This window comes from Sminthopsis crassicaudata, chromosome X (genome assembly GCF_048593235.1).
Source record: "Sminthopsis crassicaudata isolate SCR6 chromosome X, ASM4859323v1, whole genome shotgun sequence".
Classification (NCBI taxonomy): Eukaryota; Metazoa; Chordata; class Mammalia; order Dasyuromorphia; family Dasyuridae; genus Sminthopsis; species Sminthopsis crassicaudata.
Genome location: NC_133623.1, coordinates 81839813 through 81911656, shown reverse-complemented (window position 1 = coordinate 81911656; position 71844 = coordinate 81839813). Strand labels below are relative to the sequence as shown.

Here is a 71844-nt window from a genome sequence, read left to right as displayed (position 1 = left end):
ACTCTATTTTCCATCAGTTCAAAGTAGCCATCTCGAGTTTCTCTAAAATAATCGCTTTTGTGACATCTTCTGTACAATACAATGCCTTTATGTTACTTTGCTATGATTTGTTCAACCATTTGCCAATTGGTGGGGCTCTTCTTGATTTCCAGTACTTCACCACCACCAAAAGAGTTGCTAAAATATGTTTGTATGGATCTATCCTTTTCCTCTGTCTTTGATCTCTCTGGCTGTATAGATCTAGTAGTGGTATCTGAGTCAAAGGTATCTGTATAGCTTGATGTCTTTGCAGGTATAGGTTCAGCAGTGTGGCTCCTCCAAGCATGAACTGGGAATTGGAAAAGTGTATTCTTGTTGAAATTTGGAATTTTTAGTACACCTGTACAAACTCCATTGAAGAGATGGTATATGAACAAACAATTTTTTTTTATTTTTAAAAATTTTATAATTATACCTTTTTTTGACAGTACATATGCCTGGGTAATTTTTTACAACATTGTCCCTTGCACTCATTTCTGTTCCTATTTTTCCCTTCCTTCCCTCCATCCATTCCCCTAGATGGCAGGCAGTCTTATACATGTTAACTGTGTTATACTATATCCCAGATACAATATATGTGTGTAGAACAAATTTCTTGTTGCACAGGAAAATTGGATTCAGAAGGTAAAAATAACCTGGAAGAAAAACAAAAATGCAAACAGTTTACACTCATTTCCCAGTGTTCCTTCTCTGGGTGTAGATGATTCTGTCCATCATTGATCAATTGGAACTGAATTAGCTCTTCTCTATGTTGAAGATTTCCACTTCCATCAGAATACATCCTCATACAGTATCGTTGTTGAAATGTATAGTGATCTCCTGGTCCTGCTCATTTCACTCAGCATCAGTTCATGTAAGTCTCTCCAAGCCCCTCTGTATTCATCCTTCTGGTCATTTCTTACACAAAAATAATATTCCATAACATTCATATACCACAATTTACCCAACCATTCTCCAATGGATGGGCATCCACTCAGTTTCCAGTTTCTAGCCACTATGAAAAGGGCTGCCACAAACATTTTGGCACATACAGGTGCCTTTCCCTTCTTTAGTATTTCTTTGGGATATAAGCCCAGTAGTAGCACTGCTGGGTCAAAGGGTATACACAGTTTGATAACTTTTTGGGCATAGTTTCAGAAATTGCTCTCCAGAATGGTTAGATTCGTTCACAACTCCACCAACAATGCATCAGTAACCTAGTTTTCCCACATCCCCTCCAACATTCATCATTATCTTTTCCTGTCATCTTAGCCAATGTGACAGGTGTGTAGTGGTATCTCAGAGTTGTCTTAATTTGCATTTCTCTGATCAGTAGTGATTTGGAACACTCTTTCATATGAGTGGAAATAGTTTCAATTTCATCATTTGAAAATTGTGTGTTCATATCCTTTGACCATTTATCAATTGGAAAATGGTTTGATTTCTTATATATTAGAGTCAGTTCTATAAATATTTTGGAAATGAGGCCTTTATCAGAACCTTTAACTGTAAAAATGTTTTCCCAGTTTGTTATTTTCCTTCTAATCTTGTTTGCACTAGTATTGTTTGTACAAAAGCTTTTTAATTTGATGTACTCAAAATCTTCTATTTTGTGATCAATAATGATCTCTAGTTCTCTTTTGGTCACAAATTCCTTCCTCCTCCACAAATCTGAGAGGTAAACTATCCTATTTTCCTCTGATTTATTTATGATCTCATTCTTTATGCCTAAATCATGGACCCATTTTGATTTGATCTTGGTATGTGGTGTTAGGTGTGCATCCATGCCTAGTTTCTGCCATACTAATTTTCAATTTTCCCAGCAGTTTTTGTCAAATAGTGAATTCTTATCCCAAAAGTTGGGATCTTTGGGTTTGTCAAACACTAGATTGCTATAGTTATTGACTATTTTGTCTTGTGAACCAAACCTATTCCACTGATCAACTAATCTCTTTCTTAGCCAATACCAAATGGTTTTGGTGACTGCTGCTTTATAATATAGTTTTAGATCAGGTACAGCTAGGCCACTTTCATTTGATTTTTTTTTCATTATTTATTCATTATTATATTAATTATTTCATAATTCCCTTGAAATTCTTGACCTTTTGTTCTTCCATATACATTTTGTTGTTATTTTTTCTAGGTCATTAAAATAGTTTCTTGGGAGTCTGATTGGTATAGCACTAAATAAATAGATTAGTTTAGGGAGTATTGTCATCTTTATTATATTCTGTCGGCCTATCCAAGAGCACTGAATGTTTTTCCAGTTATTTAAATCTGACTTTATTTTTGTGGCAAGTGTTTTATAATTTTGTTCATATAATTCCTGACTTTCTTTTGGTAGATGGATTCCCAAATATTTTATACTATCGACAGTTATTTTGAATGGAATTTCTCTTTGTATCTCTTACTGTTAGATTTTGTTGGTGATGTATAAAAATGCTGAGGATTTATGTGGATTTATTTTGTATCCAGAAACTTTGCTAAAGTTGTGAATTATTTCTAATAGCTTTTTAGTAGATTCTCTAGGGTTCTCTAAGTACACCATCATATCATCTGCAAAGAGGGATAGTTTGGTTTCCTCATTACCTACTCTAATTCCTTTCATCTCTTTTTCAACTCATTGCTGAGGCTAGCATTTCTAATACAATTTTCAATAGCAATGGTGATAGTGGGCAACCTTGTTTTACTCCTGATCTTACTGGGAAAGGTTAGGGTAGGGTTTCCAGTTTATCCCCATTACATATGATGCTTATTGATGGTTTTAAATATATGCTCCTGACTATTTTAAGGAATGGTCCATTTATTCCTATACTCTCAAGTGTTTTTAGTAGGAATGGATGTTGGATTTTGTCAAATGCTTTTTCTGCATCTATTGAGATGATCATATGGTTTTTGTTAATTTGGTTATTGATATAGTTGATTATGCTAATAGTTTTCCTAATATTGAACCAGCCCTGCATTTTTGGTATAAATCCTACTTGGTCATGGTGTATTATCCTGGGGATGATTTTCTGTAATCTTTTTGCTAATATTTTATTTAAGATTTTAGCATCAATATTCATTAGGGAGATTGGTCTATAATTTTCTTTCTCTGTTTTCAACCTACCTGGTTTAGGTATCAGTACCATGTCTGTATCATAAAAAGAATTTGGTAGGACTCCTTCAATCCCTATTTTTTCAAATAGTTTATATAGCATTGGAGTTAGTTGTTCTTTAAATCTTTGGTAGAATTCACATGTAAATCCATCTGTTCCTGGGGATTTTTTCTTAGGGAGTTGGTTAATAGCTTGTTCTATTTCTTTTTCTGAAATGGGACTGTTTAACCAATTTACTTCTTCCTCTGTTAATCTGGGCAAGCTATATTTTTAAGGTATTCTTTCATTTCATTTAAGTTATCGAATTTATTGGCATAAAGTTGGGCAAAGTAACTCCTAATTATTGCTCTAATTTCCTCTTCATTAGTGGTGAGTTCTCCTTTTTTCATTTTTAAAACTAACAATTTGATTTTCCTCTTTCCTTTTTTAAATCAGATTTACTAAGGGTTTGTCTATTTTGTTGGTTTTTTTTCATAGAAACAACTCTTAGTTTTATTAATTAATTCAATAGCTTTTTTACTTTCAATTTTATCAATCTCTCCTTTTATTTTTAGAATTTCAAATTTAGTGTTTGGGGGTTTTTAGTTTGTTCCTTTTCTAGCATTTTTAGTTGCAAGCCCAATTCATTGACCTTCTCTTTCTCTATTTTATATCTCTATTCTAGAGATATAAAATTTCTCCTTATTACTGCTTTGGCTGCATCCCACATATTTTGGTATGACATCTTATTATTGTCATTTTCTTGGGTGAAGTTACTAATTATGCCTATGATTTGCTGTTTCACGCAATCATTCTTAAGTATGAGATTATTTATTTTCCATTTTTTTTGGTCTATTTTCCCCTGGCTTTTTATTGAATGTAATTTTCATTGCATTGTGGTCTGAAAAGGATGCATTTACTATATCTCCTTTTCTGCATTTGAGTTTGAGGTTTTTATATCCTAATATATGGTCAATTTTTGTATAGGTTCCATGAACTGCTGAGAAGAAAGTGTACTCCTTTCTGTCTCCATTTAGTTTTATCCAAAGATCTATCATATCTAACTTTTCTAGTATTCTATTTACTTCTTTGACTTCTTTCTTATTTATTTTGTGTTTTGATTTATCTAATTCTGAGAGTGCAAGGTTGAGATCTCCCACTATTATAGTTTTGCTCTCTATTTCTTCTTGCAGCTCTCTTAATTTGTCTTTTAAGAATATAGATGCTACACCACTTGGTGCATATATGTTTAATATTGATATTGCTTCATTATCTATTACCTTTAGCAAGATATAGTTTCCTTCCTTATCTCTTTTAATTAGATCAATTTCTTCTTTTGCTTGATCTGAGATGAGGATGGCTACCCCTGCTTTTTTGGCTTCACCTGAAGCATAATAGATTCTGCTTAAAATAGATGTGTGTGTCCTCTCCACCATCTTGGCTGGAAGTCATGAACAAACAATTGAAAAAGAGACAGTTTTTTCTCTATCTCTTCTCTTTTTGTCTCTTTGCTCTCCTCTCCTCTCTTCTCTTCCCTTCTCCTCTCCTGTTTTCTCCTTCTCTCCTCTCCATCTCCATCTCTATCTCCCTGCCTCTTAGGCTCTGCCTTTTTCCCTCTCTTCTCTCTGTTTCTGCACATGTCCCTCTAGAGTTCAGGTCCCGAGTACCCTCCCACATTCTGGTGGAAACAGCAGCTGCTGCATTTGCACATGGCAGAACACTCCCAGAGGAATTTCTGATTGTATGGGCATGTGTGTGTGTGTGTGTGAGAGAGAGAGAGAGAGAGAGAAACAGAAGACAAAGAAGGAGAGAAAGGAGAAAGACAGACAAAGACAGAGAATTTGCAGTGCGTTCCTTTATCATTTGGATTTATCTTTCCATGTTTCTTTTAACTCTTGTGCTTGGACTTCTTAATTTCTACTCAATACTCAGGTCTTTTCATCAGGAATTCTTGAAAGTCTTTTATTTCATTAAAATGATATTTTTTATGGTTTTGCTGAGTAGATTATAACTAACCATGAACCCATATCCTTTGCATTTTATAATATCATATTCCAAACTCTTTGCTCCTTTATAATTGTGATTGCTAAATCTTTTGTGATTCTGACTATGGCTCTTTGGTACCTGAATAATTTCTTTCCAGTGTTTGGAGTATTTTTTTCTTTGACTATGAATTTTGATTATGATGTTCTTGGAAGTTTTCTTTTGAGAGTTTCAGTAGGTAGTTGTGGAATCTTTTTATTTCATCTTTGCCCTCTAGTTCTATGATATCTGGGAAGTTTTCTTTTAAGATTTCTTGACTTTCTTTTTTCTGGCCATGGCATTCAAATAGTTTTCTCTCCTTAATCTGTTTTCTCAGTCAGTTGCTATGAGATACTTTATATATTTTTATGGCTTCCCCCCCCCTTAGTCTTTTGACTTTGTTTTAATAATTCTTATTGTCTTCTGGAGTCATTCCCTTCTAGTTTATTTATTTTAATGAAATGGGTCTTTTCCTTTCAAGAATGCCTAATTTCCCTGAAGTGGAAGAACTCTGTATCCCCTACCTTGTGTTTGGGTGCCTCCTCTTTTGGCCCCATAAACAGAAAGACTGTATTTTTAAAACTGGAAAGATTGAGCCAGTTACCCTTTTTCTGGTTCCCAGTCTTTCCTACACGTTCTTTCTGCACCAAGGGCATGGGCATCATCAACTCAACTTGAGAAGGATCAAGGAATACCTCTCTCCTCCCCATCTCTTTTACTTTGGCTCCAGGAAATGGACTTGAGGTTTCTGTTCTGTGTTATTTTCCTTCTCAGTTTTAGATGCTATTAGTGCTCCCCACTGGACCTAGGAATTTGAGTTGTGGCAACATTGGAGCAAGGATTGTAGGGAGGACTGTGTAGCCAGCAAGGCTGGCAGGAAGTCTGGAGACCCCAGGATGATTGGGACTTGAGCTTGAAGAGGGAGATTTGACTTGGAAGTAGAACTGCCCTCTATAGGAACCAACCTAAACTATGACTCTAATCTCCTTTTCCTTTCCTGCCTCTGAAGTGGTATAAGTTGTATGTGTGTTGGGGTGGGTGGAGGATGAGAGTTGGGGAGGGGATTATGCTTCCTATGCATATCCTGGAGTACCCCTCCTAAATCAGAGTAAGTCTATATATTTGTGATGAAGCCCCTTGAAGTCAATATTTCTTTGCAAAAGCTTATCTTCCTGTTAGTGGTTAAATGACACTGGATTGTAGAGGAACAATCCCCTACAATTGTCAGAGCACTATCGGTGTGGGCTGGAGTCATTGGCAGAGAGCCTAGATGCTTCAAACCCCATGAGGGCACTGGAGAAGCCTGGAGAGCAGCAAATGGAGTGCAGCTGGTCTTCTAGGCAATGAAAGCCAGGGTAACGAGTATTATGTACTATTCACATACAAACATAGCTAATTTTCAGGGAATCCGGTTGTTTGAGTAAAGTTGTGTATCTCTTGTGCCAAGTAGTTTATTCCCTATTTATTTCTTCAATAATTCTAAGATATTTTCCAATTTTTTACTTCTAGCACTCTTTTATTTTCATTGAACAAAAATATATTAAAACTCATTTTAAAACTCTTGCTTCATCTCTTCCATGAATTCTAGTTGAATTTGTGCCCAAGCTGTGCTTTTCTCTAAGTCATTGCTTGTAGATATTTGGGAATCACTCTCTTTTTCCAGGTCTGTGACTTGACTGTCTGGTAACCGTAATGGCTTTTCACAGTGGATTTCTATTTTTGTTTGTTCATTCTTCCAGCCTACTTCTTGACTTCAGACTTAATGTTAACACCAAGTTCTACACACTTGTGCCCTCCTGGAGGGAAGATCTAGGCCAGTTCTGCCATTGCATTCTTTTGTCATTGCATTTAGTGCTATATTATTCCAGGCTTCCAAGGACAGCTCAGGCTGGGGAGCTGCAAATTTTCATCCCTTATCCTGGAGTATTCCTCCTAAATCAGATTCTCTCCTTAGGCTGCCCTGGATCTGTGACCCAGAACTGGGTAATAGGTAGCAAAGCTGCCTGTCGCTCCCTGTTCCCATACTCTGCATGAAATTGAGGTGACCGCATGACCATAACTGTCATTGAGCCCAGTCCTTGGTGCTAGAACGTTCTGTTCCTAGCTACACTCCATCCCCAGTGTTTATAGACCTCTTTGTCTCCTTATACCAAACATTTTGTCCAATTATTTGGTAACAAGACAGATAACTTAGAAGAAGAAATAGATGAATAGTTACAAAAATCAAAAGTACCCAGACCATGAATAGAATAACTCAAAAACAGGAAAAAAAGTTATAAGTGAACTTTTGAAGAACAACAGGTACACTTGAACCATGTGGCTTTACAAGTGAATTCTATCAAATAGTCAACGAACAATTACTTTTAATACTACACACACACTGTTCATAATAATGATAAATGAATAGCCGCTTCCAATCTCTTTCTATAACACATATATGATCTTGATACCTAAGTGAGAGAGACAAAGCAGAGAAAAATACGTATAAACCAAGACTAGTTAATATTGATGTAAATTTTAAAAATAAAATATTAGCAAATAGCCACAATGTAACACATTAGCAAGATTATGCCTTATGACCAGATTGGGTTTATATCAGAAATGTCAGATTAGCTCAAAATAAGGAAGACTATAAATATAACAAATTATGATAATAATATAAATGATGAAAACTATATGATTATAGCAATAGATGCTAAAAAGGCTTTTTGGCAAAAATCACCTATTTCAACAAAAAATGCTAGAAAGCATAAAAATAAATGTAGTTTTCCTAAGAAAAGTAAACAGCATTTCTCTAATCTAGAAATAAATGCTATATGTAGTCGAGAAAAGGCAGAGGGCTTCGCAGTAAAATTATGGATAAAACAAGGATGCCCATTAACACTATTACTCCTTAACATGGTTTTAGAAATTCTATATATTAGCAATAAAACAAAAAAAGATACTGAGGGGATAAGCATAGACAAAGAAGAAACACAATAATTGCTTTTTTTGCAGGTATACTTAAAGAATCCTAGAGTGGCAACTAAAAAATTAATTGAAATTATTGGTAACTTCAGTAAAGTTGCAGGATACAAGATTAGTTTACATTAATCACCTACACTATTGTATATAACTAACAAAATTCTATAAGAAGAACTAGAAAAAAACTACCAAAAAACTCTACATCTTAAGCTCAATATGTTAAGATAAGTTTGAGATTTCGGAAAGGTGGCTGGAGATGAAGATTGGAAGTCAGTAGAAGAGTTGGAGCAAGACCTAGGTCGATTTGAGAATCATCACCATAGAGATAGTAATTAAATCCATGGGATTTAATGGTGAAATAGGATGAAGGGAGAAAAGAAGAGGTAAGACAGCCAGAGTTAGCAGGTTCCACTGAGAATACATTCAAGTACCAGTTCTGCCAGTCAGATGAGTTTGAAGTGGAACCTCAAAGTTACTTTCATTTGCATTTATTAAATTATTAGGAGTTTAGAACATTTTGCTTTTGGTTGTTGATGGCTTAGATTTATCTCTTGATAACTACATGTTCCTCTCCTTGAACTACTTATCTTTCGGGGAATGGGTTTTGTTCTTATAAATTCAAATCAGCTCCTTATCATTCTTGGATAGGATAAGCCCTTATCACCTCAGAACTGGACTAGGGCAATGGCCTGCTGGAGGATCTGCCTGCCTCAAGTCTCTCCCCACTCCAGTCCAGCCTCCATTCAGTTGCCAAGTTGGTCTTCTTAAGGGCAGATCTGCAGAAGATTTCTCCTAAGGAAGACTGACTATTCAAGCTGGAACTGAGGCTTATGTCACCTTTATATTCTTAGTGTTAGGGATCATTGGTGATTAATTGTTCCCATCGCTTAGCAACTGAGGAGAAAATGTAGACTGGAAGGGTGGGCAGGACAATACAGTGATCACAAAGGATAGGCTGGCATCAGACAGGCATATCTCTTGCAAAAAATTAGGCGAAGAGGACCCAGGTATGGAAAAATAACAGGTTATTCTCTCAGAAATAGAGGAAGGCTTCCTATTGAAACACTAAGTTTTCTTGGGTACGAGAGATGAGGTAGACAGTAATAGAACCAAAATACACCAAGCAGGAACCTATCTGGAGATCTCTTGATTTGGATCACCAAGGTGCTGGACTGTTCCTTTCTCAGCCCTCCCAGTTTCTCCTCTCTAGGGAGTTCTGGATTGGTTAGCTCCCTTTTTCATGTAAGCTGGGGATGTTCTTGAAAATGAGTGTCGGAAGTGTCTTTGCCAGCATGACCTTTCTGCTCCCGAAACTGCTGGCAGAATTATCAGGCTCTTTACTCCTTCCAACAACTAAACCAGCCCAGGTTACAGCTAGACAGGTAGCCTGTGGTTCATTCACTCAGGAGTATGACCCGTACCATCAGTAGGTGATGGACGGCAGATTACATACCTGCATGTTTGTATACATATGTGTGTAGGTGTACATGGAGGTGTATGTGTCTCCGGACATGTATTCTCCAATCCAAAGTTACTGGAGGCCAGAAGGAAGTGATCAAAGATCAAATGATATGAACGGACAATTTTTAGATGAAGAAATAGAAACTATTTCTAGCCATATGAGAAGATGCTCCAAATCACTACTGATCAGAGAGATGCAAATTAAGACAACTCTGAGATACCATTACACACCTGTCAGATTGGCTAAGGTGACAGGAACAAATAATGATGAATGTTGGAGGGGATGCGGGAAAACTGGGACACTGATACATTGTTGGTGGAGTTGTGAAAGAATCCAGCCATTCTGGAGAGCAATCTGGAATTATGCCCAAAAAGTTATCAAACTGTGCATACCCTTTGACCCAGCAGTGCTACTACTGGGCTTATATCCCAAAGAAATACTAAAGAGGGGAAAGGGACCTGTGCGTGCAAAAATTGTTGTAGCTAGAAGCTGGAAGATGAATGGATGTCCATCAGTTGGAGAATGGTTGGGTAAATTGTGGTATATGAAGGTTATGGAATATTATTGCTCTGTAAGAAATGACCAGCAGGAGGAATACAGAGAGGCCTGGAGAGACTTACATCAACTGATGCTGAGTGAAACGAGCAGAACCAGAAGATCGCTGTACACTTCCACAACAATACTGTATGAGGATGGATTCTGATGGAAGTGGAAATCTTCAACAATGAGATGAACCAAATCAGTTCCATTTGTTCAATAATGAGGAGAACCAGCTACACCCAGCGAAAGAACTCTGGGAAATGAGTGTGCACCACTACATAGCATTTCTACTCCCTTTGTTTTTGTCCTCCTGCATTTTTGATTTCCTTCTCAGATTATTTTTACCTTATTTCTAAGTCCAATTTTTCTTGTGCAGCAAAATAACTGTTTGGACATATATACATGTATTTAACATATACTTTAACATTTTTAATATGTATGGGTCAACCTGCCATCTGGGGGAGGGGGGAGGGGGAAGGAGGGCAAGAGTTGGAACAAAAGGTTTGGCAATTGTCAATGCTGGAAAATTCCCCATGCATGGATCTGGTAAATCAAAAGCTATAAGAAAAAGGAAAAAACCAAAATAAATAAAGTTAAAAAAAAAAGAAAAGAAAAAACTCAGAGTTGGGAATTAAAATATCTTTTTAAAAAGACAGCAAGGAAGCAATGTCACTGGTTTACAGAATACTTGGGGGTGAACAAGATAGACAAAGTCTGGAAAGAAAGGAAGGGGTTGTGCCATAAAAAGCTTTGAATCACAAAAAAACAAAAAGAAGTGACCAAGAGAGTGTTTCTTGCAAAGCGGGTAGAACGTAGACAGGTAAAGCAGTTGGTACAACCGAAAAGGTCTCTAGCTCCAAAGGAAAGAATGTGTCCTGTCAGCCCAGGCAGTTACGGGAGACCCAGCCCTGACAGGATGTGCCGGGTGCTGTTCGCCCGGCTTCAGAGGAAGGGACACCTTCTTCTTTTCTAGTTGTAAAGCAAGAGAGGGAAGAGAAGTCTGGAGACATTGTGCTCAGCTTGTGCTGAGATATCGGATAGGAAAGACCAAGCCGGCCGACCCCCGTGAATACAGAAGAGAATGGAATTATGGCAACTCTTCCGACCTTCTGGAGCGCTTAAAAAACCCAAAGCGAAAAACAACGGTCTTTGACCAGGTCTTTGCCATTTGTGTTTTGTGATTTCTGGGCACGGGTCATGTTGTATCCCGAGCTCTGGATAGAAAGAGGGAGGAGCAGGGGATGAAAGGGGTATGGGGGGGGAGGTGGGGGGGCAAGTTACATGGCTTGGAATCTGGGCACCATCTGGTGAGTAGTGAGGAGTACCTCCCGAGGGGCCAAGTGTAACCTGCGCCACCTGCTGGCCAAAACAGGTCCTGCACCTCCTACTGGTGCAGTCTTCCAGAAGGAGTGAAAATCGCCTTAGTTTTCAGCTCTGGACTCTGAGGCTGTGGGGGTCTTACTCTTTCTGAATGAGCTTTTGAAAAGGCAAATGAAGCCATCTCTTGTCTCAATTTTCACCTGGCCTTTGGTCACTGAATGGACATTACCGCCGACAAACTGTTAAGGACCCTACCTTAAAAAGGCTTTGGCCTCCCCTTGTACCCAGGGCCATCTCCGGGGCCAGCCACTGGATTCAGATGGTTCAGGAGGGGAGAGTGAGGCAGGTGACCTGGCACCACCCCCCGTCACTTTACTCTAATTCACTTGAGCGTCATGAAACCTCTTGAACCTCTTGAAATCATTGGTTCCCTTTGAAAATGAAGGGTGGACATCGACAACAAAGCACGACCAAGGACAAATGACAGCAATTTGGAGGAGTGGGGGAAACCTCGAATTCAAATCCCATCCCTATGCGATGGTGGGCAAATGACTTGTTCTCCCTGGACCTCAGTTTCTTCATCTCTAAAATGAGAAGGTCCCTAAGTTAATGGTCCTTTTTGTGACTTTGGGCATGTTTGGGTTTCTTCGTCTTCATTTATATGAGGTGATTACCTTCATCGGACCAAATAGTACCTGAGATTCCCTTCCAGAAGCATTTCTCTGATCTGACATGTCAATCAACCTCACGCCCATTTAAAGGAAACCATGTAGGCTGCCAAAATGAGACTGATTTGCCATGCACGAGAACGGGACGTGCTCTCTCTCCCTCCCTTCAAAGGGCAGGCCCGAGAAGCCCAGGTGAGCATCTTGCTCAGACGTGATCAGAGCACTTTTCTATATGACTACCTGAAGGATGGGTGATCTGGGTGATCTGGGATCCGGCTCATCCTGTGTCCAAGGGAGATTGCCGTTTCAACCCTAATGGAGACTTAGAGGGAGGCCACGCTGGCCCTGCCAGCAGCCTAAAGGGAGGGGCAGGCAAGGTTCAGTGCCATACTGAAGAGATATCTCCCATGGGAGAGCGCTCCTCTGCTCTCCCCTCTAAAGGGGCTATTGGGCCAGAGTTCCATTTCTCTATTACGCACGGGATTTCGGTAGTCTAGGGTTAGAAAAGAAGCACTTTCCCTGATAAGTCTCAAAGGGAGGGTGACAGGATTAGCACTATTTTAGCTCCCTCCCACAGTACCGGCCACACAAGACCCATCCACTAAGCCTCTTTAGCAAGGCAGGCCGTAAAATGAAATCCAACTGGCCGGCGCAGGGGACCATGCAAGAGGAGATAAGCTCTTTGGAGGAGGATGAGGTAAGAACTAGAATGGGCTTTGAACAGGTGGGGAGGCCTAGGAATGGAAGGACCAGGTTGAGGTGGCTTTCTCCACACGTCTGCTCTCAAGCGAGCGTTCACATGTCTGTGCCCGCTTCTCTGGACCCTTTCTCCCGAAGGCTGTGCCAAGGGCCTGCTTTGGGTTGTGCCTGGTCCTGGCTCCGGAGGCTCCCGACTCAGCCAATCAGGAGTCCCGGCTCCCTCCACATCCATAAGAGGGCCAGGTGTTTCAGGATAGTCCTCCATCAGCGTGGGGCCAGTGCTCTGGCCACCACCGGACAGAGGATTTCAATTCCCAATGGATGACGTAGCGTACTGCTTGCCGGGTGGTGCTCAGAGGGCGCACAAGATAGCCACTGGGACAAATGAAAGCAAATTCACAGCATGGGAAGCTGGAGCGCGGGCTGCGGTCAGGGCCAGCCAGGAGATGCAGGTTGCGGAAAGCCGTCTCCCACTGCTGTTATCTGTTCCGGGATCGTGCAGGCTCTTTGCTTCTGTCTCCTGGCGTTGTGACAGGAAAGGGGACTGGCAAAGTCTGGATGCGCGTGGGCTTGGGGCTAACAGACAGCCGTGGGCTTGTACAAACGGCACGGCCTTCTCCGGGCAAGCCAGGGGTTCTCTAGGATGGAGGCTGCTGGGCCCTCCCCTTGCGGGCTGCCGCTGTCTTTTCCAGAGCCCTGACCTCAGTATGATCAGTGTTGGGGTCTCGGCCCCCACTCCCGAGTGGAGCGGGCCTTATGTGACCAGCACTGCCTGTCCGCTTGAACGATGGAGACTGAGTAATGAGGGGGCAAGCCAGGGTGGTGTGAGACTGTGTTTATTACAAAGACTGCAGGTCCTCTTATCTTTCTGGGTCTGCTTCTAGTTCCTACATCATATGGAAGCACATTGTAGCCTACAGTAGATACATGATTCTCTACAGGAAGCTACACGTAGATATGTTGTGTTCATTGCTTTCCTAATGGGGATATTCAAGGTCCTCCCCACTAAGGTCTGGCTCGCCTCTCCCGGGAACTGCCCTGTTGCTCCTTTGGGTGGGACCCCTTCCTCCCAGCGCCGTCTTGTTCACCCTTACAAGGCTACCCTCGGATTACCCGAGCCGTGCCCTGTGCGATGCCCAAGGCTGGCAGGGCAGCGGGCGGTTTGGCAGGCCCTCTTACAGATCACCTCAATGTCCTTCTACAATTTTCTATGTTCTTGCCCCTCTCTGTCCCATCCTTTTCTGCTTGTCCTTCTATCCCATCCGTCTCACCGCATGTACCCACTCTTCTCTGTGTATTCCCCATTTCTGCTTCTTTTCTCTCATTTATTCTATTCTAATTCTTATTCTCATTCTCTCTAACCCTAACCGTAAATGCCCCCCCCCATTCCATTTCTGCCTCTGTTTGATGTGTGCCCTCTGTTCCCATCTCCATATGTGCTTTTCCTCTGTCTCCATCCCTCTTCCTACTGTCTGTCCCTTTCTTGGCTAGATGTACATATAGATATATAGCCACATATTGTATATGTATAAATGTTTGTATGTGTGCGTGTATGTGTAATATATACTTTTGAGTTGATTTTTATTGCAAATAGGATCATTATTAACAAAATGATAAAACACACCTACTAAATAAAGATTAAAACATGACAGAAAGCCTCTGGCATTTCACAGTATAGAACCAAGTGAATTTACAACAAATATTTAAAAAGTATTTTTGTCCTGTGTCCTTTTTTAGGGGTATCTGAAGTTCTGCTACCTCTCAGTTATCTTTCCTTCCTTTTGGAACAATTAACTAACCAAAACAATCAAATCATTCTCCACTCTGGCCAAATGAAAGTTTACAATATCAAGTTCATTGTCACATAATTGGTAGATGATGCAATTTTTATTCACAGTAACCATGAAATAGACTCTTGAGATATGGCGGGATTGTGATCTGCATCTGTGGAGAGAATCTCTACGGGAGCGGCATCAAAACCAAACGGGCGGCAGAATATTGTCTCAGAAAGCCACGAATTAATTCCTCTGAGCGGAAAGAAGGTGATGAGCTGTGGAGACAGAAACAGTCATAATGACCGGCTTGATCCAGGGGCTGCACGAGTGACGAGTCCAGATTGCAAACTCAAGTCTTGGGCAGGATAGTTGTGTTCTCTCCACAAACAGTGTGAGTACCCTCTAAGTTGGATTTCTGTAGAAGGATAAACACTTAGAGAAAGGTCACATCAGCTGATTTGTACAAAACAAGGTATGGAGCTGCTGAACTGATAAACTGAGAAAAACCATCCCCAACCAGAAGAGGGTTAAAGGTAACTGCAAGCACTGAGTGTGCATGCTTAATGAGTTCATATTAACTTCTCCTCCCCAAAGGAGAACTTTCCCACTATTTTTGAACATGGGTTGTATGACGAGGGAGGGGAAACATGTCAAGGAGGAACATGCAATGAGCAGACCAAGAAGTCTGTGAACTTTGTCATCCCCAGACCATTGGGGTGACAAGGGAGGGACCTTGAGCTTCAGGATAGGAAATAAAAGGGACTGCATCTGGGTGGATTGTCCCTTTCTTGCAAGAACCCTAAATAACTGATTTGCTTCAAACAATCCTGAGTATTTTTTATTTTTACTATATATCTATATCTATCTACATCTATATCTATATCTATCTAGATCTAGATCTAGATATAGATATAGATATATAATATATACATATTTGCTGAGGCAGTTGGGCTTAAGTGACTCCCCCAGAGTCACACAGGTAGAAAGTGCTAAGTGTCCTGAGGCCAGATTTGAAGCCAGGTCCTCCTGACTTCAGAGCTGGTGCTCTATCCACCATGCACTTACCGGCCCCTTTACAATATATTTTTAACAAATAGGAAAACTGGAAGACTGTTAGTGGCAGCTGGTCAGCCTTTGTTGCCTCTCCACCACGATCTCTTCCCTGAGTGATGGCTGTGGGCACCCGGGCTGGAAGCAGATTTGCTGGTTGGAGGGGCACTGCCATTCCAAAGGCTCTTGAGCTGAGGGACAATGATAGCCAAGAGGATGATGGTGACTCAAAGGGTGCACCCTGCCTCAGATCTCTCTCTCAAAGTGATGTATTGCATCAGCCAGGCTGGCTTGCCTCCCCTGGGCATGTGTCGAGTTTGAGATACCTACGTTATATAGAACTGCAAATGTTCAAAAGGGAGTAGGTGATCATGGAGTCTTAGATTCAGAGGCATCATCTATGTCTCTCTCATTCAGCCACCTCATACTCAGGCATGCAGTGTCACCTCAGCAGTGTCACCAGCATTTAGGAGTCACCTGTCTGCAAATCAGCAGTGTGCACAAAAGTCCCAGTGCCTCACCCTTAGCTGCAAATCCTGGTTACCCGTGAAACTACAAAGCTCTGTTTCATATGACTTTTTACAAAAGTATACAAGAAATTCCACACACGACTTCCAAAACTGTCCTTGCTCATGTTTCCTTCCTGTAGAACATCACATCACCACATTACCCTAAGTACACGCCAACGAGATGGACCACATCGTTCCGTTACATCCAGTATGTGCTTCCGGAACCACTGTCCCACACCCAGTAGGTACTTAACTACAAGCACTCTGCTGTCTTAGATTTAAGTCCCCCTTTCAGAGTTCTGGCCCGCTACACTTCCAGAGCTGCTCGCCCTACCTCCGTTCCCTCCTCTACATCCTTTAAAAAAACAAGAGAAAGGAAAAAAAAAACCGCTCTTGTACCAAATAATCATTGTCAAGCAAAATGAGTTCCTATGCAACCTAGTTTCTTAACCCAAATGGGGCTTCATAACTCAATGTGGGGATTGAGAAATTGTTATTTTATATATCTTTATATTCACATTTCAACTATTCTCAAATGTGGTTGTTGCTCAAAGCCGAGCACGGCAGTTCAAATTGTCCTGATGGGGCAGATGATGGGGAGATCATCCCCTTCCTTATTGGAGACTTTGGGTGCCTCTGAAGGTCATTTAAAACCACTTTTGGATTTGAATCACACATAGTAAGTATATGGGCTTTGGAGGCAGGAAACAATGTAAAAACTCCAAACCTTCCCGAAGATAACCGTTCTCCCTCTTCTCTTACGTTTTGGGCCACTTCATTATATCCATGTACAGATGGACACAAATGCACACATGTACACGCATACATACTCATGGACATTTTGTGTGTGTGTGTGTATGTATGTATGCATTTGTTATATTTTTTCTTTCTTTGTTTTCTTTCTTTTCTTTCTTTTCTTTCTTTTCTTTCTTTTCTTTCTTTTCTTTCTTTCGCAATTGGGGTTAAGTGACTTGCCCAGGGTCCCACAGCTAGGAAGTGTTAAGTGTCTGAGGGTGGATTTGAACTCAGGTCCTCCTGAATTCAGGTCTGGTGATCTATCCACTGCGCCCCCTAGCTGCCCTTATGTTATATTTTTTCAACTCTTCAGTCACATATGGTTCTTTGTGACCCCATGGACAATAGCAAATCGAGCCCTTCTATCCTCCTGTCTTGTTTCCGTGATAGATACACACACCTCCTGTCTGAATTGTTAGACTAAGATTTTCTGAGTGATCATGGATCTCGTTGAGCTAGTTTGTGGTATTCTAAGCCTAATGCAAGAGAGACAGCTGGGTGGCGCAGTGGATAGAGTGCCAGACCTCCCGACTTTCAGACGTGACTGAAGAACAGCTGACCAGAATTGTAGGAGTGGAGAAGGAGAACCCCATATGCATCTCAGAGTATTTGAAGGATTGTCATGGGGAAGAGGGAATATACACGTCCTTGTCCTGCTTGGAGGGCAGAAGTCAGAGCAATGGGTAGATTCTGGAGGGGGAGCACAGTGGTTTTTTTGGTGGGCTGCAAGCTCAGCATCAGGCACGGGGTATGTGACGGCCCCGAGAGCAGAGGTCATTCAAGATAACAACAACACTTGAGGCCAGCTGGGGTAGATGAAGTCAATATGGAAGAAAACGCCATTGGAGGCGATGGAACTTCTCAAACCTGGAGGGGATTGTTTGACAAGATATCTCAGGGAGGAAAAGAGAAATTGAATGGCAATTCAGTAAGTATGAAAGAGCAAACTGCCATCCTGGAAAAAGTCAGGAAGATTTGGTTCAGGTGTGGCTTCTATGTGCAGTCTTTTGGCTGTGTGATCTTGGATGCTTCCCCTACCCTGTCCTTACCACTTGAAGTGGCAGAGTAGATGTTGACCTTCCCAAAGACTACCTGGGACACGGAAAGGTTAACTGAGTTGACCTTGGTCACATAGCCCAGATGTGTCGATTTAGAATTGGTGTTCTCCTCTCGTTCTCTTAATCCTTTACAATCTGGCTTCTGAGCTCATTAATCCGCTGAAACTTTTCTCGGAAACTTCCAGTGCTCTCTTCACTGCCAAATCCGGTGCCCTTACTCAAACTCTTCTTTGAGTCTCTTTTCTCTTGCAATTGATTATTAGAGAAGTTTTTCTTTCTGGGTTTCCTCCTCCCTCTCTGACTGCTCCATCTCTGCCTCCTTTGCTGGATCCTCCCCAGATCATGATCTCTAATCATAGGGATCCCCCAGGGCTTTATCCTGGGCCTTCATCTCTTTTCCCTCTCTGCTATCTCGTGGAGAGCTCATCATGGGTCCAGTGATCACATAGATGCAGATGATTCCCAGCCCAAACCCCATGGTACCAACTTGACCTTTTTGGACCTCTCAAATTGGATGGCCCATAGGTGTCTCAAATTCAACATGTCCAAAACAGACGCCATTTCCTTTTCCCCTGAGCCCTCTGGGAGGGCGCTGCCATGTGTCCAGTCCCGATCATCCTGGACTTCCCACTGTCTCACTCTCCAAAAAACAAGCTCTTGCCGAGACTTGTCCATTTTCCCTCTGCAACGTGTCTTGAACCCCCCTTCTCTGCCTCTGCCCCACCCACTCCTTTCCTCATATCTAGCTCTTGGGGAGTCCGCCTGCCTCCACCCTCTCTCCACTCCAATCCATCTTATCCATCTACCAAACTGATCTTCCAAAAGTTCAGGTCTATCACATCACCTGTCCTACTCAATAAACTGAAGTGGCTCCCTATTACTTACTACACACTAACTTTGGGAGCTTCTATACCACTCTGTGAACCCATGCTGGGATTAGAGTTCACTTAGAACTCCTGATTCTTTTCAGATAAACTGCCCATGCCCAGGTCTTTGTCCTAGCCTCCAAACGTCATCAAGACTTCATCTCCTGCTCGGATCACTCATCTACTCTGCTTAAAAACCCCAGTGGCTTCCTATCGCTTCTAGGATGAAGTTCTTGGCAGTCACATCCCTGTACGATCTAGTTTTTGCCCACCTCCTGGAACTTGGGCTGCATTGCCCCCCTTCCCATATCGAAGACCAAACAACCTGGTCTCACACACGACACCCCCTCTCCCTTCCGTACCTTCCCTCTCGCCCTTTGCCCCCCGGGACGCCTCAACTTCAGAGCTCAGATCAGACAGAGCTATGGCTCAAGGGGAGTCTTTCTTACTACTTAGACTTAGCTCTCCCCAGCCTCTCTGCTCTTACTTGGCTTCTGGATGGTTGGTACTTTTGGTAATTAACTCCATATGAGTTGGTCTCCCCGCCTTAGTTCTCGCCTCAGGGGCAGGGACTGATTTCTCTGTCTCTCTGCCCAGCCTGGCACTTAGCAGGCACAATGCACCGTCCCTAGCAGTGGTTTAACCTTCCCATATCTGAATTCCATATGCCAAAGCCCAATGCCCAAGACTGACCTCAGAAAGGTCTTGCCCCGTGCGTGCCCCTAGCAGGCATGGGATGGCCTCTTGCCCTGGACACATCTCCTCACCCCTTTTATATTCCAAGCTGAAGCCATCTTCTTTACACTAGGACCAAGTCAGGGCAGGGCCTGACTCAGGCTAGTAAGGTATTAGTCGAGGTTTGATGTTGGGATGAAATGAGATGCTCATGGATCACCCAACAGTGAACAAAAGGAGGTTTACAGACATATAATATAAAGAGATTACTCTCTAAGGATGCCTTGGTCTCTTGCCTTCAGGGTAAAGGGAAAAGGGTCGTTCGTGCCCCTGGCATCCTACCTTGGGGTAAAGAGCAAAATATTAAACCGCCATGCACCTGGTCTGTCTTGTGGGGAACAACAGGAGCCCTATTCCACTTTATTGAGGTCTCTTGTTTTTAGGGTAAGGGGATGTATGGCTGCATCTGTAAATGAGTATACTAACTACCTTGACTTGCTTGAACAGAGCCCAATTATCCAAGTAATCAAGGACTGGCTGTATTTACCAAGAAGTAGAATGGCTTGAATACCAATAATCCTTTGCTGTGACTGAGGAAAACCCAACTGAATGTGCAGAAAATCAGTAACTCTGAAACCCATTAAGATAACACCAGCTTTGGAGCAGACTCTGAGCCATTTGGTGGCTTATGGTCCTTCAAGAGACTGTGAAGATAAAGACTTTCCCCACTGTAGATTATGGGACTGTCAGCCACATCCCTTTGTGTGGCTTTTAGAAACAATCTTATCTCCAGAGATTCCCCCAACTTTAGCGGAGGTTCTCGGAACAGGCCGATCTGGGAGACAACTTCTTATCTTGTCTCTGTGCTCAGGAATTGTGGACTGCTTATCAGCAAGAATGTCTTCTGATTTGTGAATCAAGGGCGGCCGCTCTGAGAGCTAAAATTCTCCCTTGGGAATGGACTCCTTCGTAAGTCCACCTTCCCCCCAAGTTCCTAACCTTCTTTTGCTTAAAGGAACTCTTCTCACCCATTACCTGGTGCCCAGTTCATCAGAGCCCGGGCAGTATCCATGGTGCAGAGTGTGGTTTTTTTTCTTCCCTGCTTAAAACCTTTCTTTAATTTTACATTTTATATTTTAATTTTATATTGTCTTCCTCTGGTTTTCTTCCCTCTAAGAAAAAGGGGGATTTAAATTTTGAGAACTGGCCTTTTGTGTTCTCCGACATCTTTTCCTTTGAGGGAAAAAGAGATCTAATTCCCTCAGAGACTCTGCCTCAGTTTACAAAGAGAAATGCCATTAGTCAGAGGCAGCCAGGGGGTAGAGTGGATAGGACACAGAATCTGAAATCAGGAAGACCTCAGTTCAAATTGTACTTCACGTGCTTCATAGCTGTTTGACCTTGGGGAAAGACCCTTAACCTCTGTCTGCCTCAGTTTCCTCAACTGTAAAATGGGGGTAACAATAGCAATGACCTCACAGGCTTGTTGTGAGTCTTAAATGAGATGATATTTGTAAAGCATTTAGCAGAGTTCCTGGCAGATGATAGGTTTGTGATAAACCCTGATCTCTTTCTCTACTGGTCTTGCTCTCCCGCTTTGGAAGGAAGGGGAGAAATACCAGTGTCTCCCTCCCTTCTACCTATTGCCTGACCGTTTCCTGGCTGAGAAGGAAGAAAAGCCCTTCCATAAGCTTCTTCCCAATAGTTCCTTGCTTAACACCAGGTCAAATCTTTCTAAGGATGTATTACCATGCACCTGAATTCATTCTTCATAATTAATAAATACCCACTCAGTCACATCATTCCCATTCCAGGGTATTCCAGAAATTCTAGTCCTGGCTGTCATTATTCAAACCCCATTGTCCACCACTGCTCATCCTTTATTCCCAATTTTATTCCAACTCAACTCTCCTTTCCCTCTTGTCCTGCTCTAAAGCTATTCACCCCGTCACCCACCGTGCTCTCGGAGTGCCTGTTCCAGAGATAGGAAACTTGCTTTCATCTCAAGCCTTTTCCTTGCCCATTCCTTCCATCTTCTGGCTCCTCCCTCCTGAGAACTCTCTCTTGATGAAACAGATTCCTTGACCCCCCTTGCAAACACTCCTTGCTCCCCACGGCTACTTCCAGGTTCTCTCTCTACCAAGAGGACTCAGCGACTTCTCCCCTTCGGAGGTTCACACTGCATCTACCACTCAATCAAAATCTGGTGAAGATGTTGTCGATGGATCTCCAGGACATTCACTGTGTTTCCTCACTGAGTTCAGTGAACCTAGCTCACAACTTTTCTCCCTTTCCCATTTCTTGCCCTTGTACTAGGGGACTTCAACATGCAAACGGATGCTACCTCAAACATCCTAACATCCCAGTTCTTCAACAAACATTTCCCAAGGTCATACCCCTGACCCTGCCGCCACCCACAAATGCTCCCCTTCCATGTTCATGAGCTCTGAAATTTCCTCATCACAATGTGTGGTCATTACTCATCTTCCTTGGCCTTTCAACCCCACTTGGTGCTTAGTGAACTGGGGGGCCTGTCCAGCCAGAAGGGGATTTCCTAGTGTCACTGGAGCATTGAGGATAGCACTGTTTCTAACGGCTGGCCCATCTTCCCATAATGCCTGCTGCTTGAAGGGGGGATGGTCTGTGGCAAACTCATTTTTGCCCTGATTTTGAGCTCATTGTTGAGTCTAGGCTATGGCAAGTGGTATTTCATTGTTGCTAGAAATATAATCAGGAAAGCCAGGGTGAAGGGAGCTTTTTTCCAAGGGTTGAAATGGTAGTCGTGTATTAGGGTAGGCTTGTAGGCTCATACCACCTACAGGCTTCTACTGGGTCCAAAACATATCGCCCCCGTACGGGCCCTTGGATTGTTGACACAAGCCTTCCCTTGACTATAATATGGGTCTTTTCCTGCCATTCATTCCCTCCCACTGGGGCACAGTAAATACAAAGTCCCATCCTGACTTCAGTCAATGGTTTCTGAATCTAAGAGGTCCGCTGGAGGGGGATGTTGATGCTAGGGGTTCAGGTTCTGGGCCTATATGGAGGTGAGGTCAGCAGGAGCCCCAATCACAGCTTTGGTTAGCAATTTACAGATGTAGGGGGAGGGAGGAGACCCTTCTACTGAACCGTGAGGCTCTGCAGCCAAGCCATTTCCCTGGGGTCCCGAATCACAGCACTGTGCTGGGCAGGAGACTGGGAGCAGCTGCTCAGCTGAGAAGCTGTGGGTTGGGCAGTGGTTTATGAGGGAAGGGTATGAGTGCAGGGTTCTCTCTCACTGAAGCACGAAGTTTAGTGACCCGGCCTTCGTAGCACCAGGATACCTGAGTTTTGTCCAAGTCTCATGAACTAAGATGAGGTAGGAGCCTGGGGTTCCGTCTTGGCTTGTTAGTCAACCAGCAGGTTTGGCTGGATGCTATCAGGAAAGGAAAACTCCGGAAGTCCTTACAGGAAGCTTTCTTAGTGGTACACTGGCACAGCAGCACTGGCAGTCAGGGAGTGGGCTGTAAGGCCTGGACACAGTGAGGTGTAACAGCAACAAAACCAGGGAAGGAGGGAGGCACAGCTTGGGGTTATCCCATACAGAAGGTCAAGTGATCCCTGTGGGTAGAGGGCCACAGTCAGTGGGGAAACTCTGGGTGAGGTAGAAGACCCTTCAGCCCAGAGGGAACCTGCTGACAGGGTCTGGCTCGGCTCCCCGGCTCCCCCGAGGGTGCTCGGCCTTCCTGGGTCAGGGGGCAGTGACGACCTGTGCTGAGATTGGGGCAGAGGGAGACCAGGTGGAAGTGATACCAGGTGGCAACCTACATACAGTAGCAAGTTGTTTGTGTGGTCCCATGTGCTCAGTGTTGCTTTTGTTCCATTATATAAAGGGGAAAGTCCTTGGAATAAATGGACTCCATTTTCCCACCATCCTCGGGAGTCCCGCCTCATCACTTCTCCACCAGGAAGGTGGATTTTAACCACCCCGGTGTGGGGGCTCTAGAAAGCAGGGCACAACGAGAAGTCATCCAAGAAGCTGTTGCACAGACTATGCTAAGAGATCACATCTAACTAAACAACCTGGGGTATTTCCAAAGTGTTTTTACTGTGGAAGGAAAGGTTACATTACTCATGACTTTTTTTTTTTTTTTTTTTTTTTTTTTACAAATTTTTATTTTCTCCAGTTAGATGTAAAACAATTTTTTTTTACATTTTTTAAAATGTTGAGTTCTTTGCCTCCCCCTCCCCCACTGAAAAGGTCCTTGTGAAGTTTTGCAAAACATTTCCACATAAGCCATGTTGCAAAAGAAAACATCGATCTCCCTCTCTCCCCCCCCACCAATAAAAAAAAACCCCTTCAAGAAAAAAAAAAGAGCATGTTTCAATCTGTATTCAGACACAATCAGTTTTTTGTCTGGGTCAGGACAGCATTTTTTCACCATGAGTCCTTCGGAGTAGTCTCAGATCTTTATATTGCTGAGAATAGCAAAGCCACTCCCAGCTGATCATCCCATCACTTTGCTATCACCATGTACACAGCACATTCCACTTTCAATTCAAGGAGGATTTTCTGAGAGCATCCTGCCCATCATTTCTTCGAAAACAATCTTATTCCTTCATCATCACCATGCTACCATAAGCCATTCCTTAACTGATGGGCATCCTCTCAATTTCCAATTCTTTGCCTTGAGAAAAGAACTGTTATAAATACTTTTATGCATATAAATTATATTTCTTTTTAAAAAATCTCTCTTCAGATTCATGCCTGGTAGTACTATTGTTAGGTGACCTATTTGAAGAGAAAAAGGGATCCTAGAAATCAGAGATTTGTTTGAAGTGTCCCCGAAGGAACAATTATGCAGGAGAGGGAAGAGATAAGGGCTGTGGATCTCAAAGATAAATTTAAGTTGAATAATCTTACTGATAAATTATCTAAGTAGAAATTGAACAAGTGCTAACTGACTAATTGAAGCTGAGTGTGGAAATACATTTTGATTTTTACTCAAAAGCCCCTAGGTGGTCAGATCTCTTCCTGCTTTTTAAGCTGAAACTTTAATTGGAAAATGATCTTTAATACCAAAAGTTTATGAATTCAGGTTTGATTTGATTCCCAAACTAATATTTATAGATTATGTTTAACTATATCTAAGCATTTAATTTAATTTATTAATTTAATAATAATTAACAACAATATAAAGTATATATTATATTATAAATTGTGTAATATACAATACATTATATAAACATAATAGGGAGCAGCTAGGTGGTGCAGTGGATAGAGCCCCAGCCTTGAATTCAGGGGGACCCGAGTTCGAATTTGGTCTCAGATACTTAACACTTCCTAGCTGTGTGACCCTGGGCAAGTCACTTAACCCCAGCCTCAGGAAAAAGGAAAAATAATAATAATAAATTTATTAATTTAATAGGGAACTACCTCTGTCCATGCAATATATCTGAAATCGGGACAATGTGTTAGAACTGCAAAATAAGGTGGTTTTTTTTTTTTTTTTGTCATTTAAAACACTTTGATCAAGGTTTTCCTATCATAACCTTAAATACAATCATTTTAGAATTCCAGCAATTTATGTTTAAAATATATATTACCATTGTAAAAGCTGTTTGCATAAGTAATGATGGTGAAAATTGTAAGAGGAGCTCTCTTGATTTATGAATTATTAAGTGTTAATTCTCTCTGGAAACAAACGAAAGCATGATTTTTCATTTGGAAAACTGTTTTGTAGGCCATAATGGGCAGTGCAGGTTTTTATCTTTCTTTTCAAAGAATGAGGGAGGTAGTAGATCTAGTAGTTTGATTTAGTAGATAACACCTGAATTATAGCTAATCACACAACAGGGTATACGTCTGGTTCTTAAATTAATGAATAGAATTACCTAGGTTAACATTAACTTGATAGTTGGGGAAGATAGCACAGTAGGTGCATTCTGGGAAATGTAAAGGAAAGTTGTATAGTCCACATAATGGGTTTGAAAGATTTGGAAGGAGAAATAAGGGCTAAAGGGAAAACATGGAAGGTAGATAAGCTTGGGGATAAATGGGGGACAAAAGCCAGTATCAAGGCAATGTGCTCCAAAATCCCTCTTGTCCTTGGACAATTGATCAGGTACCCATGTGCCAGCTTCAGATGATATAAGCACGTTGAGAGGATGTGAGGGAAGTCTTGACTAAGTAGGTAGACTAAGAATGGAAATTTTGCAGCTTGATTAGAAAGCCCATAGAGAAGGCTATAGAGGATTAGGAGAAATTTGATAATCAACAGTATTTCTAAGTATCTTACTTAAATTTTCTTATATACAGTCACTTTAAAAATCTCTGATAGTGGATTAGCTGGGAATACCAAATCCCATACTATGACAAGCTTTCAATAAATAGCCCTTGTGTAAAATATATACTAAATAATTTAAATTATGAATTGAGAATTTATATGATAGAATTTGGAAAATAGATCCAGGTGTAATTGAATTTATTCTGGTCTCATTTTGAGTAAAATTTACTATTATTATTATACTATATGGATCAGGAAACTTGTTTGCTATGTGATTTTAAGCCATTACCCCAGTCGTTTGATTTAGTAATGTGTATAAATAAAGTACCTAACATTATTTTGATAATTCATTTTATTAGAAATGTGCTTGAAAAGTAAATTCTTCCTTAATTCTTGTGGGTTATGGATTTAATTTTTTTTAATACTTTTCTTTTTTTATTATATAGCTTTTAATTTACAAGATATATGCATAGGTAATTTTTCAGCATTGACACTTGCAAAACCTTTTGTTCCAACTTTTCCCCTCCTTCCCTCCACCTTCTCCCCCAGATGGCAGGTTGACCAATACATATTAAATATGTTAAAGTATAAGTTAAATACTATATATGTATACATGACCAAAGAGTTGTTTTGTTGCACAAAAAGAATCGGACTTTGAAACAGTGTACAATTAGCCTGTGAAGGAAATCCAAAATGCAGGTGGACAAAAATAGAGGGATTGGGAATTCTATGTAGTGGTTCATAGTCAGCTCCCAGAGTTCTTTCGCTGGGTGTAGCTGGTTCAGTTCATTACTGCTCTATTGGAACTGATTTGGTTCATCTCATTGTTGAAGAGGGCCACATCCGTCAGAATTGATCCTCATATAGTATTGTTGTGCTCCTGGTTCTGCTCATTTCACTCAGCATCAGTTCATGTAAGTCTCTCCAGGCCTTTCTGAAATCATCCTGCTGGTCATTTCTTACAGAACAATAATGTTCCATAATATTCATATCCCACAATTTACCCAGCCATTCTCCAATTGATGGGCATTATGGATTTAATTGTTGAAAAAACAGATGTAAATGTTTAAAAAAAAACCTCTAGAAATATAGAAGATAGAAGTACTATGTAAATATTGGAGATGGTAAAAAAAAATTGGTGTTTTGATCTGTGACCATTATAAAGTACCTTAAATTTTTCCTTGTGCTATTCAGACCAAGAATTATTTAATTAGCTTCTTCTGTGAAAACTGGAAATTTTCTGCCTGTGGAAACTAATTCTTTAGGTCTCTTTTTTGCTTGGGCCAAAACCAGTCATTCAACTAGAATCTTATAATATTATAAGCTCAGTATACTTTAAGCTAACCTAATGTTATAACAGGTAGGAATTCAAACCGTGAAACTCTATATGTGTTTTCTAGCATTGTTTACATAAAACTAAGTTCATGTTGATATTAGAAAACTTTTTGTTAAGTTATACCCAGCTTGAAACTGGAGTGCAGGAGGGAATTGGAAGGTGAATGCTTAGGGCAGCTCCTTCTCTGGAAAGCCTCAATAAAGACAGGTAACAGAACCAGGGACTAAGAAGTGATCCGACTCTGAGGGAAAAGGAAAAGAGATTATAGAAAGTTGGGAACTGTTACCATGTGTCTTCTTTTGAAGTGCTAACACTTGATGGGCTTTGGAGATTTAATTCTTACCATTATTGATTATAGATTCAGATTTGATTTGGTCTGAAATCTGTCCTGAAGGAAATCACAATGTGGTCTGAGCGTATTCTCCTATCAGGATATTTATGGTAAATGGTAAATTCACCATATTTACTATGGTAAATAGAAAATATAAAAGACATTTTCTATTTAGCATTAAGAAATTTATTAGCCATATGATCTCAAGCAAGTTACTCTACCCCTATCTGTTTACCTCAGTTTATCATTCTGTAAAGGGATAATAATAGCACCCACTTCCCAGGATTGTTGTGAGAATCACATGATTGTAAAGTGCTTAACAAGGTACCTGGAATAGAGCAAGTAATGTTAACAAATTAAATAAAAACACTAACTGATAACTGTCACTATTATTTCTTTAGATATGAAATGCTTCATAATGGATAACTTTATATAGGCTTTTAGATTTGATCAGCATACACTGACAATGGTGAGGATATGATTTCACGTTTTTGTAGGACGTATTCACTTGAATTGAGGCCATCTGATTGACAATAAGTTTTTGTTTCAAGTTTCAAATAAATAATAGTTTATAGTATTGTTACATTTGCAAATATTGTGAAATTTGGTAAACTATTGTATCGGATGCTACTAGAAAGGCAATTTTTCTTATCATCTGGATGTAGTTAGATTATGAATTGTATTGTTAAAAGAAGGTGAAAAAACTGGGTTGGAAACTATGAGGCCATCAAACCCTGCTGGTCATGTATTGTGATCTTCTGAAATATTGCAATTTAAGAAGTTACAAACGTACAAGTTTACTTATATTTGTTTATTTTTATTGTTGTCTAGATTAGGTTTATTTATTGGCAATCACTTCAGTAACTTGAATCCACAGATATAAGCAATATATAATCAGAAAATTGCAAGTAAATATATATTAAACATGCAAATTTCTGTTCACAAAGGTCACAAGCACAGGTATATTAATTAGAAATGTGATTCTGGGATTATAACCAAACTTTTAAAATGCAGATGTGTAAAATTACATTTAAAGAATATGAAAAGATGATCTACATACTTCAAAAATTGAAAAAAATTTGCATAAATTTAAAAGGAAAACATTTACAAATCACACATTATCACTTCTGGATTGGAAGAGTATTCTTTAAATCATTAGGAGTTATTACATAAGTTGAATTTAATTAGGTGTGTTTTTGGCATTGCTTTACTTAGAAAACGGATTCTCCTCCACATTGCAAACACTTTTTGACTAGAGGGGGTTGGTAATTAGGGATTTATTTTGTTTATGGCACTTTGGGCATTAATTTGTGGTACTGAAGACATTTTACACTGATTCATTCTTAGATTTAAGGTAAGAGATAGTTATCTGTCAGGTTAGCTATTGCCAACTAATTTATTTCACAAAAGTCTAGTGATTATTTTTTTACAGCAGCATAAATTTTAAGCTGTTTCTGGAGAAAGAGAAATGCTTTAAAAAAGGAACGCTTAAGTAAAAATCTTTTTTTATGATTTTTAGATGGCCTGACAAATTTTGTCGGCTATTTTATTGCAACAAATTGATGGTATTGATAACAATTGTTCCCAGTCCTACTGTGATTACTAAAACTTTACTGTTTGAGTTGAAATCATTTTGGGGGTGAGGGAAACACCCTGAATAATCTTTTTGAGTTTTATTCTTAGGTTTGTTGTGTTCTTGGGACACCCTTAAAATGAGGGTTCAAGAAAAGTATCAGTGATCAGCAGTTTAATGGGAGTATCATCTGGGATCTAAGACTCATCAATCTCTGTCTCTGGGAATAAGGTATCTTGGGAAGGTTAAGGCTGGATTCTCAATTTTCCCATACAAAAAAATCTATCTAACTATGCTGGGCTACTTATACTTATGTAGGGTTTTAGAACCAGTACTCCTGTGTTAAATTCATGTCCTTATTTCTTCCTCTAATAGCAAACCTCTTTAAGGCCAGATAAGTTATACTTTTTTATGATGAATCTCATTTATCAATGAAAGATTATAATCAATACTCCTGGAAAATTGAATCCATTCAAACCTAGTTCTCATGGGAAATGTTGGGAGAAAGACTCTTGGCATGGGCTGAAGTGGGATTCTCCTGACTCAACTTCCCATTATGTATGTTCTCTTAAATAGAAAACATCTATCTGGATGACTTTAAGTCTGGCTCAAAGCAATTGACTGTCTATATGTCACTGGCCTGGAATTGACATAAAGCAATGTCCTGCTTCTTCTTTTATTGAAAATTGCTATCATCTAACTGTATAAATATGTATACATATTTTGTATTTAACATATACTTTAACATAGTTAACATGTATTGGTCTACTTGCCATCTGGGGGAGAGGGTGGGAGGAAGGAGAGGATAATTTGGAACAGAAGGCTTTGCAAGGGTCAATGTTGAAAAATTACCCATGCATATATTTGTAAATAAAAAGCTATAATGTGATAATAATAATAAAAATTTCTGTAGTGTTCGGGCTAACTTTCTGGAGGTCCTTCGGATGGGTCTTGGTCTCAGCAGGATAGACACTGTAAGAATGATCAAGAATAGAGTTTATTCTGGCCCAGTCTTGATCTTAGTGCAGGAGGCATAAGAGCCACCATGAGGCTGGTCAAAGATAGAATGTCTCTCTTCCAGTTCTTCTTAGCCCTTATATACTTTATTGTAATTACAGCATTACAGCCTTCTGATTATATGTGAGGTAGAGAACCATTGTATCACCATACTAAGTACTAAGTATATATGTGAACTAGGGAACCGTTATCTCATCAATTCCCATGAGTTAACACCTTGTTTCAAGTATACTTCTCCAGAGTTCTGGCCCTCTACAAATTTCTATCATCAGCTATCCACCAAAATTAAACATTATCTTTATCTCATAGGTTAATATTGCTGGCGTGCTTCTGAGATACTATAATGAGAAGCAGCTGTAAGATTCCAGTTATTTGGCCTTGAATTTCAGTCCTTTAAAAAAAGCATAGTTTTTTTCCTTCCCTTTTTACCTTTTTATGCTTCCCTTGAATTCTGTATTTGAAGATCAGATTTTCTGTTCAGCTCTGGTCTTTTTATAGAAAATAAATGGAAATCCCTTTTCCCCTGAAAGATAATGCTCAGTTTAGCTGGATAGTTGCTTCTTGGCTGCAGTCCAAGTTCCTTTGCCCTCCAGATTATCACATTCCAGGCCCTTCAATCCTTTATTTTTTTTTGTTATAGCTCTTTTAAAAAATTTTTTTAAATAATATTATCCCTTGTATTTGTTTTTCCAGATTTCCCCCTCCCTCCCCTCAATGACAGGTAATCCCATACATTTTACATGTGTTACAATATAACCTAGATACAATATATGTGTGTAAATCCCATTTTCTTGTTGCACATTAAGTATTAGCTTCCGAAGGTATAAGTAACCTGGGTAGATAGACAGTAGTGCTAACAGTTTACATTCACTTCCCCGTGTTCCTTCTCTGGGTGTAGTTATTTCTGTCCATCATTGATCAACTGGAAGTGAGTTGGATCTTCTTTATGTTGAAGATATCCACTTCCATCAGAATCCATCCTCATACAGTATTGAAGTGTACAGCGATCTTCTGGTTCTGTTCATTTCACTCAGCAACAGTTGATGTAAGTCTCTCCAGGCCTCTCTGTATTCCTCCTGCTGGTCATTTCTTACAGAACAATAATATTCCATAACCTTCATATACCATAATTTACCCAACCATTCTCCAATTGATGGACATCCATTCAACTTCCAGTTTCTAGCTACAACAAAAAGAGCTGCCACAAACATTTTGGCACATACAGGTCCCTTTCCGCTCTTTAGTATTTCTTTGGGATATAATCCCAATAGCAGCAATGCTGGGTCAAAGGGTATGCACAGTTTGATAACTTTTTGGGCATAGTTCCAAATTGCTCTCCAGAATGGCCGGATTCTTTCACAACTCCACCAACAATGTATCAGTGTCCCAGTTTTCCCACATCCCCTCCAACATTCATCATTATTTGTTCCTGTCGTCTTAGCCAATCTGACAGGTGTGTAGTGGTATCTCAGAGTTCTCTTAATTTGCATTTCTCTGATCAGTAGTGATTTGGAACACGCTTTCATATGAGTGGAAATAGTTTCAATTTCATCATCTGAGAATTGTCTGTTCATATCCTTTGACCATTTATCAATTGGAGAATGGTTTGGTTTCTTATAAATTAGGGTCAGTTCTCTATATATTTTGGAAATGAGACCTTTATCAGAACATTTACTTTTAAAAATATTTTCCCAATTTGTTACTTCCCTTCTAATCTTGTTTGCATTAGTATTGTTTGTACAGAAACTTGTTAGTTTGATGTAATCAAAATCTTCTATTTTGTGATCAATAATGATCTCTAGTTCTCCTCTGGTCATAAATTCCTTCCTCCTCCACAGGTCTGAGAGGTAGACTATCCTCTGTTCCTCTAATCTATTATCTCCCTCTTTATGCCTAAATCATGGACCCATTTTGATCTTATCTTGGTATATGGTGTTAAGTGCGGATCCATATCTAATTTCTGCCATACTAATTTCCAGTTTTCCCAACAGTTTCTTCCGAATAATGAATTTTTGTCCCTAATGTTGGTATCTTTGGGTTTGTCAAAGATTAGATTGCTATAGACGTACCCTTTTTTGTCCTTTGTATCTAATCTGTTCCACTGATCTACCGTTCTATTTCTTAGCCAATACCAAATGGTTTTGGTGACTGCTGCTATATAATATAGCTTTAGATCAGGTACACTTAGACCACCTTCCTCTGACTTTTTTTTCATTAGTTCCCTTGCAATTCTCGACCTTTTATTCTTCCATATGAATTTTGTTGTTATTTTTTCTAGGTCATTAAAATAGTTTCTTGGGAGTCTGATTGGTATAGCACTAAATAAATAGATTAGTTTGGGGAGTATTGTCATCTTAATTATATTCTCTCGGCCTATCCAAGAGCACTGAATGTCTTTCCAATTATTTAAATCTGACTTTATTTTTGTGGCAAGTGTTTTGTAATTTTTCTCATATAATTCCTGACTATTCTTTGGTAGATGGATTCCCAAATACTTTATACTCTCAACATTTGTTTGGAATGGAATTTCTCTTTGTATCTCTTGCTGTTGCATTTTGTTGGTGATATATAAAAATGCTGAGGATTTATGTGGATTTATTTTGTATCCTGCCACTTTGCTAAAATTCTGAATTATTTCTAATAGCTTTTTAGCAGAGTCTTTGGGGTTCTCTAAGTATACCATCATGTCATCTGCAAAGAGTGATAGTTTGATTTCCTCATTTCCTACTCTAATTCCTTGAATCTCTTTCTCGGCTCTTATTGCCGAGGCTAGCGTTTCTAGTACTATATTAAATAGTAATGGTGATAGTGGGCAACCTTGTTTCACTCCTGATCTTACTGGGAAAGGTTGCATCCTTCAATCCTTTAAAGCAGAATCTGGTAGGTTCTGGGTAATCCTGATTTTGGCTTCTCGATATTTGAATCGTTTATTTCTGGCTACTTGCAGTATTTTCTCCTTGATCTGATAATTCTTGAACTTTATTATATTCCTTGAAGTTTTCATTTTGGGGTCTCTTTCAGGAGGTGATTGGTGGATTCTTTCAATGGCTATTTTACCCTCTGATTCTAGTATGTCTAGGCAGCTTGATGATTTCTTGAAAGATGTTGTTTAGGTTCTTTTTTACATTATGGTTTTCAGGGAGTCCAATAATTTTTAGATTGTCTCTCCTCAATCTATTTTCCAGGTCAGTTGTTTTTTTGAAATGTGTTATTTTGCATTTTCTTCTATTTTTTCATTCTTTTGGTTTTGTTTGTTGATGTCTCATTGAGCCATTCACTTCCATTTGTTCAATTCTAATTTTTGGCAAATTATTTTCTTTAGTTAGCTTTTTTTTAATCTCCTTTTTCATTTGACCAATTGAACTTTTAAATGAGTTGTTTTGTTCCTTGGATTTTCTTCCATTTCAGAAATTCTGTTTTTCAAGGAGTTCTTTTCTTTTTCCATTTTGCCAAAACGATTCTTTCAGAAGTGATTTTCTTCATACATTTTCTGTGTTTCAATTTCCAGAGTTCTTTTTTCCTTTCCCCATTTTTCTTCTCTCTTTTAAAATCCTTTTTGAGTTCTTCTAAGAGAGCTTTGTGAGATGGAAATCAATTCATATCACCCTTTGGGACTTAATTTGGAGATGTTTTGCCTTTAGTATCCTCAGGATTTGAGGTCTGTTCTTCTCTGTTCCATAAAAGCTATCTATCATCAGAGCTTTTTTTTTTTTTTTTTTTTTTTTTTTTTTTTTTTTTTTTTTTTTTTTTTTTGCTGAGGTTATTGGGGTTAAGTGACTTGCCCAGGGTCCCACAGCTAGGACGTGTTAAATGTCTGAGACCAGATCCAAACTCAGGTCCTCCTGACTTCAGGGCTGGTGCTCTACCCACTGTACCACCTAGTTGCCCCCCCCCTTTTTTTGCTCATTTTTAAAGGTTGAGGTCTGCTCTTAAGGCAAAGGGGAGATTATCCCACACTTCTGCTACAGGTGACAGTGGCTTCTCAATGCCCTGGGGCCACCGCTGCCAGCTTCATTCCAGTGCTGGGTGGGTGTGGCCAAGTCCCACATTATGCTGGGGTTCAGAGGCTCACTATTTGCCTTCTGAGGTTGTGTTGGATCACTCACAGCTAGTCTGCCGATTCACTGGCTTCTGAGCCAGGATAGAATAGCAAACACTGCTGTCATTTGGCTATGGTCTTCCCTCGAGATTTCCCTAGCATTTCCCCTCTTGTCCCTGGTCTCCCTGCACTGCGCCTGTGCTGGCCTGCAACACCCCCTCCCCTAATTGGCCAACTGAGACAGACTTTCTTGAAGTTCTTCCAAAATATTTTTTGCTGTAAATTTATCACACTCCAAGTATTTGGGGCTTCTGTCACTCCAAAGCCTTGATCTGGTATTGATTTGAGGGAAGCCAGGAAAAATTCAGACAAAGAGCTGTCCACTCTCCGCCATCTTGGCTTTGTTCCTCCTAGAATCTTAGTCCTTTCTATATTTTGAACAACCAAGTAGTTAAGTATTTAGCCTTGTCTGCTCTTACTAGTTACCACCAGCCAGCACCACCCCATCTATATGTGGAACCAACAAATGGAGAAGTTTTGAATACTGTGGGTAAGTTCTCATATCTTGGCACTAAACTTTCCAGTGATATCTACACTGATAATGAGATTGACACTCACATTGCCAGAGCTAGCTTGGTTTGGGAGGCTACAAAGGAAAGCGTGGGAGAAAGATAGACATTAGCCTGACTACCAAACTGGAAGTCTACAGAGGCTTCGTGCCGACCTCATTGTCGTGTGCCTGGGAAACCTGGTCAGTCTACCAGCGCCGTGCCAGGAAACTGAATCGCTTCCATTTGAACTGTCTTTGGGAGATTCTGGAGATCACCTGGCAGGATGAGGGACCAGACACTGAGGTCTTCTCTCAAACTGAACTGCAGAGCATTCTGACTGCTGCACAGAGCACCGCTCCGCTGGGCTGGCCACATTACTCAAATACCAAAAGTACACTTGCCAAAAGGACTCACACAGGGGAAGTGCTCACAAGGTGGTCAGAAAAAGCAGTACTTGCAAGGACACCCTCATGTCTCTCTTAGGAGCTTTAGAATTGATTGTATGACATGGAAGACACTGGCACAGGACCGGCCAGCATGGAGTGCCCTCGCCAGAGAAGGGGCTGTGTTCTTGGAGCAAAGCAGAAGTGAAGCAGCTCGGAAGAAACATGAGATAAACAAATATAAAGACTCCATCCCAAATGTTCACATGGATTCTTTGCAACTTTACTCTAACATAGTGATGCCATCTTGGTCTTCTTTGAGAATGAAGGACAACTAATTCTCATATAAGAGAAACTTCTTTAACTTCTCACAATGCTATAGAGATAATTAGGTGATGATGTAACAAAGACTTAGGAAACCAAAATATAATTCTGTTATTTAGTGAGGTTAATATCCTGTCTTCATTCTGTATTAACGAAAAGGATTTCATCACAAATTGGTTATCTTGAAAGAAGAATGGCTTGGACTCTAGCTTGTACATGCCTTAAAGAAATATCTAATTAAAAAGAGAGACACTTTTCGTAGGAGTTACTCATTTGAGCATGGCTAGAAATCAAAAGTGCTTGATTAGAAACAATTTAATAAGTACTATTCTTAAATTCTATTTTTCCACATTTCATTCCATCTTTTGCTAAAATTGTATTTAACATGGCAACTTTTGAGAGAAATCATGAGTTCAATTTATAAAAAGTGTTATGTTAGTAGTTCCTTAGCAGAATCTCGTCCTTCTAATGGGAGAATGAACAATGCTGTGTCAAAATTAGCTTCCAAATTTTGATTTGTATTTGAGTTTCTTGAATCTCTAAACATGACCATTAGCTAACCTAAAAATGCAAATTCTCTGGTCTGAAAGGTTCTAAATTTGATTTTCTGATAGTAAAGACATATGGGTTGAACTTTCATTAATTGATCTGGTTAGTGGCAAATTTAATTTAAAATTGTGTAAGGCCAATTCTGTAAGGACTTTTTCATGGAGAAGGGGATTTCAACAAATGACCTGAACTGGAGAAATCACTTGGTTGGAAACTATTCTGAAATACCCCCCAGACCCAAGGGCTGCACCAGAAACAAACAGCTCTATGTGATGAGACTTCTGAGCCCTAAATGAACAATTTTCTTTTCTTTACTATTTACTTTTCCTGATGCACCTTTTATCTGTAACAAAGGGGACTGGCCCCTTTTGGCCATCTCAAGGCATCAGTTAAACTCTTTTCTTTTCCTCTCACATTGGGGTTCTTATAAGCCCCAGACTTAGAAACTCTTCATAAAGTGTTTGTCATATCAGTTAGTGATTCACTGAGAAGACTGCATCTCTCAATAGAATCAAATAGCGGTATGATGAAAATGATGATACACTCTTCCAGGAATTCTTTTGGGGCCTGAGACCAATTCACATTTTTCTTTGAGGCTTAGTATATACCAATTTTGACTTTGTTGTCAAATTCTTCTTCTGAGTTTGTCCAAGGTAGTAGCTTTCAATATTCAGGTTCTTTTTTTTATTTTTATTTTTATTCTTTTCTTCTTTTCCAGTCCATTTCTTGACTTTTAACTTTCTGTGTTAAAGTTGGGCATTGCTCCTGGGGTGGAGGGGGCTCTGACTCAAGCTTCAAATTTTTTCTGCATCTGTTTTCAGAGCTATTTCTGGGGATCTATAAGTTTTCAGTTTTTTCAAGGTAGGATTATTTAAGGAGAGGTATATTTTCTGTTCTACTGGCCTGTGCTCTTATCTGTGAGTGACCACAACCACTCTTTTCTGCTCTGGCACTTTGACTATAGTCCCCAATTCCCTTGTGGCCACAAGCTCTGCATGTTAGTGTTGTTCCTTGCCCTGGGCCTGTGACTCAGGGTTGCAACCTATATCTGACTATGGGCCATACAACAAAAAGAGAGAACCCACTCCCCCCAAAGTGTTTGTATTCAGCCAAAGGAATGATGAAACAGCAAATGATTAATAAGTATGGGATCAATTTTCAGGTAAGACACATGGGATACTTGAGGTAAACAATTGTGAGAAAACTCCTTGCATCCAAACTCCTGGGATCTGCCTGAGTTTCTGGTCAGCGTAACCTAAGTCCTTAGTTAAAGGTCTCTTGGTGGTTGTTGTCTTTCATTCCTGAAGAGGTCCAAAAAGATACTGCTAAGTTGGAGTCAAGGTACAGTGTGCCCAACTGGGGCTGATAAGACCAATATGAGTCTGAAAGGCTCTACGAGGGATTGGGAACAAATAGTGCACATGAACATTTGGAGTGGAAATAGCTTTAAAGAAAGTACTGTACCTTATGTGCAATCTGTTTTGCACATAGAGTGCAGCCCCTTCTTTAATGTGGGTACATCATGCTGAATGGTCCTGTGCCAGTGTTTCCTGCATCTTCTGATCTAGTACAAAATTTTTCAAAGACCTCGAGAATGTCCTTGAATCACTTCTTATTCCATCCATGTGAGAACTTGCTTACTTTGTGAAAGTTCTTTGTAAAATAGTCTTTTAGACAAGTGTCCATTGGTCATTTGACCAATGTGACCAGCCCATTAGAGTGATGCTTTTTGCAGTAGAGTTCGAATGCTGGGCAATTTAGTTGGAGAAAGGACCTCAGTGTCCAGTACTTCCTCTTTCCACGTGATCTTCAGAATCTTCCAAGACAATTCAAATGGAAGTTGTTCAATTTTCTGACATGGCGCCACTGGACTGTCCGGGTTTCACGGGTATACAATAGTGAGGTCAGCACAACAACTCTGAAGCCCTTCGGATTGCCTCTTCTCTCCCACACTTTCCACTGAGTTAGCTCTGGCAATATGTATGTCAATCTCGAAATCTATGTGGACAGCCTTGGAAAGTCCACTGCTAAAGCAAATGAACTTATTCACAGCATTCAAAATTTTTTCCATTTGCTGTAACTGATGGCTCCACGTGTAGATAGTGCAGTGCGGCCTGGTGAAGAACCTCAATTTCTTGGTGCTAATTGTGAGGTAAAAATGGTATGTTTGATGCCTTAATTCAAGCATAAATTGGATGTAAGTGAGGCAGAAATCATCAACCTTAATCTCTCTTCCAGAATCATTAAAGTCCAATGGCAAGACAAAAGTCAAGATGATTGGTGGTGACTTGGGATACAGTGGATGGCCTGGAATCTTTATGTCTAACCAAGTTCTAAGAACTCCACAGTGCCTGCTTCTGCTGCCTTCATGGCCATTGGAACAAATTGTTCTCCTCCACTCATTCAGCTGAGGAAAGTCTTCACATCCGTGGAAAAAGACGTTCCCTTAAGGCACCAGCAGGTTTGAGGCTTCTCTGTTATCCCCTACCTGATTTAGCCCATCTGTCAAAAATTTACTAAGTTGTGGCCAGTGTGCATGCTCCAGCTTCTTGGAGCCACAGATGAGAGTTAGATGGCAGGTGGAGACCAAAGGTAGACGAGAAGCCCTGACGGTGGGCTCGAGGCGGCCTTCACGCCAGAGATCTTACCTGAGACCGGTACATCCAAAAGTGGTAAAGACCATGCCTGGGTGAAGGGGCAGGTCAGTTCTCTGAGAATCTCACAGTTGTGGATCATAGCATCTGAAGGAGTTGCAGGGCAGCCTTTGCTGACAGGGATGTTGGGTACTGGGAATGAGATACATCGAGGCAGAAGGAAGAGGAGGGAGGTCAGACAACACAACAGCCTCTCAGTCAGAGAACTCAGAGAAAGCAACTGCCTCTCGGTCTCCTTGTATCATCATCATCCTCTCACATGAAGCGATCCATTCTACAGGTCTGAGTTAGCCTTCCAGCAGCCACTGGCACATGGCTCCCAAACCACAACACAGTAGAGATGGTCCAGCTTTTCAGACATTCAGGCCTAGGTTCAAATAAGGCAATACTAGTTTTCTCACAATTCTCATAATCAAATAGTTTTCTCACAAGCCAGAAATTATATAGGATATATAGTAGCAAGTGGAAAACATTTAAGAAGCTCTGGTCTAGGAGACCCAGAAAATGTCTAGTTTCTCCATTTGACCATGAGGTCAATAATCCTCTGAGAATATAGCTAGTCTGGGGACTAGAATCTATCTTGATTTCTTTTTACTAGCTTTCCCCCCCTTTTTTTTCTTGTTTTCTGGTTATATGTGCATATTAATTTAATACACATTTCTTTATAAATTAAGTTGGGAGAGAAAATCAGGACAAAAGGGAAAAACCACAAGAGGAAAAAAAAAAAAGAAAAAAGTGAACATAGCATGTGTTGATTTATATTCAGTCTCCATGATTCCCTCTCTGGATGCAGATGGCATTTCCCCCCCAAAGTTTGTTGGAAATTGCCTTGGATCATTGAACAGCTGAAGAGAACCAAGTCTTTGATCATCACACAGTCTTTCTGTTATTGTGTACAATGTATTGCTGGTTCTACTTATTTTGCATCAGTTCATGTAAATCTCAGGCCTTTCTAAAATCAGCTTCTTCATCCTTTTTAATAGAACAAAAATATATTCCATTACTTTCATAGACTATAGCCATTCCCCAATTGGTGGGTATCTACTGATTTCCGATTCTTTGCCACCACAAAAAGAGCTGCTATAAACATTTTTGCACACATGGGTCCTTTTCCCTCCTTTATGATTTCCTTGGGATACAGACCCCGTAATGGCACTGCTGAGTCAAAGGGTATGTATTTTGCTAGCCCCTTGGGCATCGTTCCAAATTTCTCTCCAGAATGGTTGGATCATTTCACAACTCCACAACAATATACTAGTATGTCACTTTCCCAACATCCCCTCCAACATTCATCATCTTTTTTTCTTATCTTAGACAATCTGAGAAGTATGAAGTGGTACCTCAGAGTTGTTTTAATTTGCACTCTCTAATCAATAGTGATTTACAACATTTTTTTCATATGATTATATATGACTTTAATTTCATCATGTGAAAATTGTCCATTCATATCTTTTAACCATTTATCAGTTGGGGAATGACTTGTATTCTTATAAATTTGACACAGTTCTTTATATATTTTAGAAATGAGACCTTTTTCAGTAACACTGGCTGTAAAAAATTTTTCCCCAGCTTTGTCTTTCTTGTTTATTGTTGGTTTTGTTTATGCAAAATCTTTTTAATTTAATGTAATCAAAGTTGTCCACTGTGAATTTCATAATGTTCTCTACTTCTTCTTTGGTCATAAATTCCTCTTTTCTCTAACGATCTGATAGGTAAACTACTCCTTGCTTTCCTAATTTGCTTAATGGCATCATCCTTTATGTCCGAATCACGTACTTGTTTTGAGCTTATTTTGATATGGGGTCTGAGATGTAGGTCTATACCAAGTTTCTCATATATTATTTTCCAGTTTTCCCAGCAATTTTGTGAAATGGTGAGTTCTTATCCCAGAAGCTGGAATTTGGGGGTTCATGAATACTAGATGACTATAGTCATTTATTATTGTGTCATGTATAATCTAACCTGTTCCACTGATCCACTGCTCTATTTCTTTTTTTTTTTTTTTAGTTTCCACTTCTCTCTTTTGATTACATCTATTTACTTTTCTTTTTTAATTAAAGCTTTTTACCTGCCTTTTAGAGGAGGGGCTGGGGGGAAGAAGGAAAAGATTTGGAACAGAAAGTTTTGCAAGGGTCAATGCTGAAAAATTTTGGATGATTCTCTAAGCATATCATCATATCATCTGTAAAGAGTGATCGTTTTATCTTATTGCCCATTCTTATTGCTTGTTTACTAGCTTTGAAGGGAGAGAGGTCAGAATAGAGGGTAGCTATCTGATGGATGACTTCTTCATCTCTTTGAAGGGTGGTGGGGAAAACAAGTCTGGCTGTCAGGGGCTTCCTCTAGCAGAGCACAAATTCTTGAGCTAATTCATGTTCCCACTCTGTTCCTCTGAAGTGAAGAAAACCTTTCAAATTTGTTGTAAAGGTGACCTGCTTTCTTTACTCCAAGTCTTTTTTTTTTTTTTTTTTTTTTTTTTTTTTTTTTTTTTTTTTTTTTTGCTGAGACAATTGGGGTTAAGTGACTCGCCCAGGGTCACACAGCTAGGAAGTGTTAAGTGTCTGAGATCAAATTTGAGCTCAGGTCCTCCTGACTTCAGAGCTGGTGCTCTATCCCTTACGTCCTTCTTGTTCCAATCTTCCTACCTAAACAGCTGTATTGGGTTTGGCCACTTTGGCTGTTCCTGCTCTGCTGTGCTCTGGTGGCGTTATTCCACTCACAGCAGGGGGAGAGACAATGTTGTCCCCTTGAGGCCATGTAGTCATGAAAGCCTTCAGTTCTTGACCTATATGTTTATTCTTTTCCATTTTAGGTGAAGGGATTGGAACCACCAATCCTGTGAATCCCCCCAAATCAACAGGACTGTAGCCTCGCCTCTTTTCAGAGTTCAGGTTTGCAGGTAGCACAGCATTGCTATACTGAGGACCAAATAGTGGCTTGGGACTAGCATCCCGAAGAGCTAAGATGAAGAATCATCAAGCAGTCCCAGCACAAGTGAGCGTGAACAAGGTGAATGCAATTGACATGGGAATCATGCCGAGGGAACCCACTTGGCACTGGGAGCAAATGCTTGTAGCTTTGTTCTTTTTGCATCTTCAAACTAAACACCTGTCAATCAGCTGATGTGATTGAATGGAGCTGGATTGCTTCTTACTGACAGCTAATAATGGAACCCAGCTGGTGGGGGCATTAGAAAAGAGACATCGCACTACTTTTGTCACATACAGTTGTCATCCACATGTCACTGCCTCTATTAGAAGGCAAGCTTGAAGGTGGGTTCCATTCTTTTTGCATCCCCAGCACTTGGCAAAGTGCCTGCTACTTTACTAGGTGTTTAATAAACTCAAGCCGCTAGGGGGCGCCACAGGGCACAGAGTGCTGTCTATAGTCAAGAAGACTGGCCTCAGATACTTCGTGGCTGTGTCTCTGGGCAAAGCACTTGGCCACCGTCACACTTCCCGTTTATCTGTAAACTGAGCTGGAGAAGGGAAATGGCAAACCACTCCAATCTCTTTGCCAAGAAAACCTCCAACGGCACCCGACTGAACACAAATTCACAATGCTACAATCCCTGCCCTTTCTAGAACGTGGTCCCCATAACTTAACATAGTGCTTCCAATTCAAAAAGAATGCCCCAGAACAATTATCTCCCAGGTCCTTTCCTCTCCATGTGCTTCAAGAACATTTTTAATTTTCTTAATAAACTACTGACCCATAGTGCATGGATGGCCCAAAAAATACTCAGAATCTCCTTTGACAAAGATTTTTAATCTTCTTTTACATTGTCAAAATTGTCCTCCCCCATCCTCTCAAAAAGTCATCCCTTATAACAAGAATTTCTTAAAAGAAAAAGCTATCAGCAAAACTAACATATTGAATAAATCGGAAATCGCATCACCTATCTCCCACCTCTGAAATCCGGTGGCAGGGGTTTGCAGGAGGCAATTTCTCACATCTCCTTTGGGGCCGGGCTTATTTATTTATGTATTATAAAACCATTTCTGGAGTACATGATTTCTTGGTTTTCCCTTTTTATGTCACTACAGTCATGATGTATTATCGTTCCCTCAGTTCTGTTTGCTTCACTCGTCTTTCTGGGCTTCTCTGGATCACATCTGCCATTTCCTCTAGCATCATAACGTTCCATTCCATCGGCAGTTTCGCTATGGCCCGGTTAGTGGACGTGTTTCATTTGCCACTCTCACCAAAGTGCTGCCGTATGTATTTTAAGTGTATATGCCTATTCATGGAATCCCTCTTCTATCTTCTTCGGGCAAATTGCCCCTGCAACTAGCCCGCATGCCCATCCCCGTAGCCCTCCTTGAAGGCTGCCCAGTTCCAGCCTCCACTTAAGTAGCAATCCCTGGAGAAGTGCAAGCTCTTTACAACCCAGCTCCAGTTAACTATCTGAATGTATCCCCCGGTATTCTTCATACACCGAGGCTTGCTACCTCCCACTTCTCTCCCTCTACCAAGGCCACGTACCCACCCGTGGGTGCTTTCCCTTCCCCTTAAAACACTCAAGATTCAAAGTTGGGCTCAACCAGCCTCTGGGAGGCCCCTCCCTTTCCCCACCCTTCTGATGCTAGCATCTACCTTACGTGCCATTATTTTGATTTATTCAAACTTTAAAAAAAGATAAGTGCTTGCGGAGGGTGCTTCCCTCCTCTTGCCGAAGATACAAGCAACCCCTTTGCAAGTTTAGGGGGCCCTCTGCCTCCTTCTTTTAGGTCTTCCTCTACCTTCTCCATCACAATCCTCTCTTACTGATTCTGGCTCTGTGCCTTTCCTCTCCATTTGAAGAGAAGGCCCGGAGAAGTCTACTAGTAATGTCAGGGGGCAAAGGCAGGGACGGGACACGATGGGAGAGACCGTTTTAAAGCAGCAGATGATTTCTACACTGTTAGCAGTGAGTGGAAGGCAAGCGGGTTGGGCTGTTGGAACACCAGCCGCGGTGTCAGGCCCAAACCCAACGGACTGGCTCAAGAGCAAGCTAAAAGCTGCCTTTGTTGTTTCTTGTACAGGCGCTCTGTCCCTCCCCTAATTGTAGCCCAGGGCCAAGAGGACATGTCAGGAGCCCCAGCTCCCCTCCCCAGAGCAAAGCCCTGCTCCTGGGTCACCAGGCCCCTCTGCGGATGGTGTCTATCTCCTTCCCTCAGAACATAAGCCCCCCGTAAACAGGAAGCGGCTTCCTTCTGTTGCTGTCCCAGCACTCACCACTTCCCTGGGGACAGAGAGAGCCAGCGAGAACATTTGGTTATTCATTGGCTCTCTTGAGGAGGAGGTAGAGGAAAAAGCAGATTCAGAAATGAAGGAGACAGCTACTTTTTGGTCTGGTTTTTCCTTTTGGAAGAAGGAGTGGCCAGAGAAGCGGAAGGCTTAGTGAGGGGCCTCTGGTCCCTGCCTCTTGGCCTGGCCGCTCTAGCTGGCCGAGGGAAGGAGGGGGCTCAGATGTTGCACATGGGGAGCTTGCCCCAGGGCTCAAAGCATCAGTGATAGTGCTGTGTCTGCCCCGGTCCACAGGTGATAGGACGGTCCAGTGGCTGAGGGAGGGGAGGAGAGCCCGCAAGGACCTACAAGGCAGGGACCGAGATGAGGCCGGAGAGCCTCGTCCAGTCTCTCGGTGGAGGGCAGACAGAAAGGAGAGCCCCTGCTTCTGGCAAGAGCCCTGGGAGCCTCCCGGAGGCACCCCGTCTGCTTTCCCAAGAGCTCTCCTGTGCTGAAGTTCAACAAGGCTGCAGCTTTTTGGCAAGAGAAAGCAAGGCACGGGGGGCCCCTGCAGGGCTGGGACACAGCCTGAGGTTTCCAGGAAGGGGAGAGAGCTGTGGGGAGAGGCCATAGAGATGAAAGAGCCCAAAGCAGCTGGCTTCTTGGCAGGTTCCCGGCCCCTCCTGGGGGAATCTCAAGGTTTTCCAAAGCCTCCCAGGCCAAAGACCACCACCCATTTCCTCCCCTCCCTCTACCCTCAAACTAAATCACTTTCTGCCCTTTCCCGTTCCCAGGCCTCAGATGCCATCTGGCAAATGAGCAGGGGAGAAAGGGTCCCCAGAGTCCATGAGGACCGCCCTTTGGGTGGGCGTACAGGTCCACACTAATGGCTTCTCTCTTATGTCTCTCTTGGCTGGGCTTTGTTGCTTGGCCCAGAAAAGCAGATTTCTAACTGGGGGCGCCCATCCCTCAAGCTTCGGGGATGGGCTCCTCCCTAGCACCAAAGCAGACAGTCCCTCTGAATGCCCATCCAGTGGACGGCATAAATAGGGTCTTGTGGGTCCCTAAGGAGGTCAAGAAGGAGAGGCACAAGGGCGACAGCTGATGCCAGTGTAACCTCTCCATGGGACGCCCTGTGATCAGCCCTGCGATCACCCTTTGGCTCCTGACCCTGGAGCCAAGCTAGGGAATGGGAGGGGGATGTGCTGAGACCAGAAGAATCCAGTCTTGCACCGGGCCTTGACGTGTGAGTGGCCCGGCACCCCCGGGTGGGAAGCACCCCCCTAGCGGATGTGGGCCATCTCCTCCAGAAAGGGGGTTTTCATGCAGCCCGTGCAGAGCTGGTCCATCCAGAGGGGGGCCTCGTGCTGCAGAGGAGTGCGCCGGGGAAAGAAGGTGTAACGCAGATCATAGTTGAGCAGACAGCTGATGGAAGCCATGTAGAGGTCTGAGAAGCGGCAGAGCCGGCGAGAGAAGTAGGTGGGGTTGTGGCAGGTTCGAAAGATGCTGCCGAACTGGGGGTTGAACAAATTCTTGGTGACGGCCCTGGGAAAAAGGGGAGGATATGAGAGCACCCCATGCGGATGGGGCAGGCAAGGCCTGGGGGCGCCATCTTTCTTTCATCTGCTACAGATTGGACTCTTGACAAACACAAAGAAATCGGATGCTGGAGATGACACCCAAACCTCTGCCATCCCTCTAGGATGTAAGTCTGAGGACTGAGGAGGTTTCATTTAGGTTTTTTAGGCCCAGCATCTAGTGCACCACCCAGTATCTGGTACACACCTCCCCACCCCAAGGATGGAGAAAGCGGCGTCGGGATGGAAACCGCGTCCCCAAGCCGTGCACGACCAGTAGGTCTTGGGAGGAGAAAGTCACCTCCCGCCCTGAGGAAGTCCAACCGATCCCATCCTCCCCCAGCCCCAGATGCCCTGGCCTGAGAGTCTCAACACACCTCATCTCCTGCCTCTCCTTCATCCAGTCCTGGAGCACCTGCTGGGACTCAGCATCTCGAAACATCTGGGCAGCAACCAAAAGGAACACATTCCTTTTCAGTCTCACCATATTCCAGAACCCTAAATGCCCATCAACCTCTGGATGATTTCGAGGCTCAAGAAAGGCTGTGGCTACATACGAAGGGAGAGGGAGGTCCTAGAAGCCCAAAGGCCATCCCAGGAGCCACTTCGGGTTGCCAGCACTTACCGGGGAAACATTTTAAAGTATCACATGCAGCTTCTAGCTCCACTTCCACCAGTGACAGAGAGGTCACTAACCTGCATGCGTTCCAGGAGGCCAGTGAGGGCCTGCAGCCACGTCAGTGACTGGGAGTACTGCTCTGTGTTGACAATCTTGGTCTCGGTCTCCAGCTCTGGCACGATGGCCCCAGTACGCCAGCCATGGCGAAGCATGAGGTCCTTGGAGAAGGCAGCAATGAGGTAGAGTAAAGAACAGCGTGATGAGCACAGCTATGGCTTTCCCTTGGTGCCTGTCTGTGCTCAATGAATCTGCCTAGCAATTTTCCCATAAATCCCTGAAAGGCTGTGCACGCAGCCCCTAGTGTGAAGCCCCCCTCCTTCTTCTGGCTCCCTAAAAAGACTCACTGCCAGATCACTGTAGAGATGGTCACCAAAGTAGAAGACCTTGGATCCTCGCCAACCAGTCAGCCGCAGGAAATCAAATAGGTTTCCCTAGGAATGGAGCAGGAGATGCAGGTTCAGGGAGAGGTCAAAGTCGGAGGGGGAAGCACTTAGAGAAGGAGAAAGATGATTCACCGGGCAGCACTGTTCTGCCCTGAAACTCACTGACTCTTAACCTCCCTTAGTCCTGGGAACCCTGGTACTCTGCACTGAAATCATGGCAGCTTGCTTCTTTTTTTGTTTTTGTTTTATCTTACTCTTTTTAAAAATAGTATTTCTTTCCCAATACATGCAAAGATAGTTTTCAACATTCACTTCTGCAAATCCCTCCCCAAGCTAGCAAGCAATCCTGTACAGATTAAACATGTGCAGTTCTTCTCAGCATATTTCCAGTTATCGTGCAGCACAAGAAACATCAGATCAAAAGCAAAAAAATGAGAAAAAAAAGCCCAAGCAAATAACAACAAAAAGATAAAAGTACCACGTAGTGATCCACATTCAGTCCCAACAGTCCCCCACGTGGATGGCATCGTCGATCCCAGGTCTACTGGAATCATCTCATTATTGCAAAAAGCCAAAAGGGGTCGAGGTGTGAGAAGTGTGAGAAATCCCTCACCCCCTCTGAGGGCAGGCAATGAGGCATACAGTTCCTTGGGACCTTTCTGAGACTCCCAGGCTGGGCTGTCGCCAACACTGCGTCTGCTACACCGGGGATCACCAGAGGTGACCGGAAAAGGTTGGAAACCCCGCGCCTGCTCCAGCTGAGGGCCTGCGTCCTGAACGCTGGAGCTAGTTCCCGCTCTTTCCCTCTCTGCCTCCCGAGCCCCAACCTGAGTCTTCCCTCTGAGTAGGGCCTGAAGCTATCCACCCCAAAGCATCAGTGCGGTAGCCTCTCGCTCCCCTGCAGAAACGAGATCCAGTGCTTGTTGGCCCAAGGGAAAGAGCTGGCCAAAGAAACCTGAAGCACCCGCCGGGAGAAGCCGGCCCCTGGGCTCCAGCTGGGAGGGAGGCTAGGGTGCTCGCGAAATAGAGGTGCTGAGTGATCCCGGCACACCACGCAAGCACGTGGCGAGAAGCAGGAGCACCAATCCAGGCCCCTGGGACAATGGGGAGAGGTCTCACCTGCTTGTACACCTGGCCCTTTTCCAGCTTGACGATTTTATCCCACTGAAGGTCTCCGTTCTCATCCAAGCGGCGGAAAGGTCTGCCGGAAAGAAAGGAAGCTGCTCAGACACCCGGGGTCTTCCTTTTCCTCCTGGGATGGGAGGCTCCCCCATACTAGATGCAGCTCCAGAGCTCGGGCCACTGGGCTAGGGGCTGCCCAGCCTCTTATGCCCCTCTCAAAGACAAAGCACACTCCTCTCTGAAATTTGTGTTGGAGGGATGCTTCTGCTGGGGGGGGGGGGGGCGGCAGCTCTGCCAAAGACAGTTGCATTCATTCTGTGCTCGCTACAAAATCCGCGACCCCCGTAGCATTTGGTGAGGTCATGAACACGGTGGGGGTATAGAGGGCTCCAGATGTTGGAAGCAGGTACATGGAGGAAGTGGGTGTGTAAAAGTGAGAAAGCATATCCCCCCCCCCAAAAAAAAGGAAACGAAAGGCCTTTCCACAGACATGTTTTATGAATGTTTGTGGATGTCAGTGAGCTGGGAGGCTAGTGAGTCTAGAGAGAGAAAGAGAGAGAGATGGAAGGAGAGAGAGAGAGAGAGAGAGAGAGAGAGAGAGAGAGAGAGAGAGAGAGAGACAGAGAGAGACAGAGAGACAGAGAGAGACAGAGACAGAGAGACACAGAGAGAGAGAAAGAGAGACAGAGAGACAGAGAGACAGAGAGACAGCGAGACAGAGACAGAGAGACAGAGAGAGACAGAGACAGAGAGACACAGAGAGAGAGAAAGAGAGAGAGAGAGACAGAGAGAGAGAGACACAGAGAGAGACAGAGACAGAGACAGAGAGACAGAGAGAGACAGAGACAGAGACAGAGAGACAGAGAGAGACAGAGACAGAGAGAGAGAGACACAGAGAGAGAGAAAGAGAGAGAGAGAGACAGAGAGAGAGAGAGAGAAAGACAGAGAGACAGAGAGAGACAGAGACAGAGAGAGAGAGACAGAGACAGAGACAGAGACAGAGAGAGAGAAGGAGAGGGAGAGGGAGAGGGAGAGTGCACGCCTGAGGCCCAAAGGAAATTCCAGAGCCTGGGAGTCTGGGCCCCTCCTGGCGAGGCAGCCCTGCTTTGCTGTGTGGATGAGGCAGGAGGAGGCTGTCCTTCATTCTTTTCCCCAACACTTAAAAGCAGAGAAGGGACTTCCTTTAGGAATAAGCAGGAGCACAGGAAGCCAGGGAACGCTGGCCTAATTCAGATTTAGGATGCTTTTGTTTGGCCTCAGCCCAGGGAACACGGGAACCAGGGAAGTGTGGGAGGGTTTCCCAGCTGTATTTAGTCAAATCAATGGGAGGAAGGGCCAAAAGCCCAAACAAAGGGCCCCCGGGGTTTGGATCAAAAAGATGAGCCGTCTCCAGGCCACAACAGTGCCCGGCAGGAGCAGCTCAGACTACCTAGGACTCCCTGAGAGGCTCCCCAGGGAGCAGCAGGGCCCCAGCAGCCCGGGTCTTCTTGCCTTAGAGCAGACCCTGCTCTCTTTCAGTTCTCGATGGTAGGCTCTCAATCCCCTTCATTACTAAGGCAAATAAATAGTGCTCAACAGAGAACAAAAGAATAGCCTACAAGGAAGCCAGGAAGAGACACACACTTGTGAATATACTTTCTTCTATGACTGTACATGCTTTTTTGAAATGGAAATTGCCATATATTTTGAATCCTCCCTGCCGTTCTACTGGGCACCTGACGATTTACTTGTTTTGTTCTGTTTTTAAATTTTCTTTTTCTGTCTTTCCTTTTTCTATTCTTATTTTCTTTGTTCAACAGCTTCTTATTCTATTTTTTAGTTCAATAAATATAAAAAGACATTTGTAAAAAGGGGAAGTGGAGTTGGCCTATCAAGGACAAAGCTGGGCCTCCGGAAGCTCCCAAACAGACGCTGCCCCTCTAAGGACACCTTCATCCCACCAAGGTTTCCAGCAAAAATAGAATTCCAAGCTGAAGGCTTCATTTGTAAAGCGAGAGTGGCCCACCTTTACGGCAGCATGGCCCCCACCCTGCACCATCGCCCTGGTTTGCAAAGCAGTGATGAAGCATGAGGGACAATGTGGAGCTTTTCTGCGGAACTCCCAGAACGGGGGTCACTACTCGGAGCTGGACAAGTCCAGACCAGTCTCCAATATTCAGGGAGCGACTCGATTCTACATTTGGGATGAATGAACAGATGAAAGCCAAATCATTTATTATAAACACTGAACTAGGTACCAGCTGATGCGTTAAGTGCTGGCGATGCAAATACTAAGCAGGGAGGCAGGCCCTGTGAGCTTCCCTCCTAACAGAGGAGGAGCAAGGAAGTGGGGACAGGCCCATATCATGAGCAACATGGTCTGGAAGCGACGTGGAGGCTGGCTCTAAGCAACATGAGACAAAGGCGTCTTCTCTGACAAAATGCAACAGAAGAACCTTGGAAAGCCCATTTGTAGACACTGTAGGTCCTTCACTGTGTAGCAGAAAGAATACTAGGCTGGGAGGCAAGAGATCCGGGTTCAAGTCTCAGCTCCCACACTGACTAATAAGAGCCGTTGGCTGCTCAGTGCCTGCCCCAGTCAGCCTCACAGAAAAGTGGTTTGGGAAACCCCAAAGGGCTTATGGAATTGTGAATCATGACCAAAGAAGGAAAAGGTGGGTTCCGCCCACTAGGGCTAGATTTTATACTGCCTTCCCTCCCTCCCACCATTACACCCCAGGCCACGGGATCAAAGGAGGCTGCCCTCTCCGGCCCCACACACTTACTTGATGCCATCATTGAAGAAATGTGGCTTATCGGCCTGCACGATGACTATATCAAAGAAGTCGCGCCACTCCTTGCCCACCATGTACTTCATGCCTTTGTCACTAGAGAGACAGAGAAAAGGATGGAAGCTTGCCCTACAGGGTATGGCCCTTAGGACACGCTACAAAGCTATGAATCTGGGACCTGATATGGGGTGCAAGCAGGGGAAGAGGAAAAGCGTTCTCTGGGCGCCCTCCCCCACCTCTTTGGAGACACTCACACAAAGCTGAAGGGGCTGTTGGTGATGAGAAACAGCTTCTTGCCATTGTCCACCAAGCGGCGCAGGACGGCATAGGTCTCCTCACCCCGAAGTATGTACTTTTCTACCAAACGGACGCAAATACCGGTCAATGAGGCTGCCGTATCGCCAGTCAGGCACAATGTGGAGCTCTGATCCTAATCTAATCCTAAACTGGGAAGCCCCAGACACCGGGACACCAAACCTGCACGAGCCCCATCTCACAAGAGCTCCTTCCCTTAGATCGGCATATAATCTCTGGAGCAGGGGAGGAGAGGATGGCCTACGTCCTCCAAACCTTTAAAACCAATTATCCAGAGAAACAGCTCTTGATCATATTCACCAAGGAGAGAAAAAATACGTGTGTGCGTCCACACATGCACACGTAAGGGTTCCCAACACCAACGGGACTGGCATTTTTGGTAATGAAATGTGGTCCAATTCTCAACTTGCTCCTGCCCTACCCCCCCATGGGCATACACTCCCCCTCACTCTCAACTTCAACTTCAGGATTTCCCACACAAAGCCTGGCTACAAACTCACCCAAATCCTGGAGAATCCATTTGTACATCAGGCCTTTGATGTGGACATCCCTGATGGCGTCCTAAGGCAATAAAGGGAGGAAACTTCAGCTTTAGAAAAGACCATTAAACAAAACAATGACAGAGCAGGCCCATCATGAGAAGCAGAGGAATCACAGCTCCCACCTTAGGGAACGGCCCACGTGGCCAATGGACTCCGGCCAGCTCTTTAGCCATTATGCCATAATGAGCCCGGAAGGAAAGTACATCTCCACTCTCCAGGCTCATTTCAGATGGCAAATCTGAAGGCCTGCTCGTGGATCACCCCACTCCTTATTCCTAACTCATCAGCTACATGTGAGAAGGCAAGCCCCTTGGAAACACGAGGTGAGGCTCTGAGAATGCTCCAGAGTGCACACAGTCAAGCTCAAGAGGGGTTCTGGGAGCTCCACTGGCTGCTTCTCCTTAAAGGACTCCTGAAGGGGAGGATCTATCTGAGGACTGGAACCAAACTCTGAATCAGTGAGATGGTGTGGGGATTCTGCTCAGGCTTTAAAGAGATGAAACAGGGAGGTTCCCAGTTTATACCCTCCTCTGGGAAGAGAGGGGCCAGAAATCTGGGGAAAGTACATTCACCAGAGACAGAGACAGGGACAAAGACAGACAGAACAGCCTTCAAGGTTTCCATATTCCCAGAGGCTCCCAGAGAGCATCTGGGCAAGTAAAGAGCCCCCCCCAAAATGAAGGGAAGCAATTATTTGAATCAGACTCCTCTTGTCACCAGGGATGACAAAAACACTCGCCTAACATGTAAGAAGAACAAGTTCTTTGGGGTCCCCCAGGGCACAGAGGAAGGGGGTGGGAGGGTTACAAGAGGGAATGTGGGATCCGACAAATGCTCATCACCAAACTTCAGGGAGGAAATCCCTTTGGGTCTTGGGTGCTTTCCAACTGGGCCTGTCTGAATTTGGGGAACTGGGAATTCTTGGGATCTGTTCTCAAATTATACTCCAAAAAATGACTGAGGAACTCTCAAAGGGATCTGCTTTCAATGGCTCCCATCTATTGCTATTTACCATGCTAGAAAGGAAACACTTTTGTATCAGAATAAAACTGTTCTGACGGCGAAGGCCTCGTGGGGGTCCCTAGGCCATACTTGGAGAAGCTTCAGGTCCCAAATGGCAAGAGCACTGGGCTGGACCACCACACCTCCTAATTGTGGTGCATCTCAGTTTCCTTATCTGAAAAAGGAGGGCTTCAAACCCATTCACCTCTGAGGGCCCTTCCAGGCCGGAACATGAACAATCCAATGAGCCACTGTAGCTCCAGCTTGCGCTCTTCCAAAATACCCTGGGATCTGAAGTTTGGGACTTTTGATTCACCCTAGAAAAGACCCTACTTCTTGGCAGAGAGACAAAACCAGGACTGGTGGGGGGGGGAGGAAGCATCAAATTTATTGGAGTCAGGCAGGCTGCTCGGAGGCCTGGAGGAGAAGGGAGCAGTGGCAGGGAGCACCAAGCCTGGCCACAGCACATGAAGCTAGGAAGAAAAACCTCCCCCACCCTTAAGTCCCACTCAGCTCCTTCCTAGGCAGAAAACAGTGGAATCTTTAGCAGAGAGCTGCTGCCTCCCCAAAATGCTACCAGGGTGCGGGATGCCAACATACACAGTCCCAGAATTCCAGGGAATGTCAATTATGTTCCTGGCAGTAAGAAACACCAGTGGAAAAGTACTGGACACAGGGACGAGGAAAGGTGAGGGGTGAGAGAAGAGAGAGAAGGAGAGAGGAAAGAGGCTGGGGGTGGGAGAGACAGAAAGAGAAAGAAAGGAAGGAAAGGGAAGAGAGAGACAGAAAAAAGACAAAGACGGAAAGAGAGAGAGCAAAGGGGAGAGGGAGACAGAGTAAAGGGAGGAAGAGAGTGACAGAGAGGAAAGGAGGGGAAAGAGAGATACACAAAGAGACAGAAGGAAAGAGAAGAAAGGGGGAAGAGACAGAGAAAAGGAGGAGAGACAGAAAAAGGAAGTGAGGGAGAGAGAGAGAGACAGAAAGAAAGAGAGGAAAGAGGGAGGAAAGACAGAGAGAGACAGAGTGAGGAAAGGAGGAGAGAGACGAAGAGAGAGAGAGAGGAAAGAGGGGGGAGAGGCAGAGAGAGACAAAGAGAGGAAAGGGAGGAGACACAGAAAGAGAAAGGAAAGGGGGAGAGAGAAAGTGGGGGAGTGAGACAGAGAGAAAGAAGAAAGGGGGAGAGAGACAGAGAGAGGAAAGGGAGGAGAGACAGCAAGAGGAAAAGGAGAGAGACACAGAGAGACAGAAAGAAAGAGGAAAGGGGGAGAGAGAGGAAAGGAGGAAAGATAGAAAGACAAAAAGAGAGAGAAGAAAGGGGGAAAGAGAAAGTGTGGGGAGAGAGACAAAGAAAAAGAGGAAAGGGGGAGAGAGGAAGAAGGAGCAGAGAGACAGAAAGAATGAGAAAGGAAAGAGGGGAGAAACAGAGACAGAGAGAGGAAAGGGGGAGAGAGAAGGAAAGAGAGGAAAGTGGGGGAGAGAGACAAACACAGGGAAAGACACAGAGAGACAGAGAGGAAAAAAGAAAGAAAAGAAATGGAAAGAACTAAGAGTCCCCCTTCTCTGATGTCCCAACCTGTCCCTGTAGAAAGGAACTTCAGGTCACCTAATCCAGGCAGACTCTATATCTGAGCAAAAATGTCCCAACAAAGTGAAAGCTTCTGCTTGGAAACCTGATGAAGGGAAAATCCCCTCAGCCCCTTCCCCCCCTTGGGCTCCTGGTACTTGCCAACCCAAGTCTTGACTTCTATGTCTTTCCCCTTGCCACCTTGGCCGGCCCCTCCCAATGCTCCTTCCTAGAGAGGCACCAGGCCCGAACCCCAGCCTCTGGAGTCGCTCTGCCCACAAAAGCATGACGTCCTCACCTGGATGAGGAGAGCAGTGACTCGGGCAGTTTGGGGGCTTTGTATCCTTAGTATCTAGCACATGCATCGGCTGAAGCGGTAGCCTCTGCGAATGACATTCTGTGGGAGGTAGAAGTGAGGAACAGGCACCAAAACCCTCCACATCTCTCCCAGGACCCCTGCAGGGACCCGAGCTCAGCACGCTTCTAGGCTCTCCAAAGTAGCTGGGCTGTGGGAGAGGTTTGTGGGCCCTTCTCTTGTCTGCTCCCACAGAGTTCTGGGATCCTCTTTCATAAATCCCTCCAGACAGCTCCCCTGACCAGGTGAATGAGGAGGCTCTAGGGCTACAGGAGCCTCAGCCCATTCAGGATATCTTTGTGGAAGAATGCTCGGTGCCATCTACATGCACCCCCTCTGGCTTTTTAAATCCTGCTTGTTCTGGGTGGGCTGCAGTGATGGGGCTCTCAGGCCTGCTGACCTCGCTTTCTGGGAAGGCGAATCTCTCTGGTTATTGCGTGACTGAATTGTCTTCCCAATATTAATTTCCAATGACAACTTTGTGGGAAGGTTTCAAGCCCACCAATGACCCAAGAAAACAAGATGGAAACACTGGCTTTCTTCCTGGGAAGTCACCAAGCGCTTGCCTCATTGAGGGGAGGAGCTTTTTAATCAGAGGGATACAAGGGCGGGAGAGGGGCTCCAAAAAAGGCCCCTCTTATCTGGCTTATCTCTTAACCACCACATGGAGCTCATTAGGCAGTAATGCTTCTATGGCCTTCAAAAGCTCAGAGCTTCCTTGCCAGCTGTTTCTAAAAGATAAGTGACAATAGCCTCTGTTCAGGGTCCCTGCTGTCCCTCTAAGAGAAGAACAACTTGTTCTTTTCCAAGTTCAAATGAGGAAAGCTATAGGAAAGTACAAACTTATCTAGCCCTCAGCTACCACTCTGGTGGAAGAGATTTTGTCTCTAAAGGAGGGTAAGCCAGAACCTTCCATTTCTTCACCACAAAGCGAGATTAGGGAGGCTGACCCCCTGATCCCCAAATGCCCTCCATCCTTTCACGGACCATATCCCAAAAGAGGATCTTGGGCTCTTCAAGAATCAAGAGATACCGAGAATTTCTCCCCTGGCAGAAAAGACCAGCCTCTCTTTCCTTCGGGAAACCATTCCCATAAAGAGTAATCTTTATCTTCTAAGAGAAGTGAAGTGGAGGAGGGACTATCGAGAAGAGGTTGCGGCTCCAGTAATTCTGGGAGGCCCGAATCCTTTCCTCTCCAGACTTTTATCTCTCGGAGGCACTTTTTCCCACCCTCCATCTTCGCAGCTCTACTGTGAACATCTTAGTCTGGACCCTCACCTCCCTCAGCCGGATGTCTCAATAAGTCTCCTTCATTGCTTCCAGTCTCTTTCCTCCTTTATACCCTATGTACTCCTTCTCCCAAATGAATCCTCCTATTCAAAAATCTGGAAGGGTTCACTACTGACTAATAAGAAAAGAAAAAAAATCACAGACTTGAGAGCTATAAGCAACCTTCACAATCTAGTCCTAATCCCAAGGCAAAGAAATGAAAGTTCAGAGTTTGAACACTTGGAAGTCCTTGGCCTGGAACTGGAGGCCTCTCCAAATGGAGTACAAGAACCCTCTGTCTTTCTATATCCATACTTTGGTTCACACCACTGCTAATGGCTGGTGTGCCCATCTTCCAAGGCCCAGTCCACCACTCGAATGCCACCTCTTCTAGGAAGCTTTCCTTGATTTCCTTGCCAGAAGTCTTCTCTTCTTCCTCAACAGTTCTTTGCTGTTTTCCGTGGTCCTTGGGTGGCCATTATCCGAACCCCTATCGTGTACTGCCTCAGCCCCTTGACCTTCTCGGTTTGGGGATAGGCCCTGACATCTTTGCACACGGCACCTCCAATACAGCATTCACTGGTGCTTGGAGGAATGTGGAAACACTTCATTCCTCTCCCCTCCCCTCAGCCAGTCACTGTGTTCATTCTCCCTTCCTTTCCAATTTCATGGGCACTGTCCAAATTCAGGGTCATCAGCACCATCATTCAGGCCAGACTGGTCTAACAACCTCAAGGTGGGCTCCCCTACTAAGCGCTTATCTTGGGCCCTAGGAGGACCTTCATAAAACCACACTTAGCAGGTAATGATTTTGCTGACTTCTTCCCCATAGCCAAGTCAACTCTAAATTCATTAACTTCTCTCCCATCAGTCTCTTATACAAACCGAAGTCTTGGACTAGTCACTTCACTATTCTGGCCCTCACGCTGCCTTCCATATATATTCTGGGGCCTTTATTTCAGTTGGCCCATCTGTCCACCTGAACTTAAAACCCTAATCTCTCCTTTGAGGTTCTACTACTTCCAGAAGGCTTCAGCAAACACTCTGGCCCTTATGATTATCCCATCTTTTGAATGTCTGGTGCACTTACTTTCTATACCATAGCACCGGCACGTGCAGAATATACAACTTAGGAAATAACAGAAAAGGAAAAGAAAGTACGAGAAGCAGCGATATGATCTCTCCAACAGGATGCTACACCTTCAACACTGAAGAGCCACGGATGCTCAATCATGTGACAGTAGAGCATTCTCATGGTAGCCAGGTGCCATAGAGAAGAAAGTCACTACTCTCTCTGAGCTCTTGCCTCTAGGCCCAAGCCCGGAGATTGCTGCAAAAGAGACCTCATTCCACTGGTAGCCGTGAAATGACTGGAGGCTGAGGATCCAAAGCATTCAACAGCTGAGGGGTTATCTTTGGCTCCGACGGAATAGATGGAGCCTCAATCTCTATGAGCTTGCTCAAGAGCAATTCAGGCTGGAAACCCCCCAGGGAAGAAGACAGGTGTGTAGGAAGAAGCATTAATTACCGTGACATCCTTATAAAGGTGGATAGGGTCATAATCAATATCATTGGAAATGAAGAAGTCGTTGGCCACTGCAAGGAGGGTCATCTCAGGAAGGGAAAAGATGTCCATGAATTGTTTCACTGCTGGTCCCTGAGAGAGCCAGGACAAGAAGAGAGAGTAAGATATTTGGAGGAATAGGTGCTGAGTATCTTGCACTATAGCCCTGGCAAAGGAACAGAGCCAACAGATCCAAGGTAGGCGGCTTCATTGACAATTGCCCATTCACCCCGCTGACCCCCAAAGCTTCTGTTCTGACAACAGCTCCAGAAATGGCCATAAGTTCCAGCCCATCCAGTCTCTAAAGTCCCTGTTTTCGCGGTTGCTGAGTCAGTCAATGATGGATATATACTAGGCTCCCCTCACCACAGGCACCACCCCCAGCCCCCAAAGATTTTTCAGCTAATAAAGATGGATTCAAATTTCTCTCTCTCTCCATCATACCTGGTCACTGTTGGGGAACAAACTGGGCTGGCAGACACCGGTGGGTGTGTGCACAGGGGAGGGTGGTCTCCAGACCTGTCTGCCTGTCTTTAAGCAGCATGAACATTCCCAACAAGGTATAGGCTTTCTAAAACTCTAAGCTAGTTTAACACAGAGGTCCGGGGAGATGAGAATCTTACTGGAATAAGATTCCCTTGAGAAAGAGGCTTGACTAGGAAGCATCAGAACCAGATCTGTGATGTAACAAAGAGCTTTGGAAGTGGGAGAGGAGGTTTCAAATCTTGACCTCTCTCTCTGAGGAAAGGTGAGCAAGAAGATAACTAACTCCTGGTGTAAAGGCTTATGGGAAGGACAACAGTTGGGGAAAGTTCCAGTCTTTAGATTGTTTAGTTACAAAAGGCCAGAGATGAGTGAGCCAAGAGTGATCATGAAAGCTAATTTCCTACTGCCCCATTCACACGCTTTCCCTTTGGTTATTCCCAGACTTGCCCCCAGGAGAGGGAGACTCAAGTCTCTGTCTACTCACCTTGCCATAGAATCCGCTAACCTGGTGGAGGGGGATGTGGTGTGTGCCTTGATACAAGTCAGTCACTTCTTCATCTGGGACTGGCTTGAGGCCCCTAGGAGAGATGAAAAAGAACGAACCATGACAGAAAAGGTAAGCACCCAAGCAGAGGCCATTTGAAAGAATGGGACCCTTCCAGATGCAGATCTGCAAGCCTCTAATTAATGCTCAACCCGTCCCTGGTGTTCTAATGTGGCCTGTCCGATAATGAGGGAAATCAAGCCACACTGGGGAGAAAATTATGGTCAAAAGTCATCACCCCTTCCCAGGAAAAAATGCCCCAAACCAACCCACTGTGTTGGCAGCAAAGGGAAAGGCACTTCTGTCACTTTAACTAATTCCTCTGTCTATGGGCCCTGGGCTCTCCTATATGGAAGGCAAGTGGATAATAGAGTGCGTGAACGGGAGCTAACCTACACTAGTATATCCCAAAGTCTCTAAGACAAAACTCTCATCCACAAGACAAGGACTACATTTTCATGGACTCACTTTTCTAGATTTTTTTTTTTTGCCATTTGACAAAATTTCTTAGCCACTGTTGTGTCTACCTCCCTTCCCCCCCCAGCCAATCCCAGAAAGTCTTACCTATATACAGTGCCCAGCTGGATGTAATGGAAGGCATCGATCTTCATCAGTAAACCCTGAATATCCCAGTGGGAAGAGATTCAATAAATGCATAGAAAAACCACCAAAATTTTTTTTGAGGGCTCATTCTCATCTAGATACTTTTTTGGGGGGAGAGAAGGATGAAAAGTTGGCAAGTGGCACACCCAACTCCCACTAAGGTACTTGACCAAAGAAATCAGAGGGACTTACCTTGGGGATGTCATAATGCAACCCTCGGATGGCAAAGTTTGGTAAGTAGTCATATTTACGGATCCCTTCTGGATACTACAAAGGGAAAAGAAGGGAACAATTATCTGCAAGAGGAAAGGCAATGGAGGAGGGATGAGGAGGCACTGCTTCAATATCAGTCTCCAAAAATGGCACCTCAAGACAAGCTCTATCTAGTCTCAGTTCAAAGACGTGGCGCCCTCAGCAGCATGTCAGCCATGACTAAGGACAGTTAATACTTTCTCTCTGTAGAGTCTTCGTCTGTGTTCTAGAAACCAAAGCTGAGGAGGCAGGAGGAAAACAACAAAATGAAAAGCATTTGCCCTCTGAAAATTTCCTTAAGGGAAAATACCAAAATCACTTCACAATTCAATAGTTAAACCTCTTCTTAGACTTAAGAGGCCCTGGTCAGTTGTTTTAGAAGGTGACAGTGTTGATGTCAGAAGCGTGTACACACACACACACACACACACACACACACACACACACACACGCACACACACACACACACACATACACACACACACACACACTCCCTCACACACTTCTACTTCTCATCCCTATTTTTCAGATGAAGAAACTGAAGCTCAGGGAACTCAAAGTGATTTGCTGTGTTTGAAACAAACCAATGTCAGAGCTGGGATTTGCACCCAGGTCTCCTTGTCTCTACTTCTTCGGTGCCACAAACATGTAAGTAGCCCACAGGGCTCCTGAGAACTGGCCTACAAAAGTTCATTTTGCTTCTATTTGGGGAGATTAAATAACCTCCTCCCTTCCCTGTACCCCTCAAAATCAAACCAAACTGGGCAACTGGCCCAACACAAATTTTGTCATCAGGCACCTTAAAAATCAATTTAATTCTAAAGAGCAGCTAACATGTTATTCATTTTTTTCATGTTTTCTTTCTTTTTATAGTATTTTATTTTTCCAACTACGTTCAAAGATAGTTTTCAACAATTCACCTTTGCACAACCTTGGGTTCCAAATTTTTCTCTCTCTTACCCCCCCCCCCGTTTTCCCTCCCCAAGACAGCAAGCCATCGAATATAGATTAAACCCGACATGTTATTTATTAATCAACACACATGCTTTGCCACTTCCCAAGTGGGGCAGTGAGGGCCAGGCCAATGACCAGGTGGGAAAAGTCCTCCCTTACCTTATACTGTTCCACCAAGATGTCCCTGGCAGTGTTGTAAATCATCGAATGCAGGGAGTTGGAGTACAGAGCCAGAGTGTAATCATAGTCAAAACCATAGATCTCAATGTCAGCCAGACACACTTCGTTGTTGGCGTAGATGGTGGAAGGGTTCAGAAGATTGCACACGCCGGGGGGGAGCAGATCTGAAAGTCCAACATATGGGATAGACAGGAGAAGTTAGTGCCCAAGAAGGCATGCCCAATCCTGAGCCATGGTAGAAGGTGACAGCAGAGAGCGAGTCCGTGGGGTGACAAATACTTTGGGGTTTGCTCCTAGGACCAGCAAAGTAAACTGCTAGGTGATGAATGGATTAGTAAATCTTAGGCATTTCTAACTGCATAGCCCTAAGCTCTACCAGAGGCCTTCACTTTTACCTCTAAGGCTCCTTGTGGCCCTAAAACTCAACACTTCACGGTAGTACAATATTTCTCTAGTAAGTGGTGCCCCGTGTGCTTTTAGTTCTTGTTGAATGGGAAAAAAGAGGTGCCACGTTCACGGCACAAAGTTAAGTCTTCAGTGCCAAGACCCCTCCCAACATAAGAGGCTGAAGTAATTAACTGCAGAGTAGAAGGGGCTCCAATCATGGCAGTACCATCACTGGTGCTTCCCAAGCATTTGTATCACACTCTGCAAGCTTTTCACCATATCCCACTTCTTATCACCATATCCCATCATGCAATTCCTAAGGTCTAGCACTGCAAACTCACCCAATCCTCCTATCTTTTGTTAAAAATTCCTGCAACCTGAAAATGCAATGCATTTGTACTGGTACCCACTTTCCTGAAAGTTTCTTCTTGATGGAAACGGACACTGCATCATTCCTACAGTGAATAACTTCTCCCTATCCTCTTCTTTTAAGCCTCAGAAAAATATCAGTTTGATACAAACACAGACTTTCAGGAGAGCCAACATCGAGATAGACAGACAGCAAGAACCAGGAGGAATCAGAGAAACAATTGTCCTCCACAGAAAGTCACCCCTGGCTTTCTCCGGCACCAAACAACCGACCGCCCCCCCTCCCCAGAAACACTTCCTCTAAGAGTGCTCAAGGGCTTTCTTTATAGTGAGGATAGAATGTCAGCTATTTGCCGGCCAGTTTTGTGTTTGATTTGTCTGGAAAAAAAATCACAGTTGCTAAATATTAAACATGTAATCGGATATTCTTCCTGACATGTTTTCAGGACCCAGAGTTAGCAGCTAAACTCAAAACAGGCAAGTTGCCGATTTTTACTGATTCAAACTAGACTGATAGGTGAGTGATTCTAGTCTCAACATGAAGTTGAGATACTCTCACTTTTGCCACAGAAGCCAGAGAAGAACCCCAAGATGGAGGTGTTTATACACTCAGCTTCTTTCAGTAAGGAAATCATGAAATCATTTCTAACTGATCTGCCTGCAAAGGGACTCCATGTGGTTTCTGCAACTGCAAGCCTGGGGTCTGAGTTCCCTGAACGATGTGCAGAGTGAGGAGGCAGCGAAGCCTCTCAGTCAAGAAGGCCAAACCACATAACAGCCTCTCAAGAGTGGGCAGGAGAAATTTCTGGAAGCATTCCTAATTCTCCTTCTCTGTGGGCCTTCTTCCGCTACTGTCCCTCTCCGAAACAGAGTTGGAGCCAGAGAGACGAGTTAGAGTCAGACTGAGAAGACAGGAGAAGAAGGGACTCTGCTCCTCTACCTCAGATCTGCTGCTGACAGCAAGCATGTATATTCTTTAATTATTCTCATATACATTATAGGCTTATTTTTGAGAAATATATTCAGCCGACCTGGTCAATCCCTTGCATTAAGGGGCTCTCCTTTGTCTAGGGCCCTCAAGAAATTAAGTTGCAGTGAATAGAATTTCAAAAGTAACTTGGATCCTAGATGCCCAAATATAGGGTGGCCCTAAATAAGGGAGGCAGAATCAGGCACCCCAAAGCCCAGCAGAAAGGTAGAGCCATCAGTCAAGTACAGATTACTCAGGATGGGGGAGATCTGTCTATGATAGGCCCACTAGGAAGAAGTGATCCCAAGGAAGGCCTTTTCCTTTCAGTCTCTACTCGCAAAACTAGCAAAGTGAACTTGAGTCAAGTCACTTAACTCCTCTTCTTGCCTTGAATTTCTTCCCCAGGAAAATGAGGGTGCTAGAACGGACTATCTTCAAAGGTCCTTGTGGTGGCAGAGATGGTGTTATCCAATTCCAACTAGATTCTCAGCTTCCAGTTGCCAAACCTAGAGCTTTCTATAGTCACAACCATGGTAAATCAATTCATTGTGCTAGGATTTATTGACCTGCTTAGCTCATACCTTTCTCTTTCCCCAGGGTGCTGATAAAAAGTCACTATATTAAAAAACAAAATTAGATAAGACAGTTGGCAGCAGAGGAGATTGGTTGGAAACATCAGGAAGCCCTGGTTCAATTAATGCCTCTCGTCTCATGCTGGCCCTGTAACTCTTGGGGTAGTCATTTTACTTTTCTGAGACTGAAGATAGAAGCAGATCATTGTTCTGCATTGGTATGAGGGATTCCTTACCAGAAGGTAGCAAAAGAGCCAAATTCAGCCAGAGTCTTTTTTTTTTTTAATAATGGTTTTATAACTTTTGATAAAATAAGCGAAATAAAATAAAAACAAATGTATTACATTTTATTTACAAATGTAAAAACTGGGCTGTACCAAAAGCAGCAGTAGGCCAAATGTGTGCCCCAATTTTGTTGTACTCTACATACCAATAAAAAAAGTTGTTCAAAAAAGATTTGTCAATCATTTTCAACTGAGAATAGGAAAATGAATCTCTACGGCTTCCTTTCAAAATGGGTCTTTCTTCTTATTTATAGAATTAAATCCACTTTTCCTATTGAACTGAGTCAAAGACATTGTTCTTCATTGTTTAACCTGTCTCCATCTTTGGAACATGTACTGGTGGGTATATGTTATAGAGAAGGAAATAGAGATTTCATTTTGAAGTTTGAAGTTTTCCTGAAATATCTTCTCAATTAGGAAAGTTGTGGGTAAGGGTGTAGGGCTCTCTCTACATGAGTGAAAACCAATGAGCAGTTTGTTCCACCAGCCTCCAGCAAAATGCCTGAGAGAACAAGCTCCCATTTTTCCCCCTAATCTGCTTTCCAAACCACTTGGTCATATGCCAGTACAAAGCCCACACAACTAACTTCTTACGAGAGGATCATTCTGAAGGCCTCCCAGTAGGGTTCAGAATGTTCTCGAAGTTGAGCAGCAAGAAGCCTCCAGCACAGAAAAGTGCCAATGGAGTGCAGCCACTCTGGCTTTCTTCTGTATCCTTGTCTTCTACACCCATGGCCTGTCAGAGCCCATGGAAGCAAAAGAGAGACGAACGACCTTTGGTGGAAAGAGAACAGGTCAATTAAGTCTGAACTTTTTGGAAGGCATGCCTCTCCCTCCTTGGGAAGGCAGAGTAGGATTACAAAGGGAACACAATTTTTAAAATGTTTTAAAAACAAGTTTCTGGAGCCTAGGTTAAGAACCCCTGAAGGAGAGGGACAGTATTGTCAGGGTGCTCCACACTCAGACTTCCCCTGAGAATTATTGGGGAATACAGAACAAGAGTGAGTTTACAGATTATTTCAAAGAGATTAATTAGAGATTATTTTAAAATCTTTCCGAGCTTTTTCCCATCTGTCAAATGAAGATGATGCCATAGTGCTCACCCACAGGGCAGCGTCAAGGAACAGGTAGGTTTTCGCATGTTCCCAACCCAGAATTGTAAAGCTCTCCTCACCAAAGCCAAACAGTATTTTCATAGAGTACACTCTAGTTGAGCACTTTGCCTGCAGTATTTCGTTTGTGCCCTAACGAGGTGGGCTGATTTCTTGAGCATTTGACACTGCAGACCCCCTCTCTTCTTTTGCTCCCTTCCTTCCTCTCTGGCCATTCGTCATCACTCTTCCTTTTATTTTCAGGAATGACTTAGCCACCCTTACACAGCTATCCCCAGCATTCTCTTGTGGGTCTTCTCTTTCCTCTCTCCATTTCTTCTCTCTTCGATCTCAGCACCTCCCTTGGATCTACCTCTAATAGATGACTCCCAGATCAAATTAACCAACCTTAATCTCTTGAACTCACATCAAGTGCTTAGATCTCCAAGTGATCTCCTTGGGGTAGCTCAAATTCAATATGGCCCTGACCAGAGCTACCTTCCCCCTCAGACTCCTCCCAAGGCATCCAGGTTTAAGTATGGATGGATCTTCAATTGGTCAGCCTCCTTCACCCCCCTTTTTCAGGCAGTTTCTAAGTCTTGTCAATGCAGCCTCCACAACATGACATCTGTTCCGTTCTCTCTTCCACGGCCAGGGTCCTGGATAAGGCCATTAGCCCCAACGGACTACTGCAGTGGTCAGATCAGTCTCTTGGCATCTAGGCTGTCCCTAGATCACTTCATCTCCCATACAGCTAGCCAAATGATATCCCTAAAGCACACGTGTAACCTGGAATGTTATTCCTCTGCCTAAGGAACTTCAGTGGCTCCCTATTGCTTCTAGGATCAAACGCAAATTTCCTGATCAGATTTTTCCAAACCGTTCACAATCACGTTCCCGGATACCTTTCCAGGCTTCGCCCATTTCTCTCCTTCACACCCTGGACATTCTAGTCAGCCACAAACGACCCTTGATTTCCTGCTCTGACTTTCACAGGCTAGACCCTGAACAGTCTCCCTGAAAACTCCCTCCTTGGAGTCCCTGATGAGGCTTCACAGCAAAGTTCAAGTACCACCTCTTACAGAGAGTCCAACTTCTCCAGGCAGAGATGAAGTGTCCAGTGTCACTTGGTGTGGGAGGCAGGATTTGTATTCAGTCTTCCTGATTCCAAGTCCAATATCCTCCTCACTGTGTTATCTAATCTTTTCCCTTTCTTCTCCACAACTGCTTTGGGGGAAGTTTATGTTGAGTTGTGTGTGGGTATATGCTGTCTTTCTCCAACAGAACTTAAGCTCCTTGAGGGTAGCTACTGCTTTTTGTTGATGTGAATCAGTGATTAGGCATGGGACTAGCACATGGTATGGACTTAATAAATGCTTCTTGTTGTAACAGTGGTAGGCGCTGGTTATTCTACTCATTTTATAGTTGAGGAAACTGAGCTTTAGAGGTAGAGTAAGTTACTTGTTCAAGGCCACACACTTCCTAAGGGGCAGAGGTGGGGTATGAAGCTAAGCCTCGAAGGCCATCATGCAGCAAGGTCAAAGGAGCACTAATGACCAAACTGGTGTCCCTCCCTGGTAGCTACACAATGTCCAAAGAACTACCCGAGGACCAGAAGGCAAGGGCAAACTCACTGGCACATTTAAGCCCTGGGACAAGGGAGGAAGGCTTCCGATCCCTCCCACAGGATTGGGGTGAGGGTCACAGAAATAGATGTTGAGAGTATGTAGGGCTTGGAAGTGCTTGAGTGTTGTGATGGTTGTTATTATGGGGCCCCTCCTATTTCAATGGTGAAAAACAGGCTCAAGAGCTATCAATTCCTTCCTTTCAATGCAGCCACATTATAAGGCCTTCTCCCCACAGACCTCTCCAGTGTCCCCCGCAAAGACACAGAAAAGATCTTAAAAGGCTAACGGACTCAGGAACTTGGTTTAAATCCTGCACAAATATCCAGGATCCTTCCTAAGAGGATGGATTTCAGAATGTTTTGGGTACGATGAACAACTAAGGAAAAAGTAGGCATCCTAGGAGGAGCACTAAATTACAAGTAACTCTTACAAGTAAGATTATTGGCTGGTGTCTGTTTTAGCTGACTCACAGGTGGAATTGTGTTCTGACCATTTACCAACCCTTTCTCTAAAACAACCAACCTAAATCATCAGGGGAAAAACAAAAAGAAAACAAAGACGGGCTGGAAAGGCCAAATCTTTCCGGGCTGTGATGATTCAGGAGAAAAAGAGGCTTTCCCACTTCTAGGCAGTTTCCAGAGTCTCCTGCTCCAACACGAAGGTAAGCAGTGGTTTACTCTGTCTCACATGCGCCTCTGGCTGCCAAGCCGACCTCAAAGAGGCTTTTAGAGCACCGGCAGAGGTGCTGAGGAGTGCTTCGTGAAGTCCATTCGGGAGTCTTCTTTGTGGGAGGCCCATTGGATTCACTTTTCAGTGCGATTTTATGTTTAAGAAATGCTCACTGATTGTGTGGGGAGAGAAGCCCCGGCCTTCAAACGCTATCTGTGGCCCCTAAATGTGGAAGCTGACAATTTAGTCTGGGTTCATCAACTGTCATTTCAGAGGAAGCGATGGCTCCAAACCTGGATACTCCCCAAGCATTTAGTTCCCCCTAGCTCATCCTGAACTGAAGACATTCCGCAGGGGGAAAGACCAACCCCCAACCTCCACTCCACGCAACAAGGCCAGCTCAACCAGAGCACTAGGCCTCCCCAAGAGCCTAGCCACTGGGGCTGGTGCACGCAGGCTCCTGGCCAGGATTTCCCGCCTCAGGTAGTGGAGGAAAAGAGGGCAGGTGGGTTTCCTGGCGCTGGGAGCAGAGCCGCACTGGCTCCTTTTCCATCACTTTCTATCTGCGGGAAGCCTGGACCAAAGCTGGCTGCCTCTCCTGGGCCTGGAGGGGTCAAAGGTCCCACTCCAGCTCTAAGTCTCTGCCCCTGTACGGGATCATAGGGGGACACGGTTTGTAATATCAATGAAGTCCCAGCTCCCCCTCCCCGAATCAATGGGGAGGGGTCCCAAGGCCCAAGACTTTCTCTTTGCCCAGGACTAGACTGGAAACAAGGAAGGAGTGGAGGAAGGTCCCCGGGGGCCAGGCCGGGGCGGTGGGAACGTCACTCGAGCCCTCCTCCCCCTACAGAAGTCCTACTTTGTTTGGCTGGGGGGAGGGGGAGAAGAAAGGAAAGAAGGGAGAGAAGGGGGGGTCGGAGGGGCAAAAGAGGAGGTGAGTAGCGGGAGAAGAGGGAAGCAGGGGAGTGCAGGGGGGGCCCCGCGCCCCACGCTCACCCTGGACCAGGCGTTTCATCTCGTTGTAGCGCGCCCACAGGAAGCTCTTGTTGTCCAGCCGGGAGCCGGCGGGCGGGGGGGCGACCCGCTGCGGTTGCTCTGCGGCTTTGAGGGGCCGGCGGCGGCCTTGAGGCTCGGTGCCCCCCGCGGCCGGTCCCCCGGCCCCCGCGCAAGTCCCCCCAGCCCCGCAGCGGGCGCTGAACGCTGCGCGCACCCCAAAGCGGCCCCACAGAGTCTGAGGAACCGCGGCCATGACGCCCGCTCACCCAGGCCAGCCGCACCGAGGGTCGGTACTGGTCAGTCCCGACCGAGCGCCGCGCGCCCGCTCGGGCCACCACGCCCCCAGCTCGCCCGAGCCTGGCCCAGCCCCCCGAGATCTCTCAGCCAATGAACGAGCTCCGCGGCCAGGCCACGCCCCGGACGGCCTCGCCCCCTCCCCGCTGCCCGAGTTGGCACTCCGAGAGGCCGCCACTTCGGACGTCCCTAAGGCTCCGGCCGAAGAGCTCCGCCTCTGAGGCTAAGTTCCGCCCCTGGAGCTCCCATTAACCAATGGGGGGACGCGGAGGGAAGCCGCTGCTCCGATGATTGGCCGGCTCTCCGCAGCGTCTTCGGGTTTTGTCACGCCTCCCGGCCGCCGAGGTGGTACGTGCGAAGTGTGAGCTGCCATCCTCCATCCTCCTCCAGCCAGTTCCCCGGAGTAATCTCCTGCACGTGTGTTTCGCAGCGCCCCGCCCCGCGCACGGGCACCCTGGCTCGGGGAGCCCCAGGCTGTGCAATCGGAGGCACCCAAGCGCGGAAGAAAGAATGGGAGGGCCCAGATGCCAGTCCGCTCAGCCTGGCCCGGACTGACTTGGCTTGGCGTGAACATTGCCCTGCCCCTCGGGGGACACAGGCCGCGCCATCTGTCAGAGTCCTCCGAACCTGGAGCCGAGCTCTGTGGTTCGTGCTAGAGATCCAAAAGAAATCTAAGAACACTCTGCCCTCTAGGAGCTCAAAATCTGAGATTACCGGAGCCCCTCAAAGTTAGGAGAGAGTCTGTGGGTGCTCCCCGCCCTCCCACTCAGCTCCCGGAAAAGTTCTGGGCTCCCCCAAACCGAGATCCCCCGCCCCTTCACTTTCTTTCTTTGGGGTTCTTGGGCCCGCCCTCTTTCAAATCACGCCCGGAACAAATTTCGGCATAACTCGTGCCTAGGGTTTCTGTTGAGAGAGCAGCTCGAACCATTCTTGTGGAAAAGATGGCTAGCTGCGCTCCAGACAAAGAACAATGGCATGGACTCAAGCCTGCTTGGAGCGCTGGAGGGGTGGGGGGGCCTTAGGTGTAGGTGGCGGGAGTCCCCATGGGCCATGTCAGCAGCAGGACTCCGAACTTTTCATCAGGGCCCCGGGTGAGAGGCAGAAATGATCACGGCTGGCACGGTCGTCCAGTTTTTAGTTGGCCCCGAGCTGCCAGGGGATGGCAAACACACTTCATAACAAAGTCAGGATCCCAGAACACTCAGAACTTCGGGCTGAATGGAATAAAATGAAGATCCAGGGGGATACGTGTGAAATCTTTGTACCTGGTTAATTCCTTCACAAGTACAGGCAAGAAAAGGCTCCAGTTCGAACACCAATTGGGCATTTCGCTCTGTGGTGTCCGGAAAAGGCTTAATAACTTGATTTCTCCCCCTCCTCGGAAAATATAAGTACATCACTTTATGATCAATTTTTACCAATATAAAGAAGTGTAGCCCACAATTTCTAATAATAATAAAATATGCACCATTCTTTAATGTAAATTCCATATCTTCAAATGATTCTCTCATAAAACACTTTCTGATTTTTTATTTATTATTATTATTATTATTATTATAGCTTTATTGACAAAACATATGCGTGGGTAATTTTTCAACATTGACCCTTGCCAAACCTTCTGTTCCAACTTTTCTCCTCCTTCCCCCCACCCTCTCCCCTAGATGGAGGTAGTCATGTTAAAGATGTTAGAGTATATGTTAAATGCAAAATGTGTGTACATATTTATACCGTTATCTTGCTGCACAAGGAAAATCGGATCTAGAAAGAAAGAAAAAAACCTGGGAAGGAAAACAAAAAGGCAATCAAACTAACAGAAAGAGTGAAAATGCTAGGTTGTAGTCCACACTCAGTTCCCACAGTCCTCTCTCAGTGTAGCTGATTCTCTTCATCACTGAACAATTGGAACTGATTTGGTTCATCTCATTGTTGAAGAGGGCCACGGCCATCAAAATTGATCCTCATACAGTATTGTTGTTGAAGTATACAATGATCTCCTGGTCCTGCTCATTTCACTCAGCATCAGTTGATGTAAGTCTCTCCAGGCCTTTCTGAAATCATCCTGCTGGTCATTTCTTACAGAACAATAATATTCCATAATATTCATATGCCACAATTTATTCAGCTGATGGGCATCCACTCAGTTTCCAGTTTCTGCCCACTACAGAGAGGGCCGCCACAAACATTTTGGCACATGAGCTATGAGCCTGCATCCACTAGCGCCCAGTGGCTATGCTCTTGGGGAGGGGTAGTGCTCTGGTTTTGACACACTTTCCCTTCTTTAAGATCTCTTTGGGATATAAGCCCAGTAGGAGCACTGCTGGGTCAAAGGGTATACACAGTTTTCTAACTTTTGGGGCATAATTCCAAATTCTATTCGTTCACAACTCCACCAACAATGTAACTAGTTTTCCCACATCCTCCAACATTCATCATCATCTTTTCCTGTCATCTTATCCGATCTGAGAAGTGTGTACACTTTCTGATTTTTTGCAGAACTCTTGTATGCCAATCTGTGCTGAGAAGTCAATCATGATTGGAGAAATGGAGTTGCATCCCAAACTGCTAAGTCTTTTTCTCATTACATTTATTGTTATTAAATCTGCTAGTGATATAAACTCAACTATTTCTCACCCTGTTATAAATTATATTTGTTAAACTGAAACGTCTTACAGCTTCAGCTCTACTGACTACAATAGTGCTATGGTTTTAGCCTTCTGGAGGGATTGGAACATTGAGTCTACATTGGGATTTACAAAAACCCTAAAATCATTCAAATGAATTTCATCTTTTTTTTTAATTATAGCTTTTTATTTTCAAAATATATACATGGATGATTTTTGACATTCACCTCTACAAAACCTATGTTCTAATTTTTTCCCCTCCCTTCCTTGTGGAAAGTCATTACATGTTAAACTTGTGCAATTCCTCTATACATATTTCCACAAATATCATGCTGCACAAGAAAAATCAGATCCAAAAAAAAATGGAAAGAAAACAAAATATAAGCAAACAACAACAAAAAGAGTGAAAATATAATGTTGTGGTCCACATTCAGTTCCCACTGTTCTCTCTGAGTGTAATGGCTCTCTTCATCACAAGATCATTAGAAGTGGTCTGACTCACCTCAATGCTGAAGAGAGCCATGTCCATCAGAATTGATCATCATGTAGTCTTGCTGTTGCTATATATAATTGATGAGGTAACAGGGAACCAAATAATTGAGGTAAATACCTAATAGTGAGGTATATACCACAATAGGATTAATTGAGGTCTAGTGGCCGGATTGGGGTACAGGGAGTCACATGGAACTCCCCTGCAACCCCTTAGGATTCAGCGCAAGGATACAGAGTTAAATCAGGTTAAGTGGCGGCGAGAATCCCCTGTAAATGAATTTACAGGCTGGAAAACCTAGATAGGTAAAAATAAAGTTTGGAAGCAAGGTTAAAGTCTGGTTAGTAAAAGGCATTAGATAGAGGAAGAAATATGCCGAAAGCGGCGGGACAGAGAGTCTCTGATGCAAAGCATCTTGCCTGGCATCTTTCAACTCTCTGACAAAGGATGATTCCACCTCGGCTGTTTTATCTGCTTCAAGAAGCCTATGGGCAGTGGCCAAATTCTTGGCCGGCTTTTCATATAAGGAAGAAACTGTTTTGGAGAAACCTGAGCAGATAGTTGGGGGTTGGGTTATCTGAGCAGATCATTAGAACGGGGGCTGAACACCCAAGCCAGCTCAGATCCGGTGAGGGAGCTGGGTACAAGCCCAAACCTTGGGGTTTTGACCAGATCTTGTAAATCAAAGGTCAGTGCCAAAGGAAGTTGGAAATCAATCTCAAAGGGGCTACTGCCCTCATCATAATGATCTCCTGGTCCTGCTCATTTCACTTTGCATCAGTTCATGTAGGTCTCTCCAGGCCTTTCTGAAATCATCCTGTTGGTCATTTCTTATAGAACAATAATATTCTATAACATTCATATGCCATAACTAATTTAACCATTCTCCATTTGATGAATTTCATCTTTTTAAATTGGGCTTAATGACAATTTTTTCCACTATCCACCCAAGGTGATGTGAGTTCTTCATAAGGCCACCTCCATAATTCCAATAAATCAAAATAATTTAAAATACTTTCATTGACTGAGTGAAATGTATAGAAATAAGAACCATTTCCCAATTGATAAATGGTCAAATGATATAAACAGGTAGGTTTTTGTTTTTTGTTTTTTGTTTTGTTTTGTTTTTGTGTTTTTGCTGCCCTACACTTCCCACTCAGGTCCTGTAAACATTGGGATTAAGTGACTTGCCCAGGGTCACACAGCTAGAAAGTGTTAAGTGTCTGAGGCCAGATTTAAACTCAGATTCTCCTGACTTCAGGGCTGTTACTCTATTCACTGCACCACCTAGCTGCCCCTAAACAGGCAGTTTTCAAAGAATCCAAGGCTATCTGTACTCATAGGAAAACATGTTCTAAATCATTATTGGTTCCAGAAATGCAAATTAAAATGACTCTGAGGTATCATCTCATTCCTATGATAAGATTGGCTAATATGACAAAAAAGGGAAAATGATAAATGTTGGAGGGGATATGGGAAAACTGGGACACCATTGGTGGAGTTATTCTGGGGAGCAGTTTGGAACTTTTTTCGGAACTATAATCAAAGAGCTGTGTTTTCCCTTTGATCCAGCAATACTATT

At 43.7% G+C, this 71844-nt stretch overlaps 1 protein-coding gene across 1 annotated transcript; it reads right to left on the bottom strand.

The window, feature by feature from the left end:
* Window positions 1-42270: 42270 nt before the first annotated feature.
* LOC141549192 (5'-nucleotidase domain-containing protein 2-like) lies at window positions 42271-67172 on the bottom strand. Its single transcript, XM_074278600.1, has 14 exons — window positions 66858-67172; window positions 59871-60055; window positions 58698-58772; window positions 58467-58522; window positions 57843-57936; window positions 56837-56965; window positions 51077-51137; window positions 50516-50618; window positions 50256-50357; window positions 47488-47569; window positions 46330-46416; window positions 46003-46143; window positions 45684-45748; window positions 42271-45274 (listed from the first exon to the last, which is right to left on the bottom strand). Exons 1-14 carry the CDS (start codon window positions 67108-67110, stop codon window positions 45013-45015), a joined length of 1695 nt encoding a protein of 564 aa, XP_074134701.1. The 5' UTR covers window positions 67111-67172; the 3' UTR covers window positions 42271-45012.
* Window positions 67173-71844: the final 4672 nt, after the last annotated feature.

Excerpts from the sequence above, each read along its gene's own strand:
- LOC141549192 (XM_074278600.1), bottom strand. The coding sequence starts at position 67,110 with ATGGCCGCGGTTCCTCAGACTCTGTGGGGCCGCTTTGGGGTGCGCGCA. Across the intron at positions 50,619-51,076 it reads ATGGATTCTCCAGGATTTGG|AAAAGTACATACTTCGGGGT; the intron begins GTGAGTTTGTAG and ends TCCGTTTGGTAG. Across the intron at positions 50,358-50,515 it reads AACAGCCCCTTCAGCTTTGT|TGACAAAGGCATGAAGTACA; the intron begins GTGAGTGTCTCC and ends CTGTCTCTCTAG.